The 72,089-nt window shown below is 38.5% G+C and overlaps 2 protein-coding genes and 1 long non-coding RNA gene across 3 annotated transcripts; 2 read left to right on the top strand and 1 right to left on the bottom strand.

Annotated features, from left to right (window-relative positions):
• The first annotated feature begins 45,040 nt into the window (after positions 1-45,040).
• NDUFB6 (NADH:ubiquinone oxidoreductase subunit B6) lies at positions 45,041-49,227 on the top strand. The gene is made up of 4 exons (XM_072404419.1): positions 45,041-45,319; positions 46,736-46,825; positions 48,193-48,237; positions 49,095-49,227. Exons 1-4 carry the CDS (start codon positions 45,140-45,142, stop codon positions 49,170-49,172), a joined length of 393 nt encoding a protein of 130 aa, XP_072260520.1. The 5' UTR covers positions 45,041-45,139; the 3' UTR covers positions 49,173-49,227.
• Positions 49,228-53,193: 3,966 nt separating this feature from the next.
• LOC140326104 (uncharacterized) lies at positions 53,194-56,188 on the bottom strand. The gene is made up of 2 exons (XR_011919783.1): positions 56,004-56,188; positions 53,194-53,614 (listed from the first exon to the last, which is right to left on the bottom strand). It is a non-coding gene; the product is annotated as an uncharacterized lncRNA (long non-coding RNA).
• Positions 56,189-56,253: 65 nt separating this feature from the next.
• LOC140326102 (E3 ubiquitin-protein ligase Topors-like) lies at positions 56,254-65,156 on the top strand. The gene is made up of 2 exons (XM_072404418.1): positions 56,254-56,482; positions 59,372-65,156. The coding sequence occupies exons 1-2, from the start codon at positions 56,426-56,428 to the stop codon at positions 62,369-62,371; spliced, it is 3,057 nt and encodes a 1,018-aa protein (XP_072260519.1). The 5' UTR covers positions 56,254-56,425; the 3' UTR covers positions 62,372-65,156.
• Positions 65,157-72,089: the final 6,933 nt, after the last annotated feature.

The raw sequence follows: 72,089 nt of genomic DNA, 5'->3' as shown, positions 1-72,089 counted from the left end.
CTTTTATTCCATGGACCCATAAAAAAGGAAAAATTGCTGTTTGTAAACCAATCCACCAATAACTCACATTGCTTTGTTTTCATATGTTTGGAAAAAAAAAACACCCCATTGTAATAATAGAAGGCAGAAATATTGCATACTATTTAACTCTTTGAAAGAGATTATCATGGGCATTTCATGTTTAATACCTTCATGACCTGTCAATATTCCAATAAATTAAACCTGCATAATGTGCAAATTTTGCTGGGACTAAAATGCTTACACAATACATATGACATAACAAATACAGCAATTGACCCACACTCATATAAATCCTACATAAATTATATACGAGGGGGTGCTGAGAAGTTCCTGGCTTTGCCTCCTCCCAGATGAAATAGAAAAATGAGTGTTGGGGTATATGACAGCCCAATATTAGTATTACATACTAGCATACTAGCCTTAGAATGTAACTGCAAATATCAGGTCTTTGCAATTCTTAAAACTGTTTTTTCTTTTGGTGAGAAGCTGTGATGCAGAGGCACAGGCAAGTTTCACATTGTTGGAGTTACCGGCTGTCATGAAGTTTTTTGTTTCTCCAGGAAAAGTTAGCAAAGGACATTCACACTGAGATGTCACAAACACTGGGGGAGAAGTGTCCTTCCAACAGCACTGTCAACTGGATAACCCGTTTCAAGACTGGCCATTTCACTGTTGAAGTTGAGCCCCACAGTGGGCGCCCCCCAACCTCAACTGACCTGGCAATCTGCGTTGCTGTCCATGATCTGAAAATTGAGGACCGGCAAAAAAAAGATAGCCCAGATACTTGACATCTCACGGGAGTGTGTTAGGTTTGCGCAAGCTTTCAGCGGAGTGGGTGTCGAAATGTTTGACCTGTGATCAGAAGAAGGGATGAGTTGAAACGTCCAAAGCCGCTTGTGGCCCATTTTGAAGTTGCACAGGACTTTTTGGCTAGATTAGTGACTAAGGATGAAACCTGGCTCCACATCTATGATCCTGAAACCAAGAAACACTCAAAGGAATGGCGCCACAGCGGGTCCCCGCAGCCGAAGAAGTTCCAAACCCAGAAAACGGCCCAAAAAGTCATGGCGTCCGGTTTCTGGGAAAACGACGGTATTCTGTTGGTGGACTACCTACCTCAGGGCTCTAGTATCTCTGGACAGTATTATGCTAACCTCCTGGACCAGCTGAAGGAGGCAATTAAGACGTGGAAAGTTGACCAAAAGGGATCCTTTGGACAATGCACCTGCGCACACAGCCAACGTTGTGGCTGTCAAATTGAACACCCTGGGTTTCCAATTGGTCCACCATCCCCCCTACACATCTTACCTGAAGGGGCAATGTTTTGAGGACATTTCTGACGTCAAGGATGTTGCTGAGAGCTGGTTTGCGGCCCAACCAAAGGACTTTTATTTGAATAGTTTAAAAAAAGCTGCAACTACGCTGTACCAAGTGCATCAGTCTCAGAAGGGAAAATGTTGAAGAAATGTGTTATTTTATAACTCTGGTTCTCTTCTTTCTGGACAAAGCCAGGAACTTTTCAGCACCCCCTCGTATTCCTTCTTTTTAACATGCCTATGCATTAACGTTTGTCCTTTTTTCCATAAATAGAATTGATGAGGAACAAAAAGGATGCACATCATATTTCAGTCCTTCGAAATCATTGGAAGTGTGCATCTTTTATCTCTAACCTATTTCTCTAACTTTATCTGCAGTCATTGGAGAGGAAAGTAGCACATTGTCATTTGTAACTGAAAGCAGTATTTGGATTTCATCCAACTTCTCCACCAGCTGTTACTATAATCTGTGTTTTTTTCATCTAGAATTTACAGAAAAAAAGATGCAAAGCTTCTATATCTATGGTTCCTGGGCTATTTTTTGTTGGTCGTTAAGGCAGCTAGCATGGATGCCTAGTATGGTAAATTAAAATTTACACAACTTTGAAGCAAAAATAAAAAAATATGCAGTTATTCATTCATTTAAAATAAATAAACATTGTCCCTTGTCTCCCATAATTTTTAGACTCTTGAACATTTACGGTTCGGTCCCATCAGGACATGTCTAGTTTACACATCGGAGGTCCTGAAGAGAAAGTGGTGGCCTATGTGGTGGACTTGCTGTTTGTGGGTAATAATCCGCTAATATTGTTACCAAATCTACTTTAAGCTATTCAAGAATATGGTAATTATCGAACTGTAAAATTAACTATTCAAAATCAGCCACCCTAAATCTCACTTTGCCCCAGTAACTATGGACACAACTGGGCACTACCTTCCCAGTTAAATGGGAAAACCATTAAATATCTGGGGGATTCAGCTCTCGACGAACCTCACTAAATCGTTACAGTTAAATTTCTCCCCATTGGTAACTACTATTTCTAAGAATTTAAAACACTGGTCCTCCTTGACTAGGCCACTTACATGTTTTTAAAATGAACATTCTGCCAAGAATCCTTTACCTCTTACAGGCTATTCCAATCCTATTGCCTTCTGCCTTCTTTAGAAATTTGCTCCAATATATTTCCAATAGGAAAGGGCACCATTTGAGCTGTACCCTATTATTTAGGGCAAAAAAGGATGGAGGATTGGGAGTACCCAATTTATCAATATATTACTTTGCAGCACATATGGTTCTGGTCCTCAATAGAACAGTCTTTCGACCTAACACCACTGACCTCTATCCCCTTGCTATCATCCTTGACGCAACCTGCATATAGCTCGCACCCATTGGCTTATGCAACATGGCGAGCATGTAAAAAACCTTAATTTCACACTAGACTATCACCCTCTCCTAGGGGAGCTCAGAGAGCTACACATTTTATACACCAGGTCCACTGAGTCTCTAGAGAACAATTGATGGATGGATCTTCAGTATATAATTTCTTATGCTCATTACCCCCCCCCAGTGCTTGCTGTAATAGACCTAAAACTTTCTTTGAATCGGTGCGTGAGGGACAAGGTTGAACACGCCACTCAATGTCATTCTTATACCCTGAACTTAATGCAGCTCCAGGTGACTATTCCCCATCCTACTTCCAGGCATGGGGGGAGGAATTGGGATACTCATTAGATGCTGAACAAAAAGATAAAATTTTAACTTTGGTACATAAATCATCAATCTGTAGTAAGTTCCAGGAAATGGGACATAAGATCTTGTCCCAGTGGTACAGGACACCAGTGAAACTACAAAGTTTTTCCCCTCTATGATCTATGTTGGAGATGTGAATCTTACAACGGCAGTGTGCTCCACATCTTTTTGGTCCTGCCCTAAACTGCACTCTTTTTGGGATCAGGTGATCACTCTTTTTCAAAAAGTGACCATACACTACTAACTACCAATATACCAACAGACCCCTGTTTCTTGTTGCTACACCATAACTCAATATCAGAAAAATCTTATAAGGGCTCAATCATTAGACATCTTATAATTGCGGCCAACTTTTGTATACCCTCTATGCTGGAAATCAAGCACATCCTTGACATTGGGGTTATGGATGCATAAAATAAATGATATTATGCTCATGGAGGATCTTAAGGGCAGTATCAGAGGTACAACTGAAAAGTTCAACGCTATGTGGGGTAGCTGGCTATATTATAAGAAAATTTATGATTTCAAGTTCCACTTGGACCCCCCTTCTACTTGATATGAGCATGGCTCAATTTTAATTAGACTTTCAGGAAGTATATGTTTCCTGGTATGATATAGTATGCATATATGGTTTGTTTTATTTTTTTCCCTTGTTTTACACAGATGCAGCTTAAGTTTGAGTCTTCAAACCTTGGACAATTTGGTATACCTATTTGGACTATGGACTATGTCATACTACTTTTGTAATAAGTACTTATACAAAGCGTAATATTTTCTGGTTTCAATATATTGTTTACTGTTATGTTATTATATATATAATGTTATGTTATTATATATATAATTTTTGAAAAGTTGAAAATAAAGAATATAAGAAATTAAATATATGTTTATAGAAATATAAATGGAACTAGGGAAAATATCCAAATCTGAGCCCACAGCAACAGAAGAATAGGTAGAGGCAGAGTCAATACTTAGAATTACCCAGGTGTGCTGCATGCACATGTGCTGCCAGGGAACAGACTGAAAGGTGGAAATGCATGACCTTATCATTCCGCTGTGGCTCTTTTTTGTTTAGTTACAAGCTGGTAACAGGTAGATGACCTAGTTATATTGCTTAATTGCAGTATAGAAAAGTGAGGTCACGAACAATACATGTGCGTGTGTTTTTAGAAAAAGGGATATATTAAAGAATATTTTTAAAGGAGGAAACAATCCCTTTAATGAAACTTAACAAGCTTATGTTGTACATGAAAAAAAGCAACATGCTGCACAGACTTCTGCTCTGAATGGTCAATATACTATCAAAGAAAGTATATGACAGACTGTGTATGCAAACATGCTATAGGCAATTTACTAAATTATTCTGGTTCTCTCTTACAAGCACTAGACTATAATTGGGGGATTTTAATAAAGCAGTAAATCTGACTTTCACCAAGATATGCCCCGATGGAGAATTAATTACTTCTATTGAAATACCTGGACCTGGAGGATTCTCCATCAGAGGGTGTCAAATTTCAGTACTTTATAAATAGAACCTTTACAGTTGAATTTATAGAATAAAAGCAATTGCAGTTATGTATTTTTTAGTATTGATAAGTAAATGATAGAAATGACAAACATACATGCTTGAATAGTGTTTTTCAAGAGAATAGGAATAAGTTATGAAGGAGGTAAGGCTCCTGCTTTGAAGGTATTTAAAAAGTTACAGTTGATATTTTGTACTTTTTTAAAGCTAAGGATTGTAATTAGGTCATAGGCCCATCATGAGCTACACTTTATCCATTTCTGAAACTATTGGGTTCTTTGAGTCCTGGAGGGAATGTGTGCTATGGTGGCTATTAGGATTTATGGGGACATTTGTTTCATGGAAAAGTGCTTCAAGATGGGGGTATCAATATGTTTCCAATATGCTATCCAAAATAGGGTATTAGCCCCCCCCCCCAAGTCACAAACACAGAAGAAATAATATTGGAGTTTCAAGTTGCAATGCATAGGTATCCATACAGTCAGGTGTGTTGCAGCATAGTATATTGGAAAGACCATTTAAAATGAATAGACCGCAATGCACCATAACACATGATTCAATGGTGCAAGCTATACTGCTTTACAGTGTGTTGTGGTATTGTATCTACCATGTAATAAATAATGATATATAAATTTTTTGACACCACTCCCCCAATTTTGTAGTACATATCATATTCATAAAGTAATAGGTGTGTTATTTGAAACATATCTGTTGCTGCTGATTGGATAACATGCTTGTTGCTCAACATCCTTGAAAGATATTTCTCAGGAAACCTCAGATGGGATGACTTTTTCTGGGATAAAAGGATATTTCCTTAATATTAGGACCAATTACTCAACAATTTGATTATTTTACCAACATAATACTTTGAGTGTCACTTCCAAGCCGATCCTATGCAGAGTTTTGGTTTACAATTATTTGATGGTGATTGGATGAGTTTCGGATTTCTCTTATGGCAATGTGCAAAATTTGATTGCTATTGCACCTATCTTGTTACTCCGGAAGAAGCAAATAGTGAGGCTGTGAAATGCATCAGCAGGAAATAAGAAAGGAACTGCTGCTAATCATTGTTCAGTAAATATTTAATAAATATATAAAGTGGTAAAGGTTGGTTTGTCAATATTTTTTTATCATTTGTAACTGGTGTGATAATGTGGTAGATGTCCTAAAAGCAGTTACAGTGGACTGCACGTGGGTGGTACTGAACCTCTCATAGCTATCCCTACTCTTTTACTATGGGGCTGCTGTTGGTAGAAGCTACTTGTAGCATTTCCCCTTTGGCACCAAACCTCATTGCCAGGCTGAACATAGCTTTATTGTTTGTTTCAGTTCATGTTTTCAGGCAATATAAGCCAAACAGCCTGCATTTGCAGAAGAAGGTTAGAAATGGTAGCCCAGGGATTTCATACCAGGTTTCCAATAAGACTGCAATGCACAGAAGACAATTTCATGACCTGCAATGTTTGTGCTTCTTACTACAGCACAGAGTCTGAATCCTTGTGAGTACATTTATCAATTTAACGAAATCCCACAGGACTTAAAATGTGAGCCATTTTTGGTCCTGCAGCTGGGCATAAAAGATTTCTTCTGTGTTACAAAGGAGAATTAGCCGAAATACAAATATCTTAATTAGATAAAACTTAATCCCTAGTATAATGCTAATTAAACAATTATCCTGGTCTGAATTACTGCATACCATTGTTTTTTGCACTAATTATGTGTACCTACCATGAAGGTGGTACTATGTTGGGTACATACTAAGCCACATTGGGTAACAGACACAAACAGAGAAATAAAGGTATTGCTAGAACAGCCAGCCCTGGTGCATGTAGTAATAATGGCAATGGACATCCATCAACATGGTGCACTGCATTGTAATATGTGTTTAGCTAAGTAAGTAATGCAATGCTAAAGCGTAGCAGGAGATATAAAATGCCTGCTCTGACATACACAGTACACAGTGCAATGCCATCCTTTTTAAGGGGTCCCTTTTAAAAAAAATAAGTATTTGCATATAAATGTATTGAATTACACTGCCATATTAGAGTAGCAGGTGGAAGTGTACTTACCTTGCTCCTTGTATGAAGTTGCTTTTAAAAGAAACTATAATGGTTCGGAATAAAATTTATGTTATCTTTTAAAAGGCTCAACATTTTTAAATTGATGTGTTATATTCGATTTTTGCTAGTATAATAAAAAAAATGTCTTTTAATCTTCACTAGCCTCCCTCAGTCCTGCTACCCTAGTTGACGTCTCTTTTCTTCTCTCATCATCCACATTTACCACCTGTTCACTTGACTGAATTCACTCTGATCTACTCCGTGCCTACTTCTCCACCCTGGACCCCGCAATAACCGAATCATTCAACCTTTTCCCTTCCACTGGTATCTACCCCTCTGCTTTCAAACATGCCAATATTCTCCCAATCCTAAAGAAACCCTCACTAGACCTCTCCCTACCTTCTAGCTACCTATGCATCTCCCTTCTCCCATATGTTTACAAACTTCTTAAGTGTTTATTTCTATAAAAGACTCACAGACTACTACTCTCTCCTTGACCCACTCCAGACTGGCTTCAGAACTGCCATTCCACTGAAACAGCCTCTACTAAAGTGGCCAATGACCTTATCAGATCTAAGTCACAAGGCAACTTTTCCATACTCCTCCTAGATCTTTCCTCCGCTTTTGACACTGTCGATCACCCCCTTCTGATCCAAACCATAAACTCCATTGGTATCAGAGACACTGCTCTCTCTTAGTTTGCTTCCTACCTGTTTGACTGTTCCTTTTATGTTTCTTTCAATGGTAATTTCAATAGACCTTTTTTTTTTCTGTACACCTCCTCTCTCATTAGTCTCATATCCTCCTTGGTTTACAGTACCATCTATATGCTGATGACACTCAAATCTATCTGTCCACTCCTGACTTGTCTCCTTCAGTCCTGGATAAGGATTCATACTGCCTGTCGGCCATCCCATCATGGATGTCTGACAGATTTCTAAAACTCAACCTGGAATCTCAACCTGGACCTCAAATTACATATCTCCCCCTGAAATATTTCTGTTAATAACACTGTTATTCGGCCCTCCCCTCAGGCACGTTGTCTTGGCATCACCTTAGATTCTGCCCTCTCATTTACCCCCCATATTCAGAACATTTCCAGGTCCTGTCACTTTCACCTACGCAACATCTCCAAAATCCGCCCCTACCTGTCCCCTGAGACCACCAAACTCCTTGTACATGCTTTTATCATCTCTCGTTTGGACTACTGTAACATCCTCCTCTCTGGTATTCCACTAACCCGACTCTCTCCTCTACAATCTATTATGAATGCTGCAGCCAGACTCATCCATCCTTCCCCATCCTCTTCTGCTGCATCTCTTTGTAGTTCTATTAATTGGCTTCCATGTCATCTTAGAATCGAATTCAAGCTCCTGTGCTTTGCCTTCAGATTCCTCTACAGTTCTTCTCCAACTTACCTTTCTGATCTGAAAAATACACCCTTAACTATTCTCTTTGCTCCACCAATGACTTACTAATAATTTCCTCCCTCATAACCTCCTCAAACGCACAGCTACAAGACTTTTCTAGAGATGCCCCGACTCTCTGTATAGGTCTCCCATGTCCTATTTGACTTGCTCCTACTTTCTGCTTATATAAAAGAGCACTCAAAACCCATTTTTTCTGTCTGTCTTCTTCTGTCTTTTAAAACCCTCACTACTCACCCACTCATTATCCCCCTCGTATTGTATGCTGCTTCCCTACCTAGATTGTAAGCTCTTCTGGCCAGGGGGTTCTCCTATTTAATGTACAATACTGTGTTATATGTTGGCGCTATAAAAATACTTTTTAATAATAATGATAATCATATGAAATGGTGCACATGATTTACAGACAACATTATTAGTTTTCCAAATAAAGAACACAGTGGAAGCTGCCTATTTTTGGTTTGCCTTTTTCCAAATAAAAGCTATTATGGCCCTGTCTAAGCACAACAGGTAGAAAGAGATACATATATTTCACACGTAAGGATGTAAAAAACATGATTAACAATTCAGACATTTTGTTTCATTTTAATTGAACCTAATGTGAAAATTGTGTACATTTTGGGTAAAAGTTATTTAAATATTAGATGAAAATATTTCTACTATATATACCTACATAGTATTCTTAAATCCCTTTAATGTCCTCATTAGGATATTTGTGTAAATGTTTTTAAAACTTCTGCATTTTTTAGAGAAAATTCTGTTTTTTTACAGAATGACAGTTCGCCCTGTGTAAATGTGAGTTTTGAGGTTTTCTCAATATTCTATTTATGTTTTTATTGATGTTTCGGTAAAGTTTTTAGGAAGATGTAAACCCCATTCTCCTTATTTAATAGCACAGTTATTACTAGTAGCAGCCATTATGCATGGTTAGATCATATACTATTCAGAGGAAGAGCTGTACAAAATCACATTCTGTGCCAACACTCAGATATGGAGAGTCTCCCTGATTTTTACATATGAATTAGAAGCTTATCTCCTGCTCTTCATGCATAAAACAAAAATGAAGTTTGATCACGGTGGTGATCTGATTTCAGCACACTTCCAGCCAGCTGTGGTTAATTTCTAAGATATCCTGATTTACTCCCTCTCTCTGCTAGCTCATTAAAATCATGTCAGACAGGTTCTGAAAAACCTGGGGAAATTAACTTTTGCGGTTTCTTGTGTACACTTTTTGGGGTAAATTGTGGTCAAAAAAGCATTGTGATTAAAGACTGGCCTTAAACAGCTAACCTCAAGACACTCAAGCACAATAGCCTAAAGTAACTTAAATACATCAAGGTAGCTCAATACCCCAACTCCTGATAGACTAGATTGTCTCTTTTATTTTCCTGTTTACCATCACTTACAAGTCTGGCTCCAAAAATACACAGACTCAAAAGCTAACAACCTTTCCAGGACTTTACTTGAGACGCCACCTTGTCCAGGGAGTTCATGCTCAGTGTGTTACTTGTATATATAATTAGTAATAAGCACTTTGCACCTTGCAAAAACTGACAGGGTCCTCCTTCACAAATAGGTTTTTGGCCCCAATATATAAGTTTGTTTGATACTGCTATTTATTCTGTTTTATTAATCGATTTACATATGTTAGCAACGTGGCTCTTTTATGAATTGTTTGTTTATACTATTAGATATATGTCTCCTACCTTTGTGAAACTTTGTATACACTTTTTCTTTTGTATATGACTTAAAAAGTTCTTCTTTTGGTTTAATATTTTTTTAAGTGCATGTAATTCACTACAAGCTTACCACTCTTTGCTTTTTCCCTTTTTCTTACCCTAAAACAGCATTTTAAACAAACTTGGAATCTTTAATCTCAGAATTGATATCAGATTAAACTTTTTTATGGTTTGGGGTCAAAATGATTCAGAAGTTTTATATTTTTACACCTTGTAAAGAAATGTTACATATGTTTTACATACAATTTACATCTATCAGGTGTATTTAGGTAGGGTTTTTATAAGGAACAACACAGCAGACCCTGCTACTTTACAGAATGTCTATATCCAATTAAACCTTATACAATGCTCTCTGAAAAGATATCCTGACTTTTGTCTTTAGGCTCTTTCACCCACTGAAACTGGGTAAAACTTTGAGGTGGGTAAACAAGAATGGAGAGGCGGGGTTATGAGTCATTTATGTTATACTTATTAGGCGGGGGTAAATTTAGCCTAAGCTAATGGGCTCTATCAACAACACAGTTTGTTAACCAAAACAGTTGAAGGTAGAGTGAAAAATACGAGAAAAAAAAGCTTGGAGCTCCATTTGCAGACTGCAAATTGAGCATGAGAAATATTTTTATGCATTACTTTTTAAATGTTATTTTTAAATCTTGAACATAATAAAGAAGAAAATATATTTACAAAAACACTGTACATTTATTAATCTTTTCTTTTGTGCATTTTCCCTCATACGTTCAAAATGACTTATTTTAGCAATATATCAGCCTGTACATACATTTAGAAACCTATTGTGTTATGTGTACATAGTTAACCAAACCTCTAAAGGTGTTAGTTGTTCCCTTTAATGCAGTTCAGGAGCTTTTCTTTAACATAAAAGAGAGCCTTAATCACTGTGGTAGCAGCTAGCAGGTATCCAGTACTGCTAATTAGAGGGACTGTATAAAGCATTTTTTTAGGGCACACAGGAATTTCTCTGCTCAGAGAGACTTTAATGCTGAGGCTGGAATAGAAATGACTGATGACTCATTATTATATCGCTAAGGGGGATTTCTGGAAAAAAGTATGTATGATAGAAGGAGGCCAGTAAACAGAATAAGGATTTAGCAAAGTCAATATAAAACACAGCCAGTAGTTGTATTAAAAAAGAAAGTGTTGTTTATTGCCAAATGCTTTATGAAAACCCACAGAAATATTTTTGTGCCATATTGTAGTTGTACATGTTGGAGTAATCCTTTTAGCTGTGCTTTAAGTTCAGCAAAAACCTCAATTGCTTACCCTAAATACAGTGGTCACATTTAAGGATGGACTTTTTAGGAAGGTGAAATTTGTGGTAATTGATTTTTTCTAAAGTCACAAGCTGTTACAATCAGTAAATCCGAGATACCACCCCAGGAACAGATTAATACATTCTTTGATTTATATAATTTACTCTTTCACAAAGGAGATTTGTCATGTTCCCTGTGGACATCAGCACAGCCAGTCTCGCCCCATCTTGGGATTCACCATTACAAGGGTATGTGATAGTTAACGATACTATTGTTTTTACATGCAAATTATATTATATTAAAAATTATGCCACTCTCATCATTCCTGAATATGAAGATTCAGCCAAACATGTTGAATACTAATTAGGACAGCATGTATATTTGTATTATGTAAAATGGACTCCTCTTTTAATGATTACTTTTATTTAAAAAAAATTGAGATGTGATCAAATGGGAGGTGCCTTTAAAGTTTTTTGTTGTGTTGATGATGTTTTAGCCTTGTAACTTCCTCCACAGTAGTGTTTTGTACAACATTTCCTCTATCAGTCCTATTCATCTATTTTGTGTCCAATCCAAGTTACCTCCTTCACTAAATGTCAGCCTTTCATTTATTAAATCATTAACTCTATACAAAAGAAACCTTCTCTTGAAGCATCTTAACAACCTGCTGCCTCTTATTTTTCTATATGTATAAAAACTTTTTATATGCATTGTCTTTAACATCCAGTAGACTCATTGACATTCTGCAATACGTGCAACAAAATTTGGTTATGACTTCCCTGGAGCCAGATCCAAGTTACTGTTGCCTTTTCTTCTAGCATGCTCTTCTAGACACTGACGTTAAAATGTCATTTTCGTCCAGAGAACTGGATGGTTTCCCTTTTTGGACAATTCTCTGTAAAGCCTAGAAATGGGTATATGCAAAAATCTCATTGGGTCATCAGTGCCTGGCCTCAACAACCATGACACATTGAATGTCACGAGTCAAGATTTAAAAAAATTCTGCTGTGGAGCGGGAGGGGAAGATGGCACCTTTCATTATAGCAGCAATGAGAGGTCCAGGACCAGTCATCGCTACAGGGCAAATAACAGGATAAGTACTGTATGTACCATAATTATCGAACAAGCTCAGTATCCAATAATGCGTTTAGGCCTGCTGTAAGTTTGATTTAATGTAAATTATAAAATTCCCATTAAAAATTAGGTGAAGTTGTGCTGACTTCAATCATCCTAAGTACACATAAGTATATAAATACTGTGTTTTTTTTAATTATTTTCCCTGCACATGATTAAGTATTCTTTGCAATCTTAATTTTCACTTTTTTACCACTTCATTCAATTTGCAAAAGAAAAACTTTAATTGTGTGAAAGTCATACCAAAGAAAGCACTGTAATAATATTTCAAATGCACTTACTGGCTAGATGCATCAATGACATTGCGGAGCAGTGACATGGATTACAAAAAACCATAGATATACTGATTCATGAATTCCTCCCTACAGCTCAAAAATAGCGCTGTGACAATATACCATACAATTTACATGTGAACATATTTAACACATTATAAAAAAAACAATATACGATCCTGTTGGCATCAGTATGTGCTGCTCAGTGAAACTTCTGTTTGGAAACTTATTCTTTGCATGTCCTTCCTTTTTCATGTATTATAAAGTGCAAACTCAGCAGGACTAAAAATGCCAGAACATGTACACTATGTAACGTATTCAGGGCTTCTAAAGATAGCTCTTGTAGAGCCCCAAAATCTTCAACAAGACAAAGAGGGACATTTGTGATTAATGGTGATGTCAGCAGTGGAGCAGCCCTGAGTTGGTGATAACAGCACTGGACACAGACTAGTTTTATCTGTTTTCCTTTCCTTTGTTACTTTTTCTCTGTTTCTGCGCTTTACACTACAGCTTCTTATTCCATGTCACTGTACTACAATGCTACTTGTCCACTGGCTTGATAAATGTTACTATTTCATAAAACATTGTACAAGAAAAATAAAAAAACAAATCCTGAAATATTAGGAAAAATGCAATACAAAAGAGTATAGGTAATTATAGTGCTATGCAAATATATGTTTACTTAGGTAACACTGGGAAAATAGATAAATGTAATACATAATATGTTTTATCTACTAGGTTACATTAAACCCTAAATACACTTTCTTTACTGTAAAAAAAAATCCTATCTAAAGTAATGTATTGTATATGGATATGAGAGGCACATTTCCGTATGCTTACCGCCCCTTTTTTTTCCTGGCAACCCTGGCTGAATGCATGGATAGGAGTGCTTTAAAAAAAAACAAATGAAAGACCCTTTCCTTACTGAATTGTATTTTTAAAAAAATATTTTATTAATTGGTACATGTCTCACATAGAAGTACTCAGCTTCACAAGCATCCCCATTTTGGAATGACAATTTACCTATAAACCCCCCAAGTATTCTCCTAACATTTTAACATTTCTGCTTGCCAATTTTGCTCATTTCTAATATTGTGTAAATGTCTTCATATCAGCAATATTATTTGATATTTTTTTGATTTCTACAAACTCTAAATAAATATTTGCCAACTATCCAATTGCTGAATGCTTTAATCACATTGATGCCAACCTTTACATTTTTTTGAGTTTATTGGAACTCTGGATAGGAAAGTATTTTTTTATAAAATAATAAGGCATACAATTTTATAGTAATCCTATAGTAAGTCATTAATGCATTTAAATAGACATTTTATGGAACACAACCAATGAAAATACATTTTTGTGCATTTAATACATGCACTGCAGTGGCCTAACCATGTTAGTTACTTACAAAGATTGGAAAACATTCTCTCCTTTGCAATAAACTGAAAAAACTACAATGAATTCAACCTCTGTGTCTACTTGTACAGTTAAACTTCTGTGTATCCTAGTTGTCAGCAACTTGCCATACTGTCTAAACAGACTGGGTCTCAGGAGGTATGTTTGTCTAAAAGCGACACTTGAAACAGATTACTAGAGTCTGCACTACACTGCAAAGCAATGTTTGCATGTGTGTAATGAGGAAATATGACTATATATATAGTGTACAAAACGTGTGTATATATACACTGCCTGATCATAAAAGTGACCCCCAAGACTGTGGAGGCAGTGATAATATCTGGGGTAGCATCTACAGTTAGACATGTTATGTGCCCAAAATATTGAGCTCAGTGGACTACCTGTATATAGGAAATGAACAGATTTTTACACCAGTGAGTCTACACCTAAGTCACAGGCATATTCCAAGATGACTATACCAGAATTTATTGGGCTCATATTGTGAATGTTCACAATGCCGACCTTTGGGACCCCAATCTTTGGGATGTACTGCACAAGATGGTGTGCAGTGGTCCAACTTTCCAATCATCAATACAAGATCTTGGTTAAAAATAGTGCAACTCTGGATAGAAATAAACGGTGGGATATTTTGTATGCCTATGAATTGTGTACAGCATGCCATAATCAAAACTATAGGTTTTCCAATGAAATATTAGAGTGTGACATATTTTGACCAGGCAGTACATAGCCAGTATATATATATTTATAATCTATATATAATATATATAGTGCATTGTATTTAGATTAGTTACATAGTTGACTTTTACATCTTTATATCTTAACACTAGAAGAAGAAAGGACTGTTGTCTTTAATTCAGCGATACAGACTAGTTATATAAAGGTATTTTTTTTCTTGGGCAAACAAGCAAGCTAGGCCGCAGTCCAGAAAACCAGAATCCATGCAGTTCATGAAAGTTATTGAGGCCATATGTAGGGCAAAGCAGAAAGAGTCTGTCATTTGCTTATCTCTCAAAGCTCCTCTCCTCTTCTTACAGAGAAGCCAGACTACACTGACTTTTATTTTAAACACTTGTAAATGTCCAAACAGCTTTTGTATAATCATGTATGTAAGCATTTATGAAGACGTTTTATACCAAGATATGTGGCAGAAAATAGAATAAGGGGAAGCCTCCTAAATGCAGTAAAATGCCCAAAAATGCCTAAAACGCCTCATTCACATCAATGGGACATCTGGATTGTTTGATGGTATTTTAGGCAATTGGGATGTGTTTTTCGGCCTTTTTGATTCTTTAACATTTTCCAATTGCTACAGGGTGCTTCTTCTTACAGCCCATCATGAAAACTCTCTGGTGTGAACTGGCCCATTTCCAACAAGAACATTTAAACGCTCAGTTTTAATGTTGGGGAAACAGTCCATGTAGACCTAGCCTTAGTATTATTCCTAAATATATAAGACTGTACTCCAGCCTCCCACTTCATTTTTGGAAGTTTACAGAAAGAAAGAGCACTATGAATATGGAACTGGAAATTCTGAAGAATAGTTTACAAACATCCTAGTGTTTTGTTTTTTCATTAAAGTATAGTCATGTTGTAACAACCTGTCCTTCTTTTTGTTGATATGTAGCCCTTGGCTTTCTCTTTTTTGCCAGAGACCTTTATTAGGGTTTACATGCACCTGGTTGCTGGTCGGCTTGTTGTTCTGCCTCCTACTGGGCAAGATTCCATCATGTTACAGCTATCATACTGTGCTCTGGCTTTTATGTTCCCGGTGCATATAAATTGTATATAATTCACCTTATGTTTTTGGTGCAATAGGCAGCCCAAATGGTGCCCATTGTGCTTGCTCCAACTAGCACAATATTGTAAACAGAGCAAGCTGAATTATTTGGTACATTTACATGATTGTAATACAGTTTCTTATGCTAATATAATGGACAACAACTTCCACTGCTTCTGTAGTACAATTAAAACAATAGTACTTATACATTCTTCTTGTTTTCCAAGAATATTATAAAACTACATGGCCTTTGTATAATGATATTTTTATTATGAAAATTTGGAACATACCCCTATACCAATTCATGGATGTTGCAGTAAATATGTTGAGCTTGTGTGAATTAAGTCCCATGGCGTTTCACCTGCTCCAAACCCTCTAAGAGTGGTTCTAGCAGGTGTTACTTCTTAGCCTGCAGAAAAATAAGTGAGTGGTTGAGTAATTTTCTTAGAGCCAGCAAAATCAGCTAAGTAATAGCAAGATGATGGATTTGGCAAATATTTCTGAGGTCATGACAATTCATTTGGGATTAGCTATGAAGAATGTGCCATATGTATAGACAGTCGAGTCCTCAGCTATAAGATTTATATGAATAAAAAAGAATGTAATATATAATATGTAGGCAAATGTTGCCTACTAGCACGTTTAGTAACCTGCATTTTTAATTTTGCAATATGTTCCTTATGAGCTATACCAGCTTTACTGAAAGTAAGATTGCAGGATCAGTTAATAATGAATTACTGCACATAATCTGACTGCTGGTGGCTTCAGCTCAAATGACACCTTTGATTCCATCCCACAATGGGCTTGTGTCCCACTCAAGTTCCTGGGATTTAAGGGTCTTGCCATGCCATTTAGTGCATTTTGCTGCTGTAGTGACTCTACTAAGACCATAACAAACCACCAGAATTTCTTCCCTATTGTATGCATTGGTGTTTGGATCCAGCTAATGTAAGTTGAACAGGTCTAGAACCACACATACTTGTTCTAGCAACATTATAAATTACAACATTTGACTAAAGCATTATAAAGAATTTGAGGCATATGCATAGAAAAAAAAAACATTTTGTGCCTAAGCTAGAATTTTTTATTATTATTATACAGTATTTATATTGCAACAACATATTATGCAGCACTGTGTTAGTCTTGTCACTAGCTGTCCCTCAATGGGGCTCACAATCTAATGTCCTACTATAGGTATATGTCATTAACACAGTCTAAAGTCAATTTGGATGGAAGACAATTAACCTAACTGCATGTTTTGAGAATTTTACTTTATTCCTGTTTCTAAAGTGCAAAAGAGTCTATGAGGAAATCTCTTCGAAGTGAACAATATTCTCATCCCAGCCAAATGTTATTATAACAAGTGTTACCATTGGAAAAAGTTCCATCTACTCACATTTACATTTTTGTAATACACAATTGGGAATCTCCCCTGCTCAAATTATAATAACATTTAGTTAGTAACAGTCCACACTACTGACTCAAAACTAATACTCTGTTGGAATTACATGCTTTTAAATGCAGCTGTCAATCTTACTTAGACCACTAGTGCTGAGGTGTATACATTTATCATGCATACACTGTAGCAGAATTCTTTCACAAATAATACAGTGTTACAATGTTCATGCATCTGGTTAGGGGTGTATTAGAATGTTGTAAGTATTTTTACATTTATACTCACCAGCACCAAAGTGGTGTCATTTAGATTGTCAGACACATTTGAAACCCACAAGTACCAACTTTACTTTGGTTCACAAAAAGCAGTTGTGAGGCTAAACAATTTCAAAACAGAACAACCTAAAGTGGCATGCAGTTTCCCTAAATAATGACAACTGCTAATAACATTGAAGTTTATGGATTTTTTTTCTGTAAACATTATAATGTAATGTACTCTACTCTGTACTTTAACGAATAATAAAAAAAAATATTGAATTTGCTTTTGGAATAGAATCCATGTTAGGAGAGTAATGTATATTTAGAAATATAATTATACTATGTTAATCTGTGAGCAATTCTTTTTTTCTTGACTCAAGGGCACGGTTCACTTTGTAAACAACGATAAGACAGACATTGATGACAATGGCATTGATGAGTGAAATAAACCTCTCCAGCTGTAATGTTAACCTTTAGTAAATATTTTGAAGTGTCATTGTAAGGAACTTACCCGCCCTGCGAGCCCGCGGTGTCCCTGGGGTTCCCAGCCACAGAGGGGGACGCCACAGTAGCAGGCAGCATAACCAAGGCTGCTCCTCTGCTCGCAGCTTGTCTGTCTCTACAGGGAGGGATCCGCCCTGGCCAAAGTACTGTTCAGCCAGGCAGCAGCCCTTGCATCCCTTTGGATGTGGTTCCTGCTCCCAGCACTCCTTTGCAAGTGCAAAGTAGTGCACGTCCTAGGGGTACTGTGGGAAGAGGTGCGCGTGTCACCATGCGTCCCTCTTGTACCCCCCGAGGGCGTGGCACTCGGCTGCCTCGCCCTAGGGCGGGACAGAGTTAGTTTGAATTCCCTGCGGCCAATCAGCCGCAGGGGATTTACCTCAGTCTCCTATCAGACAGTGCCAGGTGGCGCAAGGTGATTGGTCATCCTGGCCATTTAAGGAGAGCCTGTCCATTACACCATTGCCCGCTATAGCCTCTGTTAACACAGTGTGCTTGGGTGTGTCTTTGTGTGTTTAAAAGTTTGTCTGCTTATCATTACCTTAGTGACCTGGTCTGAAACTCACCCTGCTTGAACTCTGCCAGCCCTGACCTCGGATTGTTATTGACCATTCTGCCTGCTGCCTGCCCTGACCTCGGATTGTTCTTGACCTGCATTTGCCTTATCCCTCTGTACTTCGCTTTATTGGACTTAACCCTTGCTGTGCCGTATGATTTCAAATAAGGCCTGATTCAAGGATATCTGGAGTTGGCTGTGGTTTGTGTGCCCAGGCGCATTACAGTCATATTTTGCATGTACTACAATTCTTCTACTCCCCAACCCCCATTACTGATATTCAAACAACTTACTAGAATACAAAACTAAAAAAAAGTGAATCCTGCAACAGAAAAATAAATAAAAATACAAATATTAAGAAACTAGAGCAAAAGAATGGCACCCACTGGCCTATGTATATTAAAGTGGCAAACCCTACTTAGGCAAATTATAGAACCAAGGTCTTTGGTATTTAATGTATTTGATGTTACAATACAAAAAGTTTCTACTACTCCTGCCACATTCAAAAGGTGAGTTATTTTCAGTACTCCAATAAAAATTACAATCACAATATTGAAATTATAGACATTTCTTCTTCTGTTAGGGTTTTCTGGATTAAACCCATAGTCACAAGGGACTGAAAAGTAAAGCAGATGAGGGGGTAAGTTATCTGTTCTTTTTCTTCCCATAAAATAGGCTTGTATAATGTGAATATAACACATAGACCAGCTGTGGTTAAAACAAACTGGCATTTAATATGTGTTTAAATCCAGTTTCATTACGAGTGTATTGTATATGGCTCAGTTGATTTGCCCTAATAAAATACTATATGTGCAGGTTTTCCAGTACAAGCTGTCAACATTATTTACGCTCCTATGGAGATGCAAATGAGCTTTCCACACTCCTCACACAGCAGTAAGCTTTTCTGATCCAATGGATCTGTCTATCCTCTGGATTTCTCTGTAGAAAATATATATTTTCTCAGACTACATACTAAAGAATTATACTAAACAGGTATCTGTTTGGTATTAGGAGACTCAAGATTATATATATATTTATATATAAATAAATATATATATATATATATATATATATATATATAAAATATTATTTTTTTAAAAAAGCTATTCCCTTAGAATAAGAGCAATATTGCACTGTTCCTTGGTGTATCCCACCTGCATATTAAGGGATCAGATCATGAGATCTTTACTCTTGAAACTACATAAAACAATGCTAACTTTTCACCACATTCAAAGGGAATTTACCATATTCAAAGTGAAAGATCAATTTGTTAAATGACTAGCCTTCACTCATTGAGTATGTTAGTAAATCCATTCCAATCTCATGCTGGACTTGACTAAAAGTGTTTTCCCAACCTGAACTTACAATCTTCTAGAGGACCAGAATTCTGAATGGATTTTTGGGCTATGGCAACATGGGTATCATTTCTGTACATGCAGCTCTTCCATTACATGGGAAATTGTGTCATTTTTAAAGAGCCTTGCAGAATAGTCTTGCCCTCCGGCATTGAATTTAAAGAGGAACTACAGTTTTTTATTAAGTTTTTATAGGTGCACATGTGAATGAGACCAAACTTTTCAATGTTATTATGTTTGAAAAATAATTTTCTGTGTAATCTTCTCTTTTAGATGTGCATGTACTGGTATTTCCATTGTTCTTTCTTTGTGCTTTCAAAGATCACACATATAAGCCTGTCCCTGGAGTCTTCCTGTATTTTGTAAAGCAAAGGAAGTAATCTTCCAAAATGTAGATTCAGCACATATAAATTTATCAAAAAAATGGTGGGAAAAACTGCTTTAGTACCAAATCAATAAAAGCAAGATTAAAAGCATCAACATTAAAAGTTTCAGTAAAAGCATCAGATTAAAGCTGATCTACTGAATGATTCGAGCATTAATTTACCTCTGCAGGATATTCCTGTGAAGGGTGTTTATAAAACAGATAAATATAAAATGAAACACAGTGCTATGGGAATCATAAAAAACACCTATAAATGTAAATATAAAATCCAAAGAAAATGGTTCATTTTATGTTTGTTTAACTTGTGGGTATTGTTGATTTGGATTATACAGTATACAGCACTGTTACAGTTCTTTTTTCTTCTTATAGTATAAAAACATAAGTGAGGGATTTTTGTAAAATTAGATCGTACACATTTCTGAAATGTGAGTTTGAAATGTGTTGTGTAATATGATTTTTACTGAAAAATCAGAAGTAATTATTGTAACATTGGAGGATATATTATGCTGCTAGGCATTCATTCAAATTCATATTTGAATATGCTGCATGTGACTTTCTGAGGTCATTATTAAACATGGAGAACAGCACAGATGGTTCTTACTTTCAGATTTCGCAGCACTCTGGGTACTCTTCAAATACATGTATCCATTTAAAAAACTTTATGACATGGTAGTAAAAATAAAATGTAGGCACTAGTAATTTCCAAATTCTTTTTGATAGCCCAAAGAGTCCCGAACCTATCTGTCAATAAGTGACCTTATTCCATCACCCTTCTAAACTTTCCTATTGAGTAGTAAGGCCGCCAATCATAGTAATAAGCCAGTAGAAAGGTACTGGGGGAGGCAGGGATCATGACGGGGCCTATTTTTCGCAGATAATCATGAGAGCTCCTGGAGTTTGAGGGATTTTCAGCTGCCATTTTTTTTCCTACTAAGTTTAAAAGAGATGAAAACACTTTAAAGAAGTTCTTGTTCTACAGTGATTGCAAACAGACAAGGGAAGCCATATTATAATAGTTAGATCACCAACGCTGAAGTGGCCTTGCCTTCCCTTCTGCATGGCATAACCATAATACTAACCCAAAATGTAATAACTTTTGCAGAAATTCTCTATCCAGTTTAATCAGCTGGTAATATATTATACATCATCCATCGACCAACCTGCCTCAATTCCTTAAGTTGTCAGTCAGTCCAAGGTTGAAAATAAGTTGTAATGAACAGCATAAAGTGTTCCATGAGAATTAGAGGACTGCAATCATGCAAAATAAGTTACTGTATTAAATGTATGTTGGTATACATGTAATAAATGTTATCAAGTAAATAAATTCCATTTTTTTATTCTACAAGACATTACTTTTTTTTCCCACTCCTATATGCAGATCAAGTTGAAACAAACTAAAATGTTGGCAGTGCTGCTTACATAAATCACCTTTCACTTCAGGGTTAAATCCCCTTAAAAAAACACCTTCAAGAGTTATTGTTTTTCTATAACTCTATACCTGTCACTTTTCCGGTCATCTTAAAAAACATGTAAATAAAGTTATGCAAAAGAAATAAAGTGTGCAATCAATATTTTTCATAATACCATTCTTGCAAGAGAATGTGAATATAAGCTCCAACCAAAATGTACAAAACTTTGACAACACTGTAAAGCACTCCTACTATACTGGGCTTTTGTGCTACTGTCCACTTCAAAAATGACAGATCCAGGATCTTGTTATCAATTTAATTCTGATCCCTGCAGTCTTCGTCACTACTTGCTTCAGGTCTTGCATTGATTCCCTCAATCAGTACAGGAGAGGAGCCAGTAAAAGGGCACCCAAGGTAATTGGTAAAGAGAATTCAAATGCATTTGTTGCAGCTCTGGCATTTCTGCTAAACTATATTTTTTGATTTTCTGCTTATACTAGTGTGCTTTTTAAACTTCACAACTGATAGAAGTCTCAAAGTGAATAAAGTTATGGGATAACTTAAATGCATCTGTAAAGATCTCAATCCTCTGCCTCCCGGTTGGAATACAAAGCATGCTGGTGGGCATTTTACATTTTTACCACATAAAAGTATTTGCTGCTTTGACCATTCAGTGCAAAACCATTTTAGACTTTCATCCTATATATCCTCCTGCTATATACATTATGAAGGTATACAATGTCCTCCATCTTTGGATCACAGTTTTATTTAAACTATCCACTTACCTATAATGGCCCTTCATGCCACTGAGGTTGATATTCCAGCTAGGTATTGCTATAAGAGCTGTAATGATAGCTCTGTCCAGGCACACAGCACATGGGCATCATAGACTGTACAAGGCAGGGACTCCCAGACACTCCCTGGCACATCAAATTAAAATGTTTTGCCCATATTTTGGGGTTTGTTAATTTGCTACTGAGCATGACAGCAATCTCTATTTTATATGTTTAAATTCCAAGGCATAATTATTTAGCTATATCCAGTGGCCAAACACATAATTGTTTTCACACTAATCCATATTATAAAATAAAACTAGGTTTTTGGACACTGGGCTGTTTATGCATGGATGGTATTGAACAGTATAATTGTTTAAAAATAGGTCCTGTAAAAAATACAGTCCATAAAACATATTGGTTCCAGGGACAATAAAGGAATATATTCATTTAGAGGGGAAATATTTGATTTAATTATTTAATCTCTATAGTTTGCCTCAATACCTTCATCCCACTACTATATTCTAGAACAAAAGCAGGATCAGTTTTAAATAAAGTGGGGTATTGAAGGAGAATTGATGTCTGACCTAATCCATTTCATAGCAGAATATGCATGTGTATCTTTCTACCTTCTTGATTTGAATCACCTAACATTTAAATTGAAGTTTGATTCAAGTTTACATTTTTTATCATTTGGAATACTACACTTTAGGAGTTTTTATTTTGTGAGGTATAAAAAGAGAAAAACAGAAGTGAAAGGAACAGGTATATGATGACAAAAGGATTATTTAAAAAGCATGGTATACCTTCTATTATTTAAGACGTCACATCATTCTGTTGAGTGTAGGGTGTGACAATGCAGAAGGTGGTGGGATTGATGAAGGAATAAAAATGCAAATAAAATCTTTATTTACATTAGAATGAATGCAAAGAGAATAAAGCAAATAAAATAGAATGTCACTGTGTATATATTTGACATTAGTAAAGATTCATAAACCTACATTAGTTCTATGTAAAATATATTTAGATATTGCAAAAGGAATAAACTGCATCATTTAATGATTTTACTGCTGATAACATTAATGCTGATACAGTTCATCATTAACAGATATAATCCACAAAATGTAATATTGGAAGACATAGTATGCAAAATGGCAGTTTACTTTCTTTTGCAGGAAAAAGGCACCTTGGAAAGGTGGAGATCTGAAGACGAATTAGGAAGTACACTAAACGATGTATTGATTTGCTATGTCAAAAACTGATGTTTGATTATGTTTTTTAATTAGTAAATGTAAACAAACAGATTAGGTAGAAACTGAAAATTCTATTTCTATCTCATTCTCCCCAGCAGAGTTATTGCTCTTTGGAACCCTGCCAACCAGGTGTTTTTACAATGCTGCCAGGTAGCTCTATGCTTATCATTGCTTCATAAGCTGCTTCGCTTTCTTCAGCAAGAGGTAGCTAAGCCTAAGAAATGTTTTGCACTACAATTTAGGCTGCATTGTAGTAGCGCAGCTTGGCCTCAGACGCCCATTGAAAAGCAGTCAGTTTCTAAAATAGGATAGCTGCAAACAGGAATAGCATCAGCAGTGCACTAGAAACAGCATTTAATTGCATGTGAACATGTTTTTCATCTTTACCTACCCTACAATACCAGTGTAAATAGTTAATGCGACTCTGTTACCTCTAAAAAATTAAAGATAAAGATTTCTGTAAAAGAAGACTAGGCATCCAACATATTTAAAAGTATGATGGAAGCGGAAGATTCTGCAGCTGGCATAGTTCTTGTACAAAACAAAGATCCCAGCCACAGGCAGCAGGACAGGGAAGTAATAGTTTTTTTCTGCAGGGAAATGTTTTCTTATTTACAAGGCAAAAACACATTTTGCCCTGAGATCTGCTGTGCACATGCTGACCACCTGGTAGATTGAGGTCAGTGAGTTACCCCCATTACTGGATTGACTAAAAAAGGGAACCACTACTTTTCCTGATTGCCCACCACCACTAACTAACAATTATCATTATTAATATTATTATTGGTATTATTATTAATAATATTATTATTAATAAACAGGATTTATATAGCGCCAACATATTACGCAGCGCTGTACATTAAATAGGGGTTGCAAATGACAGACAGACACAGAGAGTGACACTGGAGGAGAGGACCCCACCACAAAGAGCTTATAACCATGTCCGGTATATTCCATTTACTCAATTTGTCCTTCAATTACTTACATTCTTCCTTATACTTAATATACCTATGCTTTAGTGTCACTAACACTAACACATTTTAACAACTGGAAACCTATCAGTATTTATAAAGCTGTGAATCTGGCATCCACTTAAACGCTCCCTGTTGGAGAATCTTCCAGATCCATGTGTTTTAATAGCAGTAATATATTCTAGAATTTTTTTGTGAATATCAGATTTACTGCTTTATAAATAGGTAGGTAGATAAATGCAGCTCTGAAATTAATAATATATAAATAAAGTGAATTAGCAAATATAAGCAGTGTACCTACCTAACCTTGACTTGAAATCAGCCTCTTCGTCATCAGTCTGCTGCTTCTCTTTTATTGCCCAATCACAGGTTTGGTAAAGGACAGGACCTGCAAGTATCAGTTAATTGCAGTACAGAAAAAATAGGTTTCTTGCCTTCCAAACAGGGTTGTGCTGTGTGGATGTGTAAATCCCAAAACTTTGATGGGGAAAACAGATCACTTATGTGTTGTATGTCATCTGTGTATTTATCTGTGTGCATGGATGCCCTCCCTGGTCTCACCTAACCATCTGTTTGTCTGATCCACTTTCAATGGATGGTTCAGGTAAAATAAACTGTCCCCAGTAGTGGTGCCTTCAATCAAACTGTTGTCCAAAGCAGCCACAGCCACAAGTACCCCTATCCTAAATATGACCATGACTATAAAACTATCCTTTTTAGTGAATACAATATATGCTAATATCTGAATTTATTTATTCTTTCCATGATTCTGTCTAATGTTCCTGCACCTCGCCTGATTTCTGTCTGCCAGCAATCACCTGTATCTGCACGCATGGGGGGCGCAACCTGGCAGTTGCCTGCAGTGTAACCAGAGGCTCTGGTGATGACTAGGCAGCAGAGGAATGGTGCCACTTACTATAGGGAGCTCGACATCCTGTAACAATATAGACTGACCACAAGAATCTGCAATATTTAAAGTCGACAATGCCTGAATCCTTGCACTTCTTCTCCAGGTTTGACTTCATCCTCACGCATCATCCTGGTTTCAAAAATATCAGGGCTGATGCCCTCTCTTGATCCTTTGAAAAGGAGGACCCAGAACTGGAACCCACCTTTGTTAATGACCCTGCCCGAATTATGCCCAGCTCCCCAGTCCGGCTAGACCAGATCCCTCCTGGAAGTTCATTTGTTTAAAAGACCTAAAATCTGGCTTGTTTGACCTTAATTCTGTCTCACATTCCTGCACCTTGCCTGATTCCTGTCTGTCAGCAGTCACCCGCCTCTGCGTGCACGGCGCCCGCAACCTGGCAGTTGCCTTCAGCATAGTATCCTCACCTCTAGAGGCTCTCTTGAAGACCCCATGGCTGCTTAGACTCTGTGCCCCACGCACGACTGTGCCAACTGAATGTCCTTTTGTCTCCATAAAAAATTTTATTAACAGATAATCTTTAATTAACAGTATACAGTGTGCTTTTTAGAAAAAAAAGTCTCAATACTTCATTTAATTTTGATTAAGAAAAGGATTTAAAATAGCAAATCTAGTGGCTAATTCTAGTGAGGTGGTTTGTGAAGCATTAAAAAATCCAAAGAACAACAGATGTTTTCATGCAACCTTTCTTTTGTGAAATTAGAATGCCTAGTAATAATTTACTTTGCCTCATGTCTTAGAGCAAACTGCATTTCACACCAACTGCCTTGTTTTTTGCTGGCCTAATTTCAGCTAAACATAATTTTTAAAGTGTAAATGTGCTCTTTTAGGGTAACAGGGTCATACCAGGAACCACAATTACTTACAGGAAACATGTTTCTTCCAATATCCTATTCCAATAATCCCATTTTCCACAGAAAAATGTAAAAGCTGTCCTTGACTGTCTGATAAACACTATCTGTAGAACAGATTCTCTGAACTTACTATAGATGTATGCATAAGCTTTTCTGAGGAGGTATACCTAGAACAGCATCTCAACATTTTAACATTTTAAAATTATACTTTCCATACCACGGCAGAAATGCACACAGTTACAAAAGTGGATATAGTCACAAGTCAGTACCATGATAACCCCAAACAATAACTTTGCTTAAATATGAAAGCCAGCAATTCTTTTGTTTTTTTTTGTTACAAACTTTTTTTAAATTTTTTAAATAAAGTAAACAAACACTTTACACAATAACGCATAATTACGCGTAAAATAAAAGGAAATAAAAAAAGGGGGGGAAGGAGCGAATAAGGGCTTCAAAACAAAAGTATAAGAGCGCCAGACATTGGTAGAATAAACATATGAGGTTGAACATAGTTCAACACCTCTTAGGTTACCAAGTATAAATACAGCAGGCGATAAAGCAGTTTTCCAATATTGACAATAAAAAATATAATATAAATACATATATTTTGTACAATAGTACAAAAATACCATTATTCACAGATTTGAAACTTGTGAGGTATACAGGCATATCAAGTTTAGAGTGAGATCATAAAGGTTGCTGGCAGGTAGAGGTATCTTTTAATCATTCACCCCCTATGTAAACATCTAAAATTTAAAATGAAGAAAAAATTAAGAGAAAAATAGGAAGGAATAAAGAGTGAAGGGTTATACAAGAAGGGGGGGTTGGGGTTCCCTGCCTAAATTATACATGAATATAATCTAACCACGGATCCCATGTGTTGTAGAACTTGATAAAGTTGTTTTTAAGAGTACAGGTCAATTTGTCATTGACCATCATCCAGTTAAGTTTGTTTTAATTCAAAGGGAATAATGGGAATAACAAGCAATAGTAATCCAAGCAGCTAACAGGATACATTTAATCAGTCTAGTAAACTGTTTAAGGGCTATTTCCTCTATTTAGGAAAAAAGGCCACACTCTATTTTCCTTGGGATGTTGACCTGGGTGACAGAGCTTATTGGGTTGAAAATGCGGATCCAAAATCTCTGAACCCTAGGACATCTCCACCAAGCATGGGGTACAGTGCCAGTCTGACCACATCCTCAAAAACAATAAAGAGAGACAGAGGGATTAGCTTCATGGATCCTAACTGGTACCAGGTACCATCTCATCAAAACCTTATATTTGTCCTCTATTATCGAAGTGTTCAGATATATTTTGAAAATGAACACTGATATATCCTGCCATTCTTGCGTGCTCCGCTCCACCTCCAAATCTGACTCCCATTGTTTCAAAAAGGAAAGTTTCTTATTGTGTGAGAAGAGAGCTTTACATACTAATGGGATCCTCCCTGTGGATTCAGTTTTAAAACTGCAGGTTTTTTTAAATCCTGTACTCTGGTAGGGTGGATTTAACCCTATAAGTTAATTTTGAATAAAGGACCTGATTTGTTGATAACAGAAAATTTCTGTATATGGAAAGAAGAGGCTCTCTTGTAAATGAGAGAGACTAAAAATAGCCTTGCCATTAGAAAAGTTTTCAATTCTTAAAAACCTTTGTTGCACCACCAAGAGAATTGAGCCAGTATACAACATGGAGGAAATTCCGGGTAATGCCATAAGGGAGTCAGTGGAACATGGGGGTAGTGTAGGTTAAAATAGTTTTTTGTCTATCCCATACTAAGAGAGCATATGAAAGAGCAGAGATAAACCAATCTGGGTAAAGTGTTCATTTTGATTGCAGCTATTCTCACGAAACCGGAGGGGGGGCTAAACGCAATTTATTCAGATCTCCAGCTATTGCACAAATCAGGGCTGGGTAATTAGCTGAATATAGATCTTGGTTAGAAGACATAATGTGAATGCCTAAATAGGTGATTGCTTTGGGTTTCCACGTGAAGTCAAAATTATCTTTGAGTTGGGTGACTATGTTTGGGGGCAACAAAATATTTAGGGCCTCCAATTTGGCTCTACTAAGTTTTAGACATGACAAATTGGCCAAGGAGATGAGAGGAGAAGTTATATACATTAAGGCATCATCAGCAAAAGTCCACATTTATGTTCTATAGGATCACATTGGATGTCCTTGATGTCAGGATTAAGACTTATAGCTATTGCTGGGTTCAATTTCTAAAGCAAAAGTAAAGGGGAGAGATGGCAGCTTTGTCTGGTGCCTCTGCACATATTATTAATAAAGGGCGAGTAATGTCCCTTAATTGCTATTTTGGTGGAGGGGGAGGAATACATAGAGGATGTACCCCGTCAAAGTGCTGGGCCAAAGCCTATTTTAAGAAGAAGGGCATTCAGATATTCCCATGATAAGCTGTGAAAAGCTTTGTGTAGATCTGATGAGAGTTACATTGCTCCTCTTTTAGGACCGCCATCCCAGTTACCATTTACAGCTAAAATCAGGTCTATTGTACGTCTAGTTCGGTCTGGGGCCTGTCGATGATAATCGACAGCTGGATGGATGTACTGGTCTAGGAAGGAACCTAGGTGCAGGGATAGAATTTTTGTCAAAATTTTCAAAAGATCGCACATTATTAGAGAGATAGGCCTAAAATTAGAAACTTCAACAGGGTCCTTGCCAGGTTTGGGGATAACACTAGTTGTGGCTTTAATATCTTCTACAGGTACCTTGCGAAGGAAATTGAAATAGTCTGAAAGGTGATTCGCTAATATCTCGCTAAAAGTCTTATAATAAAGGTTAGGTAAGCTATCCGGACCAGGGGAAATATTCGTTTTAGGATTTTTAATGACTCCCATGACTTCCTCAGGCGTAAATTCTTTATCTAAGATTTTAGCGTGGGATTTACGTAATCTCAGAATTGGGAGCCTTGAAAAAAAATGTTTAAATTTTAGAACTATCTTTGGACTTTGGTTTTTCATGAAGCATTTGGTAGAAGCTATGAAATACTTCCAAGACCAATTTTGCCTTTTGGGATAATCTTCCATCTCCCAACTTGATTTTTGGAAGCGCAGTTGTTTGTGACCTAGGGTTTAGTTTATTTGCTAGGAGCATGCCAGGTTTGTCGCCCCAAGTAAAAAATTTATGTCTGGCCTATCTCAGCATCCTTTACGCCTTTGTTGTGAGGCAGAGATTTAGTTCTGTGCACACAGCTTGAATTTGGTCGCCTATGACTATGGGAGGATTCTGCTTTTGTTGTTTTTGGTCAATGAGTGCAGCTTGTTTTTTAAGTTTGGTACCCAGGGGTATAAATTGTCCCCTAATATAGGGCTTATGGGCCTCCCAATTAGTAGAAGGTGAAGTATCTAGTGGGTCAGTAAATCTAAAGTATTCTTTTAATTGATTACCAATAGTCTGGCAGTGGGTAGGATCACTCAAAATGAATTCATTAGGCCTCCAATGTGATTTAGGGTTTTTGCAGCCTAGGCTTGAAAGACTGTGAGGTTGCGAGGATGCCTGCTGAAGTTAGGGAAGGAACGAGTGATGAATGGAGGAATGCATGATTAGGGATGAGCGAGAATGCCTCTGACATTCTCCCGAAAACTGATTTTAGGAAATCCATTTTCCTTTAAAATTCTAGGGTGTGACAACTGCCCTACCACCACTAGGTGATAATGCCTATGAACCTAAAACATAACTCTTAAACTAAATGACCAAGCAAGTAGATTAGTGCAATACAAAATAAAAAGGAATTTTAATAAACCAGTCTGTTATTCCATAAACTACTGAAAAAAAACAGCACTGCCCACAATATTGTGTATAATTTAATCGTAAACTGTTAATGTCGATAAAGGAAAACTTTTTTTTCATTTTCAGCAAAACCAACAAGAATAGCATGAAAAACATGTAAAAAGAGGCCTAGAGCTCCCATTGGATATGGACAGTAAATGTCCATAAGCAATATTTCATATATACCTGGTCAAAACAAAGAATAGCACACATTGATACACTAATTGTTTTTAGTTTCAGACATAATAAACAAATAACATATACAACCCCTGGAAAAAACTGTAAATCACTGCTCTTGGAGGGGCGTTCCTTTAGCTGTTTTACTTTGAGGCAAAAAAAAAAAAAACAGATATGCACAAAACACAAGACTATTTTAACAGCTGAACATTCTAGCATTGTAAAACAAAAAAATAAATGACAATATTGTTATTAATGACATGTTTTGTTCAAACCAAATAAGGGAAAAATTTTGGAATTCCCAAAAAATGTGCTTTATATCTGCCAGAAGGTTAGGGTCAATTAAGACAACTATTATTTATTTTTTTATCGTATTATTTCCCTAATTATCTGTATTTTGTCTTTCATTTTTGGAGACTGACTGAAAACTGTCATTGTTAAAATTCGAACCAACAAAAAATAACTTGGTTTTATGTAGCTGTAATGTGACTAATTTTCTTTCTTTCCTTTCACATAATAGAGGAGACTTTCTTTAATGATATGATTAATTAATGCACAAGTGTAAACAAGTACAAACAGCTGCATTGTCTGGATCTCCTCATAAAGGTATCCCTTGATCTGAAAAGTGCTGTCATGGATACCTGAATTTAATGACTATAATTAAAATATAAAAGGTTGTTACATCAGTACCAGGTGTTTAACTCGGGGTAGCAAACTATCTAGAGGTCCTATAATTGACACATTCATGTCTCCATAGAGGTTCTTTGGGATGCTATGTTGGGGAAAAGGTATCTGTGTAAGCATTTTATATTTGTATACAGAGGCCTATAGATTACAGCATTTATGCCAATAACAGCAATTTTTTGACTTTTTTATAGTAAAAATCAAGTTTGAATTTACTGTATTCGGACCAGAAAAAAATGTTGTTTTTTTTATAGCAGCAATGTGTTTGAAGTAGCTACACAAAAATAATATACTTGACATCTTGTTTTGGGATAAGAAAGACCCTGCAAAGCCAATTGCATGGCAATTCAGCAGCTCAATTTTTTCAATCAGGTAATGTATCTTGCTGCCAAAATGTACTTGATGATATGGGGCCAATCATGTCTTTAAGGATAGCTAAAATTTCACTAAAAGCCTGACCTCTTCTAAACCAAAGGTGACCACATAGCACTGTACATGCAAAGCTTAACACCATAGGCCCTAATTGAAAAAAACATATGCTTGCAAACCTAGAGAGAAATAACTTTAACCGTAAGTCAGATGGAGAATAGGCTGTCTATACAAAGCACTCTATGGCCTTGTCTGCCAATAGGATGACAGGATACTTCATAGTGTAGGCTATAGGTAATGTAGTGGGCTCAGTGATCTAAGATTTGTACAATAGAGTATAGGTAGCATGGTTTTAGGGAGAAGGGGCTGTTAAGGTTAGGGTAGGTAAATTATATTTTACCTTGATTACCACTTCCGCATGGCAGTTGGGTTAACATGGCTGAGCATGCGAGGATTGTTAGTTGCCCTTAAACCCATAACTCTTGATGATGAATTTGCCCATTTATAACCAGTCTGAGGCTATGAAAGAACAGCTGGAAGTAATCTTTTGTAAGATTACTGGGTGGATCAGCTGTAACATTTGCTAATGGACAAAAATTAATTGTAAATTATGTTTAGTGGCAATTGGGACAATCCAAGATGAGCTTTCCGTCTGGATGTCTGACTGGCCAGGGTCAAATTGAACAATATTTTAAAATTTGAATGCACGGTGACTACTTTGCATATTGTCCTTACTGAACCTTAACCTTACTGTTTATATTTTTCTTGCTATTTGAATGATATTTGCCTAAGTATATTATTGATGTATATGTTTCCTGTAACATAGTTTTGATAACCACATTAGCAAGCTATTGTGTAATGGACATCAGATTGCAAGCTTATAATACTTTTTAACTTTTATCTTTTCCATGATGACCCACAGACACTTCACTGATCTATCTTGGTATCAATGATCTCAGCGATAACATATAGATATAAGCAAGTTCATGTGGACATTTTAGAAATATTACTGCAGATCTGGCTGGTTTGCTTTACACAAAGGTACTCAGACTTGGACTATTTTCTATGATTGTGTGTTGGATTTACCATGGATGGGTCTCTTGCTAGAATCCCTTCTAACTCATTAACTACAAAAATAGCAAAAAGCAGGACTGAACTATATAGACCTACCTCCTATATAAAAACCTTAGCGCACAGGCCATCTTTTTCTGTGTTGTGTAAGAAGGCACAGTGGGGGAGGATTGTATGTGTTTAATAAATAAATAGATAGCAGATCACACGCACATATACTATTTTACAGTTAGCTTTTACATATTTGTGTAGAAAGAAAAGTCTGCCGTTATATTCACACTGTTAACTTTAAAACAGTGTCATCTGTAAAAAAAAATTCTAATACCTCAGCTCTAAGGTACTTCAACATTTTTTTAAATTCATTCATAAAAATATAGCACACACAAAAGCTCTTAAAAATATATCATTCTCAGTTGCCCAAATTTCATTTATTGTATTTTTAAATTTCCAGAAATGTTTGACCTCATTAAAGACAGGTATGGTTGTCACAAAAAGGAAATCACTAGTAGAGCTTGTGTTTTTTATTTTAATTCATCACTAATAATAGGCACTGATGACTCCAATATGTGCACCTTTTTCGCATCAATCATTACATGAGTAGCTACTGTTGACAACATGCAAAAAATCTGGAGGTATGTGGGATTACATTGAAGAGCTGGGAAATAATTGTAGGTCTCGCTAGATACAATAAACAAAAGTCTATATATTAAAGAAATTGAAAAAAGGAAGTAGGATCAACCAATAAGGACAAACTCCAGCTAGTACAGCATTTACACTTTTATGTGCTAGACACAATCTAAAAACATTAAGATTCTACTTCTAGTTTTTTTACAGTTTAATTGTTTTACTGGAAAGGACATTTTTTTACTAAAAATTTTGAGTTCTTGATAAAATTTTAACCATTTCAACTTCAAAGACAAATTGTATATGTCTATGGTCACCAATTTTCAAGTTAATTACATAGCCCCTGAACATTGTTTTGTCTCCGAAGTTGTTGAGATATGTGGGAAATGTGCCAACAAAAAATTTATTTTTTTGTTTTGTTTTTTTTTTCTAAATCAATGTATTGGGCCAGATTTATTCAAGATTCTCCAAGGCTGGAGAAGATACGCTTTCTTCCGTAAACCTGGGTGATTCAGCAAACCTGGAATGGATTTCCTAAAAAGATTGATTGGTATCAATTGGGATGTTTTGAACCCAAAACATTTACATTATTGCCAGATTGCCAGCTTTGAGTCTTTGGGTAATAAAATTACCGGAACATCAGGGCACTTATTCCTGGCATATCTTTGACATGTTTTCAATGGAATACCCAATATGCAACTGTAAATGACAGAAAATGGAAGAAATAACATCTCAGGGCAGTAGTCAGAGCTCTGTTATTTAGTTGGGTAATATGTCCTAAAACAATCATTATAGTAATCACCATGTGAAGCTTTTTAATATAAAAAGCATAAAAATTCCAGCTTCTGAGTTTCTAAAGAGTGGCAAAATAAAGCCCTATTTGATTTGGAATGAGTAAACTTAATTTGATTGAATAGACTAATAAATGAGTACGACACTTAGGACTATATAAATAAACAGGGAATCTGACATTTCCTCAAAAATTCCCGGGGGTGGGGCGGGCAGGGATTATAGATCATAGATCTGGAAGATTCCCATGAAGGAATGTTTGAGGGAATGTCTGATTCCCTGTTTTATAAAGAGAGCCATTTAAGTCGAACAAATACACACCAGAATTGTAAAACTGGTCTGGTATAAAAGGTTTTTAGTATTGGTATTGAAGTGGTTGTAAGAGAACGTAGCTGTAATTTTCCAATCTCTTTGGACTCCACTGTGTAAAAAAAAGGTAGCCTTTATTCTGCTTTGTAAATGTACTTAATGTGTAAAGTTTCCATGTTTTTTTTAAGCCTAATACTTTTGCCAGTGCTGTCACTTTAAATACACAATTCTGTAAGCCATAAACTATTCCCAATATCTGGAAATAGGATTTTTTGCAAATCTCATATATATAAATAAAATTGAGCATTCAAAGTATTTCATTTGTATATATTTTAATCAATAAATATGATTAAATGGAATAGCTGTACTTCAATTTTTGTCATAGATTTAATATTGTTGACCTCATGTCAATGCTGAGCTAATGGCAAAGAATAACTTCCTTGCTATAAGCAGCATAATGTTGAACTAATGATACAAGGATAAAAACGATAATAGTTTGATGGCTCAAATAGAGAAGGAACTGATTACACTAAAGATGTCAATAGAAACTGCAACATTGTTGTTTTTAGGTGAAGCCATTGCATTAAAATCCCTTGTATACTTTATGATAATGTATCAATGTAGTCAATCAATCAAAAGTAGTGACAGGTCTGAATGGACTGCGTTGGTCAAATGAGGATGGACAGAAGCTGGACAGTGATACATTACAGTTATACATTAAGCAACTTTTCTTTTGCTGACTTTAACACTTCAATAATTTGTAACCCTTTTCAATCTGCTAAACAAACATATACCTAACCTTTTAATAAAATAGGTATATCTAATGTGTTCAGCACCAAAGGAATGCAGTCAAGTTTTCAGTTACAAATGTAGCCAACAATGGGCCCCTGTGCAGAACTGACTTGGGTTTCCTATAGAAGACCCTGTTGGCTGAGGAGGGTACAAGGTCCTTGTGCAGTGGCACACTTTGCACCTCCCTATGTCTACCCCTAGGAAAGGCATACTCCAAGCATCATTGTAATCTTAACAGTGACAAGTTTTCTCAGTCAAAAAACTGTAGCTCTACGGAAACCTGTCCGACCTTAAGACCTACGATCATTGACTGATCCAGGTGGAGGTTAGTATAGCAGACTATACTAGAGTTTTAAACAAAGAAAGCTCTAAAGTGGACTTTATTTGTTTCTCTTTTGTTCACTGTGAAAGAAGCTTTTGTCCAAAGACTAAGTAGAAAACCAGTGAGTTAAACTTCTATTTACTTGTTCTAGTACCAGAACTTACAACATTTTCTATAAGACAAATGGTTTATGTGATATGTAACAGAACTGCAACCAATTCTAAGAACTACTGTTTATCCAAGGGCCATGTATAAGTAAGTAAAAACCTCAATGTTGATAGAGAAAATTTTAGCACCCAAGTCAATTAGATGTTTCAAGGTTGTCTCACAGCATGACTGCGATGACAGACCTTCATTTGAAGAGTTTATCTTCTGCTTTCAACAATAATAATATGGTATGGTAACCAGGAACTTTTGACTTTGCTCCCTCACCTCATCTACAGCGCTATTTGAGGATTTTTCTGTACCCCTTTCTTCTAGAGAGGCTAGAAAACACATCAACCTGGACTTTCCTCTTGTACAGAAAATCCTTTCATTCCCAGGCAACCTGACAAGGCTCCAAGCACTACAATGGGCCCCAAATGACCTTGGCAGAACAAGACCTTAAAGATCATTAACAAGCACATTTAGGCATTGAGGTCTCCCCCCACTGGCACTATACAAGGTGCAAATGGTGGCTAAATCTTGTATTCAAATACTAGGTCAATCTTTTTTCAGAAGCTTGGATGTTAGAGGTCATCATTGTAGGCTACAAGATAATATTGCGTGTTGTGCCATCGAGGCGCCTCTTCGCAATCAGTCTCTGTCTCACTTCCCAGAAACTTTATCTGGCCAATAAAAGTTATCTATGTCACACTCACCTCTTCCTCACTAAAGCGCAGATGACTTTCTCCTGCGCATGCGGGCAGTTCTGACTCTGGGCATGCCTACACTACCAAGCTTTATCAGTTTCGTCCAACCAACTCGCCAATCAGAAAATAGCACACAGCACTCAGCGTGTTTCATCCAGTTCCGAGCTAGTTCCTATACACCCTGTGTTTACCTCTTGTTTCCCAGTCTGTTGCTTCCTGCCTATTAACTTGTGCTTGTCCAGTGTTCCTCTCTGTCAGTGAATATTCCTTTGTCACCTTTGCCTCCTGTTGATTCCAGTGTCTCGTGTGTTCCCTGTGTCTGCAGTGGCCCCTCTGTCACTGGAGTTTATTTCTTGATTCCCTGGTATTTGACCCCTGGCTTGTGACCTGACCTCTCTTGCTTGCTGCCTGCCCTCACCCCAGCTTTCCGTGATGATTCTTCTGTTACCATGTATCCCCCTGCTCACCCTGTTGTGCCTAAGGCCTGCAACCTGGAGGTAACCAACAACGCAACATCCTCACCACAAGAGGCTCTGGAAAAGAACTGGTTGCTGCTTAGACTCTGCGCCTTGGCCCTTCTTAGGGCTCACACAACTTTTATGCAAGCAATAGTGCCCCCTAGGGGCCATGTCTTCCTTGGCGTTACACTCTAATTCTTCTAGAAGTAATCATTTGGCTTCCACTTGGGAAAGATTAGGTGGTTTCTTTTCAAACTTTAACCCCACAACCCTCTTCCAGCATTCTTCCATCCTGCAACCTTTTTGCAAAAGTGTTCCCCTCCTATTTCCCCTGCAACCCTCTTCCAACATTGTACAAATAAGCATGTTCTGCACCCTATGTTAACACTTCAAGAAGTCAGTGGTGGCAGCTCTGAATTGGAGCCCCAACTGTGAAAGTATTCCTTACAATGACTTTTTTTCTTCCAAATACAGATTTTATATTTTTCCAAGGTGTTTTGCTCCACGTGGTGATTTATTCCTTGGTTTAAATGCTCTTTGATTTCAGATGCAAATGATATGCATAAGTACAGGAGACTGAACAATCAAGCACTCTGCAAGCACAGTACTCTTATCATTAGCAGTACATAAATATGCAATTCATCTGCACAGGTGCAGTTTAAACAGATGTTGGAGAACAAAGAGAACAATGAATTCATGGAGGTAAAGAAGAAAAATCTAAAACAATGCTCGTTTTATAGCAAGGAATATAAAACTCTGGTTATCCAACATAATTCTTCAGATATTTACAGTACTCACATGCACTGAAATATTGGAATGAGAACCATCAAAACCATAAATTTGAATTTTAGATTCCCACTAGCAAATTTACAAGTGAAAGTGCCCTGTACTTACAGTAAGCTCACATTTTAGTAATTCTTGTAACATTTATGAAAAAGTGTTTTTTGATAGTGATGTTAATGTTTGTACTTGCTTGCAGTTCTAAAGTATTTTTTTTCATTAAAAAAAATGTATAAATGAGCACAATACCTGCAAAGAATCTGCTGTTTTCAGTAGGGTCAGACTTTACTAAGATTTACTAAAGGCCAGGGGTTTCCTGTATGAGAGACCATTCACAGCACAATGCTGCGTGCTGCAATACTGAGCATTGGCTGAAACAACACATGCACGTAGCACAACACAGCACCACAAAATGGGGCAAACTGAACTTTATTGTAGATCAATGTACAGGGCTGTATTTATAAACTCTTCCCTTTTCAATTCACTCATAAAATGTGTTTCTTTTCTATAGTGACAGCTGTGCACTAAGATTGGCCACTAAGTGGCAGAACAAGTCATTGTTTTGAAGGAGACCTGTAGAAAAATACTACCATTGAATTCACCACCATTTATAAATAGAGCACCATGTGTGTTTCAGTGCACATATGTCTTGAAGTAGAACTGAGTTGCCTTTCACATGAATGGCACTACAGTGTACCCCTGAATGCCACATGTGTTATTGCAGCACAATGATTTGATTAAGGTGAGGTTTTTAACCAGTTGTGGACACTAGGTACAAAAAGAAAAAAAATTAAAGCACACAGGTCATCTATAGTACCTGCTGTCTTCCTGTCCTGCTTCTGCCACTCTCTCGCAATTTCTGCCAATTCCCTAATGTTAAAATGACAGCCAGAAGTTGCAGCTGCTGTAAAAAAAAAAAAAACTGTCCGCCACAGTGTTTAAAACACTGATATTGTCCTTATGCATGTTTAAACTTTCAAATAAAGACTTTTAAAAAATCAAACACTGGTCAGACACAGCTAGAGAGGTAACATTGTTACATTTGTATCTAGCCTGTTTTATTATTATTATTATACAGTATTTATATAGCGCCATCATATTACGCAGCGCTGTACAAAGTCCATAGTCATGTCACTAACTGTCCCTCAAAGGAGCTCACAATCTAATGTCCCTACTATAGTCATATGTGGTTAATGAAGTCTAAGGTCAATTTTAGGAGGAGGCCAATTAACTTAACTGCATGTTTTTGGGATGTGGGAGGAAACCGGAGTACCCGGAGGAAACTCACGCAGACAAGGGGAGAACCTGCAAACTCCATGCAGATAGTGTCCTGGGTGGGATTTGAACCCAGGACCTAGCGCTGCAAAGGCTAGATAAATCAATGCATTTACTTCTCTTTAACTACTAATCAACATTAAACCCATCATTCCCTCCCCTTTTCTCCTCCAGAATCCCCCCCCCCCCCCATCTTTTTCTCTTGTCTTTTTTTTCCTTTATTTTTCTTTTTTCAATCTCTTTTGCCCCCTCCTTTCCCCCTTTATTTCTTTTATTTTCCTTTGTCATTTCTTGAAGTTTTTCCAAACTATAAAGGTCATATTTTCGATAATTGTTATCACATAAGTCTGTTTAGTTCCCAACAAGATGGGTTCTGTTTTCATGTTTTGTTACTTATTATACCTTGTTTAAAACCCCAATAAAAATTATTGAAATACAACATAAAACCCACTTACTTTATTTTACTGCAGTACTGAGCATGCTGCCGCATGTTTAACCACAGTGCATGGTAATGCATGTTGCCATCCATTTTAAATGGGTTTACATCACAACCTCCCAGCACCTGTGTTACTGTTTATTATACACATATGTTTACATGTGTTGATGTGTGATGCTCTGTGATGCCAAAACTGTTGCATGCACATTTTTAGTGCATTTTGTAGGAATCCCATTTTTGCTGCTTAAAAAAACATTTTTTCCCCACCACCATTCCCCCCTCTTTCTCTCCCCTGGCCCTGTTGCTCTTTCTTCTCGCCCTACCCTCTCTCCCTCCTTTTTTCCTATTCCCATTGCCTACCTATCTTTTTACCACCCCCAATTCCCTCTCCTCCCAAATCCTTCCCCCCCCCCCCATCATTATGTATCTCTCCCCTTTCCCCTCTCTATCCTTCCTTCTCTCTTCCTCCCCTTCATCCTTCATTCTTATTGCCCCTCTCACTTCTTATATCTCTCTACTCACCCCTCTTCACTCTTCTCTCTTCCTCATTTTCACTCCCTCTCTAGCTTGCTTTCTCTCACTCTCCCTCTCTCATCCTGACAGCTGTGTTTGCTATTTTGTATATTACTTAGTCCTGACCAAAGTGTTCAGTGTTCTTAATAAGTTTTTTTTTTTTTTATAAACAGGATTTTTTATAGCGCAAACATATTATGTAGCGCTGTACAGTAATAGCGGTTGCAAAAGACAGACGAATACAGACAGTGACACAGAATGAGTAATACAAAGTTATACATTTGTATGTGCAGAAAAGAATGAATAAAGAAAGTTATACATACCTTTAACTATTATTAACTTCTTTTTGCTAAGAGGTATGTATATCTGTGAGACTGTCACTTATAGCACGGTAATTATGGTCATTTTGTGATAAGGACTATGGCATATGTTTGTGGTATTCACAGCTGCGTACACATGCTAGATGATTGTCACCTGAGATGATCAAGTTAGCTGGTCTGTTTAACATCTAGCATGTGTACAGCACTCCAATGACATTGTCATCAATTCATCTAGGTTAATCATCAGCTGAGCTGGGATAACTGCTGCACTTTCCTATGAAGGAAAGTATTGCTCTTCCCCCTTCCTCCATAGAGCTGAATTTGTTCCACTGTCACACAGTGTATGCCTCTGTTGTATCTAAAGGTGCCCTATGTTTTTATATATTTAGTTTTTCATAATTCCAGTCATGCTTACATTTGTTGTGCTATATTGCTGTTTGATTGTAAAGCCAAATGGATTACTTGTTGCGGGTATTAAGGCTTTTATATTTATACTGTAAAAAAGTCTAATGTTTCTTTTTTTCATAAATCTCTTTATGATATTAAAAGCAAATCTCCACTCAAACATCTGCAAATAAGAGAATTTAAGGGGATTACTGCCCTCTTGTGGTTTAAGTAACATAACTTTCTTTTTTATTAATATTCAAAACTTTTTTCTCTGATTCCACAATTGTATTATTAAAGCAAATTTCCAAATTAAATATTGAAACAAATTTTTTATTCTGTTTAAAAAAAAATTAATAAACTCATAAGCTGATTTTACTGAAATGGTGGTAATCGAATAATCCCTTTGAAAGACATGGACTGGAAGATTCACAAATAGGCATGTTTAAGGGAATGTCTGATACCCTGTTTAAAATAGAGCCCAAAGTTCATCTAAACTACAAACCAAAAATGTAATATATTGCAGTTCACTAGTCCTGAGATGGGACTAGAACATGGCTAGGTCAGCTATCTAATTTTTAAAATAATTATTGTGAAGCAGTAGTCATCCTATTATGCTCATAAAAAATAAGTTATTTTTTTTTTTAATTTATCAAATACCATATGAAGCATGTGTGAACATCAAGCTGTGTCATAATAAACATGGATAAACCATTTATTTTTTTGTCAATGTTCATTAAGCTTTCTTTATCTCTCTAACCCCCCCCCCCCCCCCATACATTATAAGAATGTTTGCAACTATTTGTATGTACTCCACAGTTCTTTTAATTTTCTATTTCTTTTGGTTCTCTTCTGCTTAAAATGCTCTCACAGGCATATGTTGTTAGAACTAACCCCTGCTACAACAAGTCAATGTTTCCATATACTATACTGACGATCCAACAACCTTCTGTTCTAAGAAGGCTCTGCTGGGCTTCTGCAGAGAGCAGACGTATAATTATAAGGATCCTAAAAAAGAGGCCAGAACTCCAGAGAAAAGGCTGAGCATAAAATTCTAGAGAGAACAGAAGCACAGTTTCATTGCTGAAGACAGAGATCAAAAGGCCTATTTGTAACGTAAAGAGAACAAATAACCAATTTGGAAGTCTCAGAAAGAGGGAAAGGCCCAAATGAATTGCTCCAAGGAACAGAGCCCCAAAAATATTGCTGCAGTGGGAGAACAACAGCACAATATCAAGCTTGCGAAAAAAGAGAGACGTGGCCCAATTTTAAAAAATGAATCAGAGGCCCAAGCTAATGCATCAGTGGAGTTAGGATCCAAGCTCAAAACATAGGCGTCAGATAGATAAGAGAAAAAATATTAAGTTGGCAGAGCAAAGGCCCAATTGTATAAAGCAGAGGTAGGCAAATTCTGGCCTTTAGGATGGATATGGCGTAGTCAGTCTTGTGGTCCGGCCGAACGCCCCTTAGTTATTTATTGTTGGATCACGCTTAATTGAGTTGTCGCATTATCGCGAGTTCCACCGATATCATTGAATTCCCGCACGGTAACCCCAATTACTATGCCTTAAGAGCAGAAGCAACGCACAGCTACCAGTCTCCAGACGGTTGACCTCGAACGTTGTGTCTTCAACCCCCGATTGGACTGGCAAATTATTCTTCGACCAACACGGCAACAAAGCCCTGTGTTTAGTGTGCAATGACACCAACAGCACTTTTAGGTGGTCGAATCTCAATGGGCATTTCAATGCCAAGCACGCGCACACGTACAGAGACTACACCGCCGATGAGCGGTGTAGTAAGGCTGCTCGCTTGCAGTCACGGTTGGATCAACACTCGTCCCTCTTCAAGAAGCAGGCCCCCAAAGCTTCTGAGGCTGCTGAGCGTCGCACTTGTGCCTCCTATGGAGTGTCCTTGTTAAATGCGAAGAAAATGCATCCCTTCACTGATGCATACTTTGTAATGGATTGTATACTTGCTGCTGCTGACGTCATTTGTCCGGAGCAACACAACGCTTTCAAGGCAACCCCACTGTCTGCCCGCACTGTGACTTGACGCATGGAGGACTTGGCCTCTGATGTCTTGTCTTCGATGTTTACAAAGTTCAAAACTCTCGATATATTCTCCATCGCCTTGGATGAGAGCTGTGATATCAAAGACACTGGCAGCTGGCCATCTTTGTGCGTGGCATTATGCAAGAACTGGAGATAGTCGAGGAGTTTCTCGTTCTCATCCTGATGAATGGAATGACAACTGGCCAAGATGTCCTCAATGCCCTCCTACCTGCTTTGAGTGGTTTCGACCTGTCGAAGCTCGTCTCGGTAACTACTGATGGTGCAACTGCCTTGATTAAATCTACCAAGGGACTTTCACAGGTGCTCATCGACCACTGCCGCTCTTTGGGCTGTGGGCAGGAGATCCGCAAGGTGCACTGCATCATCCACCAGGAGTCATTGTGTGTTAAAGCAGTTGGCATGAAGGGCATTATGTCTGTTGTGGTGAAGTTAGTGAACGTACATGTGCATGTGCAAAGCTGCTAAGGCTGATTACGGCGATCTGCTGCACCACACTGAGGTTCGCTGGCTCAGTCGTGGCAACGTCTTGAAGCGCGTCTTCGCCCTCCGCCAAAGATTGTTTCCTTCGTGAGTGAGAGGGGCCTCAAGGGCTTTCAAAAGTTCTCTGACAAGGTTTGGCTCTGTCAGTTCGGCTTCCTCACTAATATCAGCTCTCACCTTAACGAACTTGACCTGAAGCTTCAAGGATGTGACGTGCTCATCACGAACATGGAAGCCCACGTGCAGGCATTCGAAGCAAAGCTGATTCTATGGGAGAAACAGCTGTAAGGGTGACTATGTCCATTTCCCGCACCTCACCCAGTGTGATGCAGCCCTCGTTTACACCGAAGAATGCATCAGTGTGCTGTCAACCCTGCGGAATGAATTATCTTTGTGCTTCACTGATGTGCATTCTCATTTGTAAGAGTTCAAGATCCTTTTGACTTTGCCTATGACGACGACCCCTCTGATGTGCAATTGGAGTTGATTGAGCTGCAGGCTTCGGACATTCTCTTGTCCAAGTTTACTTCTTGCACTACTCTCATTGACTTCAACTGTCTGCTACCACATGCTCAGTTTCCAATGATGTTAGCCTGTGCCAAGTGTGTGATTGCAATGTTTGGCAGCACTTATTTGTTCGAGCAGCTGTTCTCCAAGATGAAGTTTTGTAAGAACAAGCTGCACTCTCAGTTCACTGACAATCACCTTAATGACATTCTGTTACTGAACTCCTCATCATTAGAACCTGATAATGTAACTGTCTCTACGAACATGCAACATCATGTTTTCCGTTGATCGTACTGTATTTTTAAATAAAAAACATTTCCTTGGACACCTTGTTTCTTCTGGCCTTGTGTGCCTTCTTGACCTCCTGAAATGGCCTAGTAGTCCAAAAAGTATGCCGACCCCTGGTATGGAGAAAGAGGGCAAACCCCCTTGCTTATATAGGAGGGAACCGCTCCATGCTTAGGGCTCCAGAGAGTGTAGAGCTTAGGGCTCCAGAGTGAACAGAGGACACTATCAAGGCTGAGGACAGAGAGCAGAGACCCAATTTCAAAGCTCCAGAAAAAAAGATAGGGCCCAAGCAATGCTCTAGAGGGCCAAACTCTCTGAGCTCGGATTTTAAGCAGAGGTAAAAAAAAGGCTGCAGAAAGAAAGAAAAGGTAAATGAGAAAACCCACAAGTTCAATGTTCCATAAAGAGAACAAAAATCTAATTTTGAAGCTCAATAGGGGGGCTGTGGCACAAACTTACTGCTTTATAAAACAGAACCCCAAACTCCATGCTGCAGGAAAGCAATAGCACAATATCAACATTATGCAGTGACATGGTGGCTCTCCTGGCAGCAATTTCCTGTAGGGTCAGGCTGGCATGGTGATGCACCCCAAGTACTGTGTTGGCTTACATGAAATGGGTTGTGTGATGCTGGAGCACTGAAAAATGACCAACATTGCAAAGAATAATGAGTTTGTACTGCAGAACCATCAGCAGGGAGAACATTTTATTGAGAAGGAAGTTGTATTTGCTGCAGAATTAATTGTGTGTAGCTTATTGCATTCCAGAAATGACTCCAAAACAGTGCTGTGTAATGTTTACATATAAAAACCATAAGTGAGAGAAATACATTTATTATGTATACCAAAATAGGTAAAAATGTGCAGTGTTTTGACTAGACGTTGTTACTGTGTAGCGAAAACAGCAAAGTACATGTTTACTCTATTGTAGGACTGTTGTGTAAACCAAACATGGGTTCGAAGCCAATTTTTGTCTATAGAAACACATTACCGGTAACTTACAAAAAAGTCACATAAAGTTGTAGCGTAAGTGAGAAAATAGATGAACGGTCAAATTTTGGCTGCACAATCAAGCGGAACTAAATCTGTGGCTGTTTGCAGATTTATGTTCGCATCTTTGCATTCAGCTTGCATATTAATTTACGTGCAGATAATATAACCAGTGCTTTTAATTATTGTATAACTGTTTTGTGAAAAACATGTATTATAAATATAACAGCAGCCTAAGGAAACAAAGGCCAAGCAGCCCACTACACAGGGGTGAGACATCTCTGAGTGACTTGTCACAAGGTTCTGCCAAAAAAAAAATGCCCTATGGAGCTTCTCACTTTCACACAGAGCTATGTAGTTTTTAACCAGCAGAGGGAGACAGTGCGCCTTTCGCATACCCGACGTCATTAGACTGCGCCGCAGTGTCCGAGTGCCCTCTGTGGGACTGCTGAAAGAACAGAGGTGTCGTTTGTGACAGGCTAGTGGACCCGGGGGGCGCCTAGACATGGCACTCAACCCTGCCGACGAGAAGCTACGGGAACAGCAGCTGAGGACTCTGAGGAGGAAATGGCTGAAGGATCAGGAGCTGAGTCCCCGGGAACCCGTATTACCCCCCAGGAAAGAAGGTCCTGTGGAGAGATTCTGGAGCAACTTCCTGCGGGTGAAGAGTCCCTGGAGGGCCTATGTATGTGACTGCATTGTATATGTTAACCTATCACACCAATATATATGTCAGTGTGTATCCCAGCAAAGCTTTGTATCCAGAGATCATCCCATGATTATTATTATCTACACATTACAATTCATAATGTTACCCATATATTGATTTTCTTATTAGGGTAAAGTCATGTTCAGCTGTAGTTGTAATGAGCTCAGTATATTTCAGAGGTGTTTAATGGCTTACGTTTTGTTTTCTTTCAGAAGCAGCCACAGCCTGAGTAGAAAGCCTGTCCCCTGCCAGCATGCTGCAGAGTCGGAGCATTGTTTTCTGTGGGGAGTGATGGTCCCTGTGTCTCAGAGCCCCCCTTCAGAGTCAGACCTAAGGCGAGGTCACAGCTGGCTTCATGTGGTGCGATTCTGCACCCCTCCCTGGCACCTTACCAGGCACTTGAGCCCTTCTTGAAGCATGTGACAGCTGGCGACAGTGAACGGTACAACTACCACCACTGCCGCCCCTATTCAATCACTATGGGGCTCCTGCATGGAGACGCTACATGTGGCAACTCGCTGGTGTGAAGCAGCACTGTGTTCTCCCCAGGCACCGCCTGGCACTTGCTGTTTTTGAGTGGTTACTGAAGAGTTGGGTCACGTTACAGGGGCTGCCACCCTCCTACAATTTTTTCCCATCCAGCTTAAAAAAAATCTGGGTTGAACACTGCATCAAATGCATTGCAACCTTACTGCCAGTGCCTATTCAGTCTAAAGCCTTGAGGCTGGCACAGCTCATGCTTCCCAAATATTTGGTCTTTGCAATGAGATCACAACTCCCACACAGAGAGGAGGAGTCTCTTTTCTGCAGCATGTTGGCAGTACATAGATTGGCAGTAATAGCACAGTAAGAAGTCCCAGGTACATTTTTCAAAAATAGGTGGGGGCAGTGGATATGTATATTTATTCTGTATATTTATCCCTCAGACGGTTGGCAAACTTCCCCTTTGAAAGCTTTTACTTCCAATCCAGATCACTTTGCTATCCACTGGGCGGATCATTAAAAAACCAACTGGGGATGACTGATATCATTCCTATGCGAATGGACGCAGAGAGATGCCTCTCACTTGTCCTCCCCTTTCTATAAAACAGAATGCTGTGTGTACAGCACTCATTCATTTTCCTGTCACTGGAAAACTCCATTTCCTGGCATGCAGAAAGCAGGTATTTTTGTACTTGCATGGAAATTGTCGCCGTCTGGTCCTCTATTGTACATGGGTGCTGTGGCCCTATATTTTCCTATGGATAAGCATATAGGACAATAGTATGTTAGGAAGGGGGTCGGTGGGTGGAGCCGCAGGATTTTTTTTGTAGTGTCCACAGTTGCTTGTTATAGTATGCCATTGTCTGAAATAATGTTATATTTCAAAGACTTTTTTTTTTTTTCTTTCAGGCGTTTAAAGCATATAACACTGGCAAAACATCCGCAAAATGTTTAGCTGGAACGTGGGTTCTTTACTACTTTGTTAAGTACCACTGGATGGTAATAATCAAATTATTGTTTATTTGTCATAAATTTTTAGTATAATTGTAAAACATACAGATTCAGAGAGAGCATAATTATATACAAAATTTGCCCGATGAAATGGAATGCCATGTTCTTCTCCCCCATTGATAAAAGTTATGAGTCTTCCTATGAACCATGATTTGCGCCCCAAACATATATCACTGAAATGTGTTGGTAGAAACCCTCTGCAGCTGTCCATAGACAAGCAATTGTGCCTCTTTCCTTTATGTTATATTTAAAGGTGTCCTAAATTAAACTTTTCAGTTCAGGGCAAAGTATTTTATTTCATAGCCTACTCCCTTTTTTTCCCCTGCTCTTACTATCCTACCCTGCCATCGCTTTTCACCAGTCAGGGACCTTTCCAGAAAGCATGCTGCTCTCCGTGTAATATTCACCTTTGGTTCTGAGTTGTCTTCTGGGTTAAATGACACCCACTTTACCTAAAAGCCTGGTAAAAATTGTGTTCAGTTCAGCACACTAAAATACAGAAGATACTGCAGTAAAGACCCTTATTTATAGGAAAGATTTGATGATTACATATTCTTTCAAAACCACCACCATGGATTCCTCACGTCTCAAGCTGATAACATTGCTAATTACTGTTCTTGCCTCCTTAAGGTAGGGCAATGATTTTAAATTGACATTTAGCCAACAGGTATACAATGTGCTTTTTTAAACAAGGTAACAAACTATATGTAACTTGTTCACTAGCCAAATACATGTTTACCAAACCTGTCACTAAACACACAGACTACTTCAGAGTCATATTGACAGTCAGTCTACTGGTATACAGCCAGTGTGATGTCTTGATGTGTGACCCTACTAATATAAAATTACACTTATATGGGAAAGCCCTATTCCCTTGTTATGTTTCCTCTGAGATCCCAAATTGGGATCCATAAATCAATGAAAATATTTGAGCAGGTATGCTTGGAGGTAGCCTATTTCTCCCCAAAAAGGTGGCTTCCAGGCATAACTTCCCCAATTTATGTGTTTCTTTATTAAATTAGATTCAGGGACCATACTTAACAGACTGACCTAAATGAGGCAATGTGACTTCAACATAAATTTAAAATTGTTTGCAATTAAAACCTCCTTTCTTTAGGACACATTGGTAAAATGGTGTAATTTGTTTTTATACTGATAAGTACACCGTTGAAATTTTATATTGTGAAAAACGCCTCCATGTACACTGATGGGTTCTAAAACATTTCCACTGTATCAAAAAACAAGTTGCATTTATTGTAATATTTCCTATATACTTGGTGTAATGTAAATAATGCAACAAAAACATCTTACAAGATGTAAAATTTAACAAAACTAATATGTCTTCTCTGTTTTAGAATGTCCCCTATGGTATCAACTTCAAAAGGATTCCCATATTTCCAGTAAGTATTGTAATAATGTTCGTGGGTTTATATAAGTGAAACGTTTTGTGTTTAAATAGAAAGCTATTTCTTACTCTGTTAGTGGGCACTCCTTGCTGTGAAGGAAGGAAGCACACAGCTGACACATATTGTCATTCCAATAATAGAAGATGTAATGGATGGGTCAAACTCTGATAGCTGCCAAAAATACATTCTTTTTACTTGCTGTAAAATCCCTTTCCTAGAGTCCATTGAGAAACCCAGGTTTTCATATTCCTGAAGCATTGAATCTGTTGCTACCTATATTAGGATAACTGTTGCTGCAATAAGCATAGTCTTAAAGAAAAGTCTTTAGAGGCTGGGACATGAAATACCATGGCTCTGGACCGGGAAAAAACTATGTAATCCACAGACTAACCTCTGGCATGACGATCATTTGAAAAGTAAACACATTTGATCTTTGCATCATGTGTGAACACCATTCATTACAGTACTGTGAACCCAGGCTGGAGTGACAGTGCACCATCGGGGTGATTTTCAATAATAACCTAGGCTCTCTGGATGAGGGTGAAGTTGCTCCATCATTTAGCACAGAAGTGGGTAAATTATGCAGAAAGCAGTGTTGGTTGTGAAGATCGTGGAACAAAAAGTTTTTTTTTTTTTAACATGAAGAATAATAAGATAATTATTACACACTACAAATCCCTAAATGTTTGTAGTATTTCAGAATCAACCAATTAACAGATATGCTATTGGTATAGCAAGGCATGCAGAATAAGCCCAATGTGTGGTAAATGGCAGAGGGAAGGGAAGGTTTAGTAATAACTTAATTTGTCACTGTGGTTTACTATATTTTGTCTTTTTTTCTCCCAATTTAGGGTGATATCATTGAAGAGACTGGAGAAGTTATCCCACCACTGGAGGAACCAAAAAGGAGTCACCATCCCCACCACTAAACTTCTTCTTTTCATACATATGTGTGGTTAAAATAATAAAATATATTAATATACACTTTCGTTATGAAACAAGATTTGTGCTCTTTGAATAACTATCAGTAACTCTCATGTCACAAAATAATTAGAGGAACAAAGTACATATAATTAAAACTCCACCTTACATTCACTCAGCTTGTTTTGTATTGCTGTTCACCAGCACCCCCTTCATAATGTGTTTTCACTTCTCTTCACATATTGAAGAGCTTCACTGATGTGATGACATTCTCCATTTTTGATCCTCAGCCTTCCAGGGTTAGTCATACTAAGCATCTATCAACCCAGAAGGCTCCTGCCTGCCTTTAAAACTGGGATCATTTGAAAGGCAGTGTTCTCCGCCGCCTCTTCTAGCTGGGTGCACCACCCAGCACTTTTCAGTTACCACCTGGCTGTTTTCGGATGATTACTGAAAAGTTGGGTCGCAATACAGGGGCTGCCACCCACCTACAGCTTCTTCCCTGCCTAAAATACTAGAAGGTATAACCTGAGATGGAGACTAAGTGTGGAAAGATAAACTAGAAGTGTAAGTAAGAATGGCCTTAGCCTGCGTGCCAAAATCAGCAGCTGTGGCTGGAAATGTGAATGTCACCTTACCTGGAATAAAGTTAGGGCTAAACAGAATTCTTCAACCCATATGTTAGTGGAGTTCTGCCAGAATAGTTTGACTGTGGAGGTGATCAGGTCAGCTCTTACAAGTAGAATGTGCATTAAAGGAGTGACAACATGTAGGGGTTACAATTTCAAAAACTACATGTGGAGTGGAATCATACATAAAACCACAATGTTTTATTTAAATGGCTCATGTTACACATTGTTGTAGATACAAAATGTGTTGCCTTGTTGGATGGACTGTAATCTTTGACATAATGTATATTTGAACATATATTTTTTTTTTGTTTTAGTTTAACCACAAATATATTTTCTCATTGCAATTAGGAAAAGTGGTTAATTAATGTGACACATGTCGAAAGCTATCTTTAAACATTTTTATGAACTTCAGCCTATGATGTATATAGATGTATAGATAAAGCATTAAGGTGTTTTTGCAACTAGGCAGGGCTTTATTACAGAAAGGCACAGGTGTAGTCTGTTCGTACCTTTCTGATAATCATCATCATCATCTTCTTTTGTCAAAATTGTTGCACATCTGCAAGACCAGATGGGGAACCCTCCTACACATTGTCTGGGGCAGTCCAAAAATTAAACCATTCTGGAGGCAGAAATTCACTGACTTTCAGATCCCCTTCAAACTTGGATTCTTCCTTCACAATTTTGGTAGGAAGAGATACTTCTTATCGTCACTTATTCACCTACTGGATGCTGCCAAATCCTGCATCCCAACAATTTGTAATCAGCCAAGGGCACCTACAATGGCTCAGTTGTTAGCCAAAATCTAAGACCTCTACTATATGAAGACCTTACTTCTAAAATGTGCAGCACTGGCAGCTTTTCGCCAGCGTTTATTTTACTGGTTGTAGTTCTCATCCTCAGAGGAAGTTAACTGGCTAGGGAAAGTTGTGCCAATTCACCACTTGCCACCCTCTGGGAAATCAGCACTTCTCAATCTCATGAGACATAGAAAACACACACACACGCACTCTTTTATTATCTCTTTACTATCAGTGCTTTACAGTAATCTCTTATAAAGATATGGACTTGGCAGACATTCCTTATTACTGTTACCTTTGAAAATTATATGTAAATTACAGTACTACTATATGGGACCACCTCTTTTCCATCTTTGCATTGTTAATGGGCCAATGACTTTTCTTCTTTTCTGTTGGTTCACTGTAATTGTATTGTTTATTTCTGTAACAGTACTGTGTGTCCATTAAATAAAAATCTTACATTTGAAAGGGTTACACTACAACCCTTGACTCTTTACTGCACCCACACTAAGATTTCATAATGTGGCACCTATGGGGATTCTACAGGAAAAAAAATAGAACATATTTCAAAGAATTCAAAAATAGAAAGTTTGGTTCCTAGCCAGGTTCTGTTGTAAAGTTGACAATCGAAAATACGGCCATCGATAATCGGTTTTCTGGCATGAATTTCAGATCGCATTTTCAATACAGGGTCTGCAGTACAGTTTGGCCATTTATGTTTTGATTGCCTGTTCTGCGGAAACAGCTGTTCGGTCTTGCTTGCTACACTAAATACATGTTCAGATGTCCCTGCTGCCTGCTCCCTGGAACTGTCCCAGATGTCCACGGTGCTGCGAGAGGAAGGCTGGCCTGTGTGTGGAGGTAAGTATAACCTTCGAAAATCTGGCACTCCTCGGGTTCGAAGGTTGCCGGGTTTTTGAATGTCAACTGTAATTTTACTTCAGGGAAACTACTAAATTCTTACATAGTTACATAGTAGGTTTGGTTTAAAAAAGACATACGTCTATCAAGTTCAACCAGTAGTTAAATATACATATCCCAGATATAAAACCCTATCAGACATAGTTGGTCCAGAAGAAGGCAAAAAAAACCCTGATACAATTTGCTTAAACGGGAAAAAAATTCCTTCCCCCCTTAAACTTCTCAAGTGAGAATAGATTCAGTTCAGCTAATCTCTCATAGCTGAGCTCCTCCATTCCTTTTATTAGTTTAGTTGCCCTTCTCTGCACTCTCTCCAACTCCACAATGTTCTTTTTGTGAACTGGTGACCAAAACTGAACTGCATATTCCAGATGTGGTCTGACCAATGCTTTGTACAGGGGAAGGATTATGTCTCCATCTCTGCAGTCTATTCCTCTTTTAATACAAGAAAGTACTTTGCTAGCTTTAAATATTGCAGCTTGGCATTGCATGCTGTTATTAAGTCTATGATCTACCAGAACCCCCAGATCCTTTTCCATTTCTGACTCCCCCAAATGTATTCCCCCTAGACAGTATGAATCATGCATGTTGTTAGCCCCCAAGTGCATAACTTTACATTTATCTTTTTTAAATGTCATCTACCACTTGGCTCCCCAATCAAAGAGTACATCCAGGTCTGCTTGTAGATTTTAGACATCCTAAAAGGCAGTGACATTGCTGTTATGAATTTGGATTTGAGCGCTGACATTCTCCTTTGTGTACACAGCTAAAAAGAAAAAAAAAAATTTTTTTTTTTTTTTTTTACATGCTAAGATCAGATCTTTTTGCTATCAATATATTTGAAAAATGTTGGGGGGTTTGCCTAATTTCCTTTTGCAATCTGTTTCATTTTGAAGTTTTGGACATTTTATCTCCTTTTTACACATTTTGTTATATTCTTTATAGGTTTCAAATGATGAAGGTGATCCTTCATTTTTATATTTTTGGAATCCCCTTTTGTTGTACCTTTTGGCTTTTTTAACATCAGCTGTGAGTCACATAGGTTTTAATTTTAGCCTCTTAAACTTACTACCCATTGGAATATTTTTTTCAGTTTGCTTTTGTAGAACAGACTTGAAACATTCCCATTTCTGTTCTGTGTTCTTTGAGGACAATTTTGTCTCCCAGTCCAAGTCACAGAGAGCCACCCTTAATAAAGGAAAATTTGCTCTCTTAAAATTAAATGTTTTTATCTTTCCTGTTTTTGCTTCCTGTTATGGTCACTGCTACCCAGATTCTCCTTTATTTGCACATTACTTATAAGCTCTGTATTGTTAGAAAAGAACTAGGTCCAGCAAAGTATCATTTCTAGTTGGGACATCTATAAACTGTTCCATAAAATTATCTTGTATTAGATTCACAAATGTCCTCCTTTTTCTGTTCCTGTAGAACCAATACTACAGTCAATGTCAGGGTAGTTGAAATCTCCCATGATTAAAACACTTCCACTTTTTGCCGCTTTTCCTATCTGTGCTAGTAGTTGATTTTCTATTTGTTCCTTAGCAATGAAAGGACAAACCCCTTTTTGGCAATAAAAACTATTTCTATGTACAGTAAATCACTCCAATGTACAAATTCACTGGCATACCAAGTCATAATGGCCATCTCCAATAAATCTAATACTCTAAAGGCACAGATTTAGGTATAAAAAATTTTTTGTAGTGTTACATTTTCATGCATTCTTTTGTACAGCATCTTTTATATCAGTTAAACAAGATGTAAAATGAACGTAAAACTAAATAAAAGTTTACATCAAGGTTAAATACTGAAATAAAAAGACTAGGCTAGTCACTTAGTTATATTAAAAGTCCAAGATGTGAAAATGTTGTCACTTTGTACCATTGGGAATTCTTTTTTCTGTCCATGGTATTGCAACATGTTTGGCGGTGAAGGCTTGTTGATCATCTGCAGCAAGGTGATCATAGCAGATGCATAAAACTCCTGGTGTTGTCAACCTACAAATTTATCTGGGTATTTCTTTTGCAAATCCCAGGATGCTGAAAGTCTTGCAGCATATAGAACAAAGCCCCAGGAAATCATTGCAACGATGAAGAGACCCTAAAAAACAAAATCAAATATTTAGATCCTTATAAAATGCTTAACATTCTGGTAGAAATTTCACAACAAGCTAATGATTAATAAATCCAAGTCTTAAGCTGCGTACACACGGCAAATTTTTCTCGCCCGATAATCGGTATCGGCCAATTATCGGGCGAAAATCTGCCGTGTGTACAGTCGGTCGTCGTCCATCGTCCGACGACCGTCCTGGCGGATCCATGGACGATGGACGACGACCGATCCTAATGAAAGGGAAGGGGAGAGCGCGCAGCAGGGTGCCGCTCCGTCGCTCTCCCCCTCCCCTCTCCATAGAGCATGAACGGTGCTGTATGTACAGCATCGTTCATGCATCGTGCAGTCTTTTCTCGTTGGAAAGGATCGTGAAAGATCCTTTCCAACGAGAAAAATTGCAGGTGTGTACGCAGCTTTAGATTGGGATAGAAACAGATGTGGTCTGGTTTTATAATGAAAGTGGGAGTACAGCCTGAGATCAAAAATGTGTTCTAACTAAATTAATTGCAAATGCAGTTCTGCCCAAAGCTAAAAGCAATTAAAAAATATGTTTCTCCGGACACAACCCACCCACTCACCTGGGATAGGAGAGTGGGTGGGTTCTGGCACTGATGTCACTATAGGGGAAGTTCCTTACGCCGAGTGACACAGCTCCCCACATATGTGCAGTCTGGGGCTCCTAAATTTAGTGGTCCATAGGTCCAAAAAGGATGGCAACCACTGTTACAGGTAATGGAAAGCCAGTGGCACATGGGGGGCATATTATGTAATTTTTTATAGTAGGGTTTTTAGAGTCTGCCCATGATACTTATGCAAAAGACCTGACAAGATAGATAGTGGTTAAAACTCAATTTAAGCTTGGAACACTCACATTAAAACTGATCTCCCTGCAGCCTAAAAACATAAAATGCTTCATCCATTATACCGCAATGATCTCACTCAGCTTTGTTCCTTATTTTCTGGGTTTATTCACCTTTAAACCCTCTCCCTGGGAGTACAAGGATCAATGGCGTGCCTCCTGTCCTGGACGCTCCAGAGAATGCTGCACAGTACCATGTCATTATATAGCACCAATATCTACAACAATTTCTATCTTTGGAAAAAGGGCAAACATGACTTGTGATACCACTAGGTCAAAGACATCAGGATACAAGGTAAAACTTATAAAGGAAGGGGAACTAAAGGGGCCTTGATAAGGAATAAAATATTTATGAATGATGTTCATATAAAAAATTATATTTATTATATATATGGTCACATGTTTATTCTAATGACAGATGAATAAATGAGCGATGTACACATAGAACCATTCTATTCTAGGGAGAGATGGGTTAGGACAGGCAAATATCACCCTGCTGGGCTCTCCTCCATAGAAAAGTACAGTGGTAAAAAACAATCTTTTTCAATCTCCAAGAGGAGCATAACCGTTCCATCTCAGACAACAATTATCGCTTATTACATCTGTAGGAAGCTTTAGCCAACAGAGCAAATACAGACATCAGTACAAGCACCAAATCTTTACTGGCAGTGTTAAAAAAACTCATCCTATAACAGAGCTGACATTTAAAGGATCTCAGTACTCAAATATATTCACACTTACCTGGACTTTTGTACTTCTGGGACACCACAAATGTTATATAGTGAGGACTACCTTCCCTTCCCCATTCTACCTCTTTTTATGTATTGGTTGTGTTTACTTGTACATTGGTTGTGTTACTTGTACAATGTGTTTTTAATTTTTTTTTTTTACCAATTTTCTTGGAAATGAAAATAATATCTGTACTGGAATATAGATCAGAACTACTTCTGTTCCAGTACAAGCCAAGAAAACAGTAGAGAGAGAAGATGTAGGTGGAACTGTATCTGTGAACGGTCTGATCCTAAAGTGGAGTTAGCACCACATTTGTAATAATAAATAGAAAAGCAGCTAACCCTTTTATATGTAAAATCATGTTTTATTAATAAATATAATATAAATATTTTTGGGGAGGACCTTGGCACTTTTTGTCTTTACTGCAGTGGCTGGAACACATACATTACATATCCCTGAAGGCTGCTGCCTATACACATGTATGATAAGCAGTTTTCCTGGGATGTAGGGAAAAAGGGAATCACTCTCACAAGCAAATCAGCATTTTTTTTCCCTGGGGAAGATATTTGACCCTGCATCACCTCATCAGCCTGCACAGTGCTAGATCGCACAACCTAAGCAAAAGCCAAAATGACCCTGGATTGCAAAGGGATCCAGGGCTCTATACCTGTAAGAACAAAGTTTATCTAAATGCAATATGCATCGGCCCCTGTACACAAACACATGTTCATTGTGTACTACAGCGATCCCCCCACCTGTATCAATAGTAGGAAAGTATACAATTACCAGGTTATATTATTTAGGAAAGCTTACTATACTCAGGAGTCTCCCCAGGGCTCTGCGGCTAAGGATGATCATGGTGATGATGCACTCACAATGCCTTCGCTGGCTTAGTTGATAGAAAGTGTTGTATAGCAACGCACGGTGACGAAAGAAGTTCCCAGGGAGGACGTGCGGCCATCTTTAATACTGGCAAGGCTTCGCGCCCTCCCACAATACTACGCCCTGTTAGTAGTTCAGATGAGCTCAGAAAGGCATGCAATATCACCTCCTCATATGCAGGGGGCAACAATCACGGTTTCTAGCTCTCCTGTGTAAACATTTGGTGCTCTCCTCTATGATGGGCTGTAGGACTCTCGGTGTTGTGTGTGGGGCGGAGAGCGGAGGTGGTTTGTTCAATAGATTGGTGTTGTGATAAGACCTTCACTATGAGGGAGAAGAAAAGCAGACGGAAAACGGCCAGGAGAGAGGAGTCGGGGACAACGGTATGTAAATATGTATTCTTATGCCTGCTGTCCCCTATTATTTACACTGTCCATATGTAGTGTGTATAGTCCTGAATCGCAGTGTCACTATGATTTAGCACTATCTGTGACTGGGATTGACCGAAATCAGCTTCATAGCACTCACCCTTATATGTCATTTCCTGTCCTATACTGCTATAATCTCACATTATACCTCAGGATGTAATGTGTTGCTATAATCTCACCATTATACCTCAGGATGTAATGTACTGTATAATCTATGTGACTTCCCACAATGGGGACTTTAGTGTTCCTTGTCTGGATTCAGCACTAAGGTGCTACAGAGTGACCAGAGGGGGTAGGTTGTCACTAGGTGAGGGTAAGGATGACTAATTTTAACTGGTGGTTGTGCCATACAGGTCAGAAATTCACTTGTGTGGATTTCTGCATATGATTATGATTTCAAGGGCATTGACTGAATTCAGTGTGGTAATGATCAGAATAAGTGTATAAACCTATATATATATATATATATATATATATATATATATAATTTGTGAGGGGTTAAGCTCAGGATCGCCTTTGCTGGGGTCAAAGGACACTTGTCTGGTTCATCCAACTCAGATCACACACACCGAGGTATCAGCTTTAAGCTGGCTTGCAGCCAGGTTTATTGAAGGTTGCGGATAAAATAACAAAACAACAAAAGAAAACCTTGCCTGTCCGGCACTTAACTATACATCAAGACATCCGTGTCTATCAGCTGGAGGGCTTCTCCCTGTTAGCTCAAAACCAAGCTTTCAGCAACCTTCCACTCACTTTTGTGAGTCCACCTGGCTGTGTCTCCAAACACAGCTCTCACACAGTCCGCCTGGCTGTGTCTCCCCAAATAGACCTGCACTGACACAAACCCCTGTCTGTGTCTCGCCAAGCTACTGACGGAGCTCCTGGCTCTATGTTATATCCCCACCCTCAGTGCTTCTTCATTAATTATCTCACAGGTGAGAGTCTTCCACCTGCTACTTCACATAGGAATCTTAGGCAAATATACCTCACATAAAAGAGGAATCTTGAGCAAATATATGTCATAAGAGAGGAATCTTGGGCAAATATATCCCCCTTCCACCTCCAGTCCTGCCTTGGTATATATATATATATATTGATGTCCTGGTAAGGGATTGTATTAGAGTAAATGATACTTTCCATTTTAAAAACCTGGTGTAGTATTCTCCTGGATACAGGAGTCATTTGAGGACAACAGGTAAACTGTATCATCTGGATCAACAAATGACAGATTGCTGCTCTGTAGAATTTTTTTTTTTTTTTTTTTTCTTGGTAGTACCACAGTGGGTGTGTTTGTCGTGGAGCTACATTGCTGTTTTTTGCTTAGTGATGGTGGACATTTGTATTATTTTTATTGATATCTTAAAAAAGGACCGTCTGCTCAGTTTTTTTTATTGTTCGGGACGCAAACTAAAAAAAATTGAATGACACTTACTGGTAAACTGGCAGATGCCTCGATGGCGCTGGTCCTTTTTGCGATCCGGTCTCGTGTCGTCATGGGATTCCTCTTCGTCAATTCGGGAGGAAGCGTCGGGCACCGCTATCTTCTACCTTCTCTTCCGGTGTTCTTTCTCTGTCACCTGATCACGCACTGCGCATTCGGACTGCGAGAACCGATCTCACTGCACTTTCATCAGATTAGCATTTCTTTCCCCTTGGTGGAAAAGATGCCCCTTCTGCGCATGTTTGAGATTAGGGCATGCGCAGAAGAAGCAGCCAGAGCCTCCTGCTGGGATGCATAAACGTAGGTATCCCAGGAAGCTTTGTACTCCCATAAAGTCTTGATCTAAGAGGCAATCAATTTAAAGAGGTGGTGCTGTAGCTTTAATTTTTTAAAAAGCCAACATTTTTAGTTTATGTAGAGGTGTTGTCTACCCTGCTATGTAAAGTAAAAATGTTGTTGTGTTTAGGTCCGCTTTAGGTTCCGCTTTGTCACCATTCTAAATGAAAGTTACAGAACTCCTTATTTATAATCTAAGTTCATCCATTAGTCCTTACCTTTCCTATTCTACTACAGTATTCTTCCCAGAACTTTTTTTTTTAGATTTGGCGGGAAGATGCTGTAGGGTGGTGGTGGCGGCCCCTATATTCTGACCCTAATTTTCTGTAACCCCTCAAAAACAGCCAGATTGTTCCCAAAAAGTGTCGGGTGCTGCTAAAAGGGGCTGCGGAGAACACTACTAACTGTGTGTTTGTCTGTAATCCCATTATATAGATTTTCTGTTATATTTTGTTACATAGTTATCTCTCACAGCTGGGTAGGTAGGGTGGCTGCACTAGCTCACTTTATTGAAAATGCAACTAGCTTGGTGATCAGTATGATCAGCACTTATAAGTATATTTAGTATAAAACGGAGAACCTGACATTCTCCAGTAAATCTGCCTAGGATATGTGCTGTAAAACTAAGAAAAATGTCATTAGCCACAGTTTATTTGAATGTTTTAATATTGGTTATTAGTACATAGTAAAATTGTTTAAATGCAGTTATGCTGTTAAACCTCCTGGCCCCATTTTAATTAAAACTGGTTTTACCTTTCATCAGATAATGAGACACTTTCATCAGACAGAACTGTACTGCCACCTAGTGCCTAGTGGGGTTGTGGCTAATAACAATTACAGATTTCAGTTAAATCTTTTTCGGAGAGATAATTGCCATGGTTCTCATTGCTTGCAGATAGACATCTTGTAGAAATATAGGTAGTCTTTAGTAAGAAAAAAAAAAGTTTTTCGTCATGTTCTTACACCTATTTAATGTACAGCGCTGCGTAATATGTTGGCGCTATATAAATCCTGTTTAATAATAATAATAATAATAATAGTTTTTTTTTTTTTTTTTTTTTTTGCAGATGCAATCAACATCAGCAGATGACGTCATAGGAGCTGGCAGCTCCAAAGCTAACTCCAGGAAATTGCACAACAAAGGATCCCCAACAGATGTTTCCCCTGACTCAAAGTGTCCCATATGTCTGGATCGCTTTGATAACATATCGCACTTGGACCGATGTCTCCATAGGTTTTGCTTTAAATGTATAAAGGAATGGGCGAAAAACAAAGTGGAATGCCCACTATGCAAGCAGCCCTTTAATTCTATTTTGCACAGTGTGCGAGCTGAAGATGACTTTAAGGAATATGTTTTGAGGCCCACTTTAAATGGTTCTTTTGCTAGTCCAGATGGGCAGAGATTTCGCTATCGTACTACTATGACAAGGGACAGTCACATGCCTATGCAAACATTAAGATCCTCTGCACACAGAACATTTTCGCCACCAGACAATGGCATTCTGTTTGAGCCCCACACAAACAGACCTTCTAATCAAAGCGGCAGCAATATTCAGGAAATGATGAGAAGGCTTGCTTCCAGGAGGCAAGCAAGTGCAGAGGGCAGGATAATGAGACAAATTCAAGAGCAGGAGCTCATCAACTTCAGGAGAGCACTTTACCGATCTGGAATACGTGTCAGAAATATTCAGGATGGAGGGCGCTATCGTGATATATCTGCTGAATTCTTCCGCAGAAATCCTGCTTGCCTTCATCGGCTTGTGCCCTGGCTTAAGCGGGAACTGACAGTGGTGTTTGGTACACACGGTTCCCTGGTGAACATTGTGCAGCACATCATTATGAGCAATGTTACTCGATTTGACATGGAAAGTCAAGCTTTTTTAGAGGATTTGCAGCCTTTTTTGCTTCACCGTACAGAACACTTTCTTCATGAGTTTATCAATTTTGCACGCTGCCCTTATAATATTGATGCCTATGACCAGCATGCAAACTATGATTGTCCTGCACCTTCATATGAAGAAGGTAGTGAATCAGTGTCCTCTGTAATCACTATATCCCCAGATATTAGGGAACCTGATGAGCCTTCCTCCTCTGTTGAAATTAGCCAAGCTCCCTGGGATGATGAAACACCTGGCCCTTCATACTCTACAGTGGAGCAGGAAACTAGTAATGTGTTTACTTCCATTGATAGTTCAGATGAGGAGCCATCAAGCAGTAGACTGGATTCCACCAATTTGAATAATGATAACACTGATGATAATCATAGACAGAACCTTCCTTCTGATGACTGTATTATAGTAGGGTTTGTTAAACCACTTGCAGAAAGAACTCCGGAATTAGTTGAACTCTCTTCTGATTCAGAGCCTTCTCTTTGTGAAGTAAAGATTGAGCAAACGAAAAAGCCCCAAGAAAAACCTTTTCCTTTATATGGCAGTAGTGAGTCACATCGGTCTTCCTCTTCTTCATCCCGATCAAGTGATAAACATTCACGCAAAACTAAGCATAGGCGTAAAACATCCAGTGAAAAATCTCATTCCAAAAAAAGAAGAGAGAAAAAATCAACAGATGCTTCATCTAGACGATTTCTTGATTCAAGGAAAGATGATAGACATCTTCACAATGAAGGCACATCCAAATGGAGAGAACAGTCTTTAAGTTCTGATTGTTATTCTCGTTCATCTCAAAATAAGATCCATGACGGTCACAAAAAATGGCACAGTAAGAGCAAACATAAAACAAAATCTCGAGAAAGGAGGAATAAAAGTTGGAGGGAAAGAAGGCAATCACGTAGCAGAGATAGAAGTTCATCTTGGAGAAGCAGAACTGTTTCTTTGTCAAGTGAAAGCTCCAGAGAAAGAAATAGATCCATCTCTAGAAAAGGAAAGCGCAGCAGGGGGAGGTCAGGAAGTCATGACAGTGATAATATAGATAATTATCGTAGAACTTATCATTGGGAGTACACATATTATAGCAGGAACCGTGATAGAGAAGAATTTCAGAAGTCTTATAAAAAACATTCTTATGGTAGAGGTCATGGCTCAAGATTTTCTGCCAGTCCTGATTATCATTTACAGACTTTTTCTCAAAAGAAAGAATCAAGAAAGCAGAGAGACTGTAATGCTGATAAACAGTCTTATCGGTCAAGGAGCCGTTCAAACAGTCATGCGAATACAGCTGGAGCACAGCAAGCCCAATCTGACAAACCAAGTGGTAAAAGGAAATATAAAACCCGACATCTTGAACCACAGAACAAAAGCAAGAGCAATTGTGAGACTGCAATTACTAAAGGTAAAGATAATCCTACACAGACAGGCTTAGGTGGCTCAGAGGATAAATTAATAGACAACTCTTTGAATGAACCGAAGATAAAATGGAGTAAAAAGACACGGAGTCCTAGTGTAGAGATTGTATACGAAGGGAAATGCACAGAAGTTGCTAAACGCCATAAAAAGAAAAAGAAGAAACACAAAAAGAAACACAAACGTGACCAGAGTTCTCCAGTTGTCATTAGAATCGACAGTGATAGTGATTCTCCAGTGAGACTTGATGTGCCATGCGGTTTTGATGTTAAAACACAGCCTGATAAAAATATCATAGAATCAAATTTGGCTGTGATCAGTGACTCCCCAACTACCTCTGCACCAATTAATACCATGAAGCAAGATTGTGAGGAAGCCACAAGTCCTTTTTCCAAACCATGCGATCTGCCGTTAGTTAATAAATATCTTGATAACACCTCAGATTTACTTGATGGATTACTTTTCGATGAAAGTTTAGTTGGACAAGCCCTCATACCAGCACCCAGTCCATCTAAAACACCCTCTCTTTTTGATGAAACCAGAGAGATATCTACCATACCATCTGTAACACCAGCCCCACAAGAAACTGAGGCAGGGAGGTCACAAGAGATACTTCCTGAGACTAGCAGTGAACAGTTGGAAAATATGCCTTCTACTGCACCACTTCTAACAGCCTCTGAAGAAAGTACAGCAGAGAACTCTTTAGATACATTTGCTGAGACTGTTTGCGAACATTTGGTAGAACACCTTTCTCCAACAATTTTATGAGCATTTTTATATTTTTTTTTAAATCATACAAAATGACTGTTTTTGTGTTCAGTTTCTTTTTTTATTAAATAATGTACATATATCCCTTTTCCATTTTATTTGTCCGCTCTTTGGCTAAAATACCTAACGTTTTTAGGTGCATTAGCCAGTTTATTATAAAGTGGTATATAGAATGTATAGGCAAACGACGGGGCAGATGTTCCTAGCTGGTTGTTGCTTTTCTGTGAGCATACATTTTCATGTTCACAGATTAGCACCAATCAGGACCATAAAAACCAGTAGCAATGACTGCAGAAATCCTCCAAGATTCTAGCATTTTTCTGTGGAATCAATGAATTGTTTAAAAGTGGAGCATACATTTCTTCATTGACTCATTTAGAAATATTTTGTTAAAATGTTTTTTTTATAGGTAAGTGGTTTGTTGCAGCCATACTATACCAGCATCACCCTCCCGCCCCACCCCCCTAGCTCACTGTGAGAGCTCACTGTTTATAAATAACAGGCTAAAGAGAACAAAGTTATATGTTCTCTTCCTATAAATAACAGATATGATATCTGCTATTGTTGAACCTATTGTAAAGAATGTTGATTAGCTGGAGGAAAAAGCTGATCTTTTGGTGTCAGGTTAGTCACACATCTCAAGCTTAATATTGGTGTGGCAAGTTGTGTGAAAATTTGCTGAACGCTGATGACTAGACAGTAGCCACTGCAGCCAGGCACTTAGCCTTTACAAAAAGAGAATGAAATGGTAGCCCACTTTGTTTATCCCAGAAAAAGTTGAATCAAAAGAACTAGTATCCTATAACCTGTTAGTGTTTTAGAATCTAAAAGCAAACCAAAGCTCCTGAAACAAAAACCTAAAACTATTAATCCAGAACTTTAGCAAATAGTTACATTTGATTGCCAAACAAATGTAGGCAATTTTTTCCAACTGTTGTATATTTTTTGGTTGACTCAGTAGCTTGCCTTTGCAGTGCTAGATCCCAGGTTTGAAACTTACCCAGGACACTGAATGGAGTTTGTATGTTTTCCCTGTGCTTGAGTAGGTTTCCTCTGGGAACTCTGGTTTCTTCTGGTTAATTGGTTTGTCTGTTAATGACATATGATTGAGGTGGGGATTTGTGACCCTTTTATGGACAGTTAGTGATAAGACAATGGACTTTGTAAAGTGCTGTGTTGTGCTATATAAATACTAGTTAACAATAATAAAATAGGGCTTCTTTTTTTCTATCAACTTGAGATTGGGCCTTGCCCTTGGTCAATTATCTTACAGTGGCCAACTGACCACATCTCACTGTATTGCACACCCCAAGACTTTAAATAGCACTATGTTTAGCTAATAGAATACTGTAAACTCTGAAATCTAAAAAACTGACGATAGAAACATAAAAAATAAAAAAACAGAATTGTAGTGGACTTTGTACAACTTATGAAGATGTTTGGGGTTTGGTCTAAGCACCTGCCCTACGTTGTCCTGTACAATTAGACCATTTTAAGAATGTTAAGAATGAGGAATAAGAAATATTTAACCAAGCAATATCCTCCAAGGCTGTGCTCTGTGTTTTTTGGGTTTCTAATTTTATGGGTGAAATTCCCTGTCATTTTTACAATTTTTTTTTATTTCTATGTTTAGGTTATAGATATAGATGTATTTTAATTATAGCCCAAACTAAATTCCTTCATTCTAAAACAACAATGCCTTTTCTGGAGCCAATATTCCAGTGTTTGTACAATTCTTTTGAAATCATCAACTGTTGGACCTTCCTGCTATGGTATAGGTTTCAGAGTACCAGGATTGTGTGTTAAAATAACAAAAACCCCAAAACTCTCTATTATAGGTCATAGTCAGCTGTTCTTTACCATTTTTTACGTTTTGGTGCTTCTGTACATAGCATATACCTTTTAGATACAATTAAATTTTATGTAAACTCTAACTATTGCATTACCTTTTGATCTGATATATATATACAGTTTAAAGTGATTTTTCTAAAACCGAAAAATACCTTTCTCCCGCCATGACACTGCACTGTTATAAATGTTACAGGATGTGTTAGATCTACAGAACACCACCACCCATGGTATGGAGAGGGTTGGTGTGCTGCAGCCCGAACATTTCATGTTTTAGAGTAATAGATACAGCATTGTTAGTAGGCTTAGGTTGTCTTAGGAGAAAGTGTTTTACAGACACGATCACCAGGTGAAAATAAAGGGGTACAAAATCTTGGGGACTAGAGTATGGTGACCGTGATTAACCAAAATTTTAAAATATGTACTTAACCAACAACTAACTAGATAATGTGGACTTTTTTAAAACAGGCAGTCAGGTTAAGATTGAAAATTTGATATAAGAACTTTGTCACAGATGTGATGAATCTTTCACCATGACTTTTAGCAGAATTTGTAGACTGGCTTTTACAGACCTTACTTTATGTGTTATGCTTTTATATTAAATCCTGAAATTGTACATTTTCTATATTGTTTGTTTTTCTAAACTCAGGGCTCACACATCTGCTTCCTATGATTGCCAAGATGCCATATGTGAAATTTTTGTAATATAATTTTTGTGAAAAGGAAGAAAATAGGACTGTTTATATTGCTGTTTAAGCATGTTTAAGAACTAAACATGTTCAAGATCTGCCTCATGATAGGTTTAAAAAGTCATAGTTGTTATTCCAATTTTGCAACTTTCAGAGCATTAGCTAGCTGTCATTTTGTGACATGTAAATATGTATGTTGTATAAACCCTTCTAATGTATATATGGTAATAAATATATCTATCTTTTGACTTGTTTGATCATCATTTTGTTTCCTATTGATTTAACACATACTTGTGTCTTATATGTCTGCACTTATTCCTGCTATTTGTTCTTTAACCACTTAACCATAGAGATGCTTTCTAAAAAAACATTTTACAACTAAACGGACTATAGGTTTAGAAAGCAGGAAATCTGACCTTCATTGACCTTCAGCCACTCCCTCACCAAATCCCTGAACAGGGCTGGTGCTTGCAGCAGTGGAATGCAAGGTAGGTAACACAGACAGCAGCACAGATCCCCTGGTTTGTTGGGAAACTTAGCATGAAACTCCCTGAGTAGAAGGGAAGCATGGTGATCCTTAAAAGGAACCCAGGAATGTTCCTCGCCCAAAGCCCTTCCACTGTACTAAATATTGCAACGATCCCTGGACAAGTCTTAAGTCCAAGGTTTATTTTACTTTATATTCTTCTGAAGCAGCAGGGAGAGGACCAGGAGGTATAATCTTTTTGGAGAATCTGGTAAATATAACAGGTTTAAGAAGAGAAACATTGAAGGAATTATGAATTTTTAGAGAGGGAGGCAGATTCAGCTTGCAGGTGACTAGATAAATCTGAGACAGGACAGGAAAAAGACCAATGAAACATGGGGCCAACTTGGAAGATGGCATCTGTGAGTCAGACCTTATCGCCTGGAGAAAGCTGAGGTGCAGGGGATCTTTTCTTGTAGCACATAAAGGAGCGAGTTAAAGTCTCTTAAACTTCTCCCTAAACCTGCTGAAAGTAGCAGTAGTGGCTAATGCAGGAGCATCAAAAAGAGAAGGGACAAGAGAGGGCAGCCTGGGGTGACAATCAGAGACAATAGAGAAAGGGCTGTGATCTGTGGACTCATTGGATCGGTTGTTATGAGCCAGCTCAGCCCATGGCAGTAAGTCAGACCAGTTTTTTTTTTTTTTTCTGGTAGCTGACGTACTTGCGGAGAGACCGCTCTAGAGATTTGGTGGTAGGCAGAAGAGAAGTCCAGCTTGACCTCCAAAAGGTGACAGGGCTCACCAGAAGCAAGAGGTGAACTGAACTCCATGATCTGAAACTGTGTAATGGCAATCCATGCAGGCGGATGAGTTCCTTGAGGAAGGTTGTTGCCAAAGTTGAAGCAGAAGGAAGACCAGGAAGAGGGATAAAATGGGCTATTTTAGAAAATCCATCAACAACAACCCAAATTGTGATAGACCCAAAATCAGTTATGAAATCCATGGAAATATGAGTCCACGGTTCTTCAGGAGTGGCAAGTGGCTGCAAAGGACCGGAAAGGGAATCTGCAAGGCACTACGTGCTGGGCACACCCAGAGCAGCCACAAAATCACACACATTCTGCTTCAAATTTGGCCGCCAGTACTTGTGATTGATAAGGTCAAATGTTTTGCACTCCCTGTTGTGACCAGCAAACTTGGAGGCATGTCCCCATTGAAGGACCAAAGGGTGCTAACTTTTTTTTAACAAACCACTTTCCCAGAGGAATCTGGTCCAGCAGAACTAGGGCCATGGGCAGAATTTGGACAGGGTTATTATTATGATTATTAACCACCTGAGCGTTACACTGATTTCTAGATTTCTGTTCCAAAAGCGTCACAGGTTTTCATGAATTTTTTTTTTTTAAATTGTAGACCTGTAACTTACAGAAATATGTCCGAATAGGGTTCTAGTAGATATGAATATAAAAAATGTTTGGAGGACCCTGCCCCGAAGAGCTTACAATCTAGTAGGTGGGGGAATTTCACACACAATAGGATGGGAGATATGTAGTGGTGGGAAGTAGTGACGGTTTCAAAAGACAGAAGAAGACGGGTAGGCAAGTTTGAAAAAATGGGTTTTGAGCGCTCTTTTTAAATGAGCAGAAAGTAGGAGATCAAAACAGAAGTTGGTTCCCCCTTTTTTTTCTTTTACTCCTTGTCCAAGGAGAGAGGGCATTAGCCTCAATATTTTTGTAACCAGGGCGATTAGTAAGGATGAAGTCAAACCTGGAGAAGAGGAGTGCCCATCAGGCTTGACGAGGATTCAGGCGTTGTGCTGACTGTATATACTGCAGATTCTTGTGGACTGTGTGTATGGTTTCAGCACGTGCAAGCGTCCATTTCAGGGCGAATCAGGGCCGGAGCTGACACAAAGACCTTTTTCAATGAGTGAAAGTCTTTGAGTGCCTCTGGTGACCAGACTTTACAATTACTACCCTTCTTGGACATAGTTGTAATTGGGGCTATCAGTGTGTATTAGTCTTTTATAAATTGCCAGTAGTAGTTAGCAAAGCCAAGAAACCCAGAAGGTTGTGCCCAGTTTAGCACAGCCGAAAGTTTATCAGTTTACCATGAGCAAACCCTCTGCAGATGCAATGTACCCCAAAAATGGAACCTCGGAAAGTTCTGATATTGGGGATAACATTAATTCCTGATCTCCCAATATATGTAATGGTCTTTGGTATTTGTTTGAAAATTGTCTCTCTTAATAGACCAGGGTCATAAATTTCCTCTTATTAGATATTTCTGTATCTGACAACCAGCATCCTTCCAGACCCTCTTATTTACAACACCCATTGTAAAAGTTGGAGTTTTGTGTCTCCATGTGTCATAAAATCAGAGTGGCCTCTGATTGAACTCTAAACTGTATTCTGAAACCTATATATTTTTATATTTGTTTTATTTCCAATATACTATTCTATAAAAAAGTAGTAATTGGCTGATTTGTAGCTGGATCGTTATGGTGAGCAATTTGAGAACTAGTCTCCTAGGCCTCAGGAAAGCCTGGAAACCATATTTAGCTTGTTCTAGTGAACCATAAGTCCCAGGCATGCCTATTTTGTGCTGAATAATAATCTAGGGATTGGCAGTTCATAGAACCTGTACTTATGAAATGATTAATAATGGCTAGAACTAGGGCATTTTGAAGTTGTCCACAAACATCATAATCAATGTAGACACAGCCAATGAGACAGCCCCCACCCTGCTGTCATTGGATTGTCTTATTATTCCTACCTCTGTGGTTGGCATAGAAAAAGCCATGTAAGCCTAGCAGATGGAGCTCTCACTGATACCATCTTGTTGCTAAGGACATCGCCACTGACACATTGAGCACTACAGGGAGCCCACTGACTCTCACTAATAACTTGGAATTTACACAGCAACCTGGACAAAGGCAAACCAACTCTACCTAAGTATTATTTCACAGTTTTCCCATTTATTTTCCATTGTTGCTATTGTTCTGTTATAGTTCTGTTATTGTTCTTTGATTAGTCTTTATTTTTCTGTATTTGCTTATGCACTGATGTTTTTACTTATTAAACACTATAAAAAGTGTAAGCTGAATGGTCTAAGTGGAAATAATGTAATTTGCTAACCGGAAAATGCTACTATAAACATTGTGATTACTGAGACATCCCTGTATGGAGTGGCAGCGGGTGACACAGACAGTATTAAGTAGTAAGTTCTTCCATCTAGGCACTTGGTGGCAGTCTACCTGTGATAGTGTGTTTGGCAAGGGGTAACAGAGTGGTTGACCTTGCCCCATGATGGCCTTTTTCAGCCTGCTGGTGCATGGACTATTGTAGAGCATGCTGGAAAGTCTATGCACAGGGGTGTGGGCATATCATTATTTTCAGCGATGGAGAGAGGGTACACTCTACCCTGAGAAGGAAAAGAGCCAGGGTTCAGGTCAATGGCGCAGTCGTAAGGACGGTGCAGTGGTAGAGTCTTTTACCGAAAAAAATGTTTTTTTACTGAAACATCTGCACTCCAAGAAAGGATGTCTCCCGAACTCAATTCAGAAACTGGAGCATGTTTGGGGAGCCGGGGCAACCAAAGCAGGACAGAGTGAATTGCTCTTGGGATGATAAAGAAAGCCCCAAGCTTCATGGTAAGTGGCATGGTGCCGTGCTAAATACTGCCAGGCAGGACTGTCTCATTCACCACTGAGTTCACTAGGAGTTTCTATAGGGGCACCAAAGAAATACTGATCTGTGACAACAGTTGTTGGTTTATAAAGTTTCCGGCTGCTTCAGAGTCCAGAAAAGCCTGGGACCAGAAATAGTGACCCTTGCATGCAATCTGTACCATAAACATAATCTTGGTAGGTGGAGAGGAAATAGGTTTGCTTAGGGGATTCTCTCCCAATCTCCCTAGGCATAGGCGTTTGGGGCCTTCTGTGGGCAGTTTCACTTGAAGTCACCCTCTCCGGCCCAGTACATGTGGAGGTTCTGGTCTCTGCTGCAAGTGCGTTATTATGGAGAAAGTCATGCTCAATCTTCTCGCAAGGGTTCCAATGCCGGAGGAGGAGGGTTCTGGAAATTAGGAGCCAGTTTGATAGGACACCAGACTCTTGAGTTTCTCGCGCTCGTTCCTGGAAATGAATGTTCATCCGAACACAGGGGGACACCAGGTCACAATGTGTGTAGACAGGAGGTTACAACTGGCAAGCTCATCTTTAATATGAATTGTAAGGCCCTGCAAGAACGCTGCCACAAAAGGTTCATTATTCCAATTCAACTCTGTTGCAAGTGTTTAAAATTTTACAACATACTGGCCAACAGAGAAAGATGCCTGACGGCGCAGGATTTCTGCTGCGGCTGCGGAGGCTCAGCCAGGTTCGCTCAATACCTTGCAAAAGTTCTGCAGAAAGGTGTTGAAGTCATTTAGGACAGGATCCACCTTTTCCCAAAGGGGCGACACCCAAGCCATGGCCTCCCCTGTCAGGAAGAAAATTAAAAAGGCCACCTTGGATGGTTTTGTTGGGAGTTCCAGGGCTACAACTGGATTTGACACTGGTTAATAAATCCCAACAGAGTTTGGAGTCGCCGGCGCAGTGAGGAGAAGTGGGGATCCAGAGCAAAGAGTAGGGTGGCATGAAGGCTGGGACTGGAGCTGGTCCCACGGGAACAGTTGCGAGGAGGAAGCAGAGGTCTGACTTATGGCAGACTAGAGCTGGTTAAGGCATTTATCACAACTTTGAAGAAAGTCCACAACTTTGGTATGTAGAGACTCCTTTTCTTGTACTAGGTCCTGCATGGAGTCGGGTAGTGGAACGTCAGCGGAGTCCATTGCTTGAACAAACTGTCACAGTGCTGAAGGGCAGGATGGAAAAACCTCCATGTCACTAGCCAGGTTGCGGCCCCTGTACACACAGATGCAGGTAACTGCTGAATGGCAGGAACAAAACGTGGTGCCAGAAAAAGAGACAGAGTTGTCAGACAAGCCAAAGGTCAGGGCAGGCGGTGATCAGGACTAGTCAAAAGTCAAGCCATGGTTGATACACAACTTAATCAGGAACAGGAGACACAGACTGAAACAAGGGGAACCCTGGAGCAGAGCCAAAGGGAACTCCTTGTTCAGGCAACTTCCTGTTGGTAGTCACTTCCCTTTAAAAGGAAAGTCATGTAATGAATGGAGCCATGTGACATACAGACAACCTAACCCACCACCAGAGGGAGTGTTGGAAAAGAGGCCGTTCACTGCATCTGTGGAACACTCTAGTCCAGCGATCGCTAACCGTTGGTCCGTTCCACGAGAAGATTTTGGTGGTCCGCAGCTCTGGGACCCCCTCAAACGATCAGGAGAAGGAGCCTGCTGGGAGGGCACACAGGCAGAGCTGCAGGCCATGTCCCCCGTACGGATCGCAGGCTCAGGGAAGTGGGCGGGTTCTGGTATTGACATCACAAAAGTTTTCTTCCCCTTTGAGTGACACATGGATCTCCAAAAGTGGATTCTCAGGTAAAATTAAGCACAAAATTGTATATCTCAGCCTGGATTCTGCAATTAGGCCTGTTCCTCATGATGATTCATTGCCAGTTCCGGTACCGCCACATGATGGACTTGCTTCTGAAGAAAGTGATGAGGAAGGCGCTGGAGTAACAACCCTGAATCATCTGATCCTGACTACTTGGCCAATGAAGATTCAGAACCAGAGACCTTTACACAAGCAGAGCTGAATGATCTTGTTCGTGATTTAAATCTCTCCAAAGACAAAGCAGAACTTCTTGCTTCAAGTCCTAAACAGAAGCACTTACTTGCAAAGGGTGTAACTGTAACTCACTACAGAAAACCATATCATTACTTGACAACGTTCTTCACTATTGATGGCTCACTGTGCAACTGTCATAATATAAATGCACTCATTAACAGTTTGTCACAAGAGCATATTCCATCTGAATGGCGCATCTTCATTGATTCTTCTAAAGAAGCTTGAAAGCAATCTTACTGCATAATGGTAATTCCAAACCAAGTTTACCGATTGCCCATTCCGTTAACAGAAAGGTGTTCTATGACAACATGAAGTTACTACTTGAAGCAATCCAGTGTAAAACACACCAGTGGAACATCTGTGGGGATCTAAAGGTTATTGGCTGGCTGATGGGAATGCAAAATCACAAAATATTACTATTTCCTTATGCCTGTGGGACAGCCAATTTACGGGAGACCATTATGTCAAGCGTGATTGGCTACCACGAGATACCTATAATTCCAGAACAAGTAGTGTCAAGTTTCTGCCTCTGGTTGATCCGCCTAAAATATTTCTGCTACCTCTCCATATCAAGTTAGGCTAGATGAAGAACCTTGTAAAGGCCATGGGTTTTCAATACATTGTTGAGAAGTTTCCAAACATAAGCACTTCGAAAATGACGGAAGAGATATTTATAGGGCCACAGATCAAGTCTGTTTTGCAGGATGATGTTTTCAAACAATTTCTCTCAGCAGCTGAGCTTGAAGCTTCAGATGCATTCATGTGGCTGTGTGAAAATTTCCTGGGAAACCATAAGGAAGGAGTTCAGAATCTGCTTGATTCATAGCAGAAACTGGTTTGTTGCATGTCCATAAAAATACATTTCTTGCACTCGCACCTAGAATTCTTCCCGGAAAATCTTGGTACTGTGAGTGACGAACAAGGAGAATGTTTTCACCTGGACATTCAGTTAATGGAGCACCG

The sequence above is a fragment of the Pyxicephalus adspersus genome, chromosome 3, assembly GCF_032062135.1.
Source record: "Pyxicephalus adspersus chromosome 3, UCB_Pads_2.0, whole genome shotgun sequence".
Classification (NCBI taxonomy): Eukaryota; Metazoa; Chordata; class Amphibia; order Anura; family Pyxicephalidae; genus Pyxicephalus; species Pyxicephalus adspersus.
This window is presented reverse-complemented; position numbering and strand designations above follow the sequence as displayed.

Coding starts and splice junctions, on each gene's coding strand:
- NDUFB6 (XM_072404419.1), top strand. CDS start 45,140: ATGGCACTCAACCCTGCCGACGAGAAGCTACGGGAACAGCAGCTGAGG. Junction 45,320..46,735: donor AGAGTCCCTGGAGGGCCTAT/GTATGTGACTGC, acceptor TTTTTCTTTCAG/GCGTTTAAAGCATATAACAC. Junction 46,826..48,192: donor TTGTTAAGTACCACTGGATG/GTAATAATCAAA, acceptor TCTCTGTTTTAG/AATGTCCCCTATGGTATCAA.
- LOC140326102 (XM_072404418.1), top strand. CDS start 56,426: ATGAGGGAGAAGAAAAGCAGACGGAAAACGGCCAGGAGAGAGGAGTCG. Junction 56,483..59,371: donor GAGAGGAGTCGGGGACAACG/GTATGTAAATAT, acceptor TTTTTTTTGCAG/ATGCAATCAACATCAGCAGA.